The sequence below is a fragment of the Coffea arabica genome, chromosome 10c (genome assembly GCF_036785885.1).
Source record: "Coffea arabica cultivar ET-39 chromosome 10c, Coffea Arabica ET-39 HiFi, whole genome shotgun sequence".
NCBI lineage: Eukaryota > Viridiplantae > Streptophyta > Magnoliopsida > Gentianales > Rubiaceae > Coffea > Coffea arabica.
In genome coordinates this window covers 17,458,499-17,530,587 of record NC_092329.1, presented here as the reverse complement: position 1 = coordinate 17,530,587, position 72,089 = coordinate 17,458,499, and the positions used below count along the sequence as shown (strand labels likewise).

General features: G+C 35.0%; 2 protein-coding genes, 2 long non-coding RNA genes and 2 other non-coding genes across 25 annotated transcripts; 2 read left to right on the top strand and 4 right to left on the bottom strand.

Annotated features, from left to right (window-relative positions):
- Nucleotides 1–18,660: 18,660 nt before the first annotated feature.
- On the bottom strand, nucleotides 18,661–21,499 carry LOC140016203 (uncharacterized). Its single transcript, XR_011822544.1, has 2 exons — nucleotides 21,210–21,499; nucleotides 18,661–19,071 (listed from the first exon to the last, which is right to left on the bottom strand). It is a non-coding gene; the product is annotated as an uncharacterized lncRNA (long non-coding RNA).
- A 1,922-nt stretch (nucleotides 21,500–23,421) lies between these two features.
- Nucleotides 23,422–40,975, bottom strand: LOC113713785 (uncharacterized). 20 transcript variants are annotated; one of them, XR_011822427.1, is made up of 8 exons: nucleotides 38,297–38,552; nucleotides 37,457–37,582; nucleotides 35,137–36,625; nucleotides 34,255–34,385; nucleotides 28,179–33,042; nucleotides 27,696–27,827; nucleotides 27,041–27,507; nucleotides 23,422–25,676 (listed from the first exon to the last, which is right to left on the bottom strand). XR_011822427.1 is itself a non-coding variant. In XM_072069146.1 (8 exons), exon 8 carries the CDS (start codon nucleotides 32,149–32,151, stop codon nucleotides 30,583–30,585), a length of 1,569 nt encoding a protein of 522 aa, XP_071925247.1. In that variant the 5' UTR covers nucleotides 32,152–33,042; nucleotides 34,255–34,385; nucleotides 35,137–36,625; nucleotides 37,457–37,582; nucleotides 38,297–38,417; nucleotides 38,690–39,040; nucleotides 39,969–40,074; nucleotides 40,155–40,975; the 3' UTR covers nucleotides 23,422–30,582. The 20 variants fall into 20 exon arrangements, 11 of the variants coding, with proteins under 11 accessions (XP_071925247.1, XP_071925245.1, XP_071925244.1 ...); XM_072069146.1 differs by adding exons at nucleotides 38,690–39,040; nucleotides 39,969–40,074; nucleotides 40,155–40,975 and having other exon boundaries at nucleotides 23,422–33,042; nucleotides 38,297–38,417; XM_072069144.1 differs by adding exons at nucleotides 39,010–39,040; nucleotides 39,969–40,024; nucleotides 40,155–40,975 and having other exon boundaries at nucleotides 23,422–33,042; nucleotides 38,297–38,417.
- Nucleotides 27,697–29,421, bottom strand: LOC140015845 (uncharacterized). The gene is made up of 2 exons (XM_072068670.1): nucleotides 28,991–29,421; nucleotides 27,697–28,438 (listed from the first exon to the last, which is right to left on the bottom strand). Exons 1-2 carry the CDS (start codon nucleotides 29,419–29,421, stop codon nucleotides 27,697–27,699), a joined length of 1,173 nt encoding a protein of 390 aa, XP_071924771.1.
- LOC140016330 (small nucleolar RNA R71) lies at nucleotides 32,417–32,523 on the top strand. The gene has a single exon (XR_011822726.1). It is a non-coding gene; the product is annotated as a small nucleolar RNA R71 (small nucleolar RNA).
- An 8,641-nt stretch (nucleotides 40,976–49,616) lies between the features above and the next one.
- LOC113715304 (small nucleolar RNA R71) lies at nucleotides 49,617–49,723 on the top strand. Its single transcript, XR_003453938.1, has one exon. It is a non-coding gene; the product is annotated as a small nucleolar RNA R71 (small nucleolar RNA).
- A 12,837-nt stretch (nucleotides 49,724–62,560) lies between these two features.
- LOC140015656 (uncharacterized) lies at nucleotides 62,561–66,521 on the bottom strand. The gene is made up of 4 exons (XR_011822288.1): nucleotides 65,621–66,521; nucleotides 64,714–64,779; nucleotides 64,005–64,130; nucleotides 62,561–62,828 (listed from the first exon to the last, which is right to left on the bottom strand). It is a non-coding gene; the product is annotated as an uncharacterized lncRNA (long non-coding RNA).
- Nucleotides 66,522–72,089: the final 5,568 nt, after the last annotated feature.

Sequence of the window (72,089 nt, the reverse complement as noted above, 5' to 3'; positions counted from 1 at the left end):
AATGTTTACAATGAACTTCACACCACTAAAACAACAAATCTTCCCTGGAGAGTGTTTTCTCACTAAAACTACTCTATATCTTTTGTATTTTCAATGTACAAAAGTTGTTTGAAGTTTCTGACCATACACAATTTATATAAGACCAACAAAGTGTTTCATTAATATTTCCAACGAATAGAAAGTAGTTGAAGAGTCAACTAGCCGTTGGGAGTATCGGACGTCCAGTACTTCTGATACTTGCGTCCGACAGCAGGTCGTGAGTTTGAAAAATCTTATTCATTTCTTTCGAAGGTCCGGTATCTCTGATGTTTGCGTTCGAAAGCAGATGGTAAATTTAAAAAATCTTTTTCAATTCTTTCGGACGTCCGGTATCTCTAATGTTTTGCGTCCAAAAGTAGACAGTGAGTTAGAGAGAATATTTTAATTCTTTCGAACGTCCGGTGATGGAGTTTTTCATGCGTCCGAAGTGCTGCATTATTTATCGGACGTCCGATATTGTCTTCGCGAGCGTCCGACGGCTTTCAACTTCCTTTATCTCTTTCAAATGCACTTATTCATTGAATCAGATATGCTTCATAACTGAAAGAATTTCTTGAAAAGATATTAGTATCATCCAATTATTTTGTAAACATCAAAAGTTAGGGACCAAGATCCACAATGTTCAAAAACTTGTCTTAAGAACCATCGAGATCATAGATGTTCAATGTTTCACTTAACAGTCACACTAGTCCCACATTCCGGTATCATTAATTTTCAGGCTATGATACTCTACAGTGATCTGAAACCTAGGTTCTGATGCTAACTGTGATAGCCCTACTTTTCCCAAAGGCGAATCAGAGGGGTCAGCGGACCGCCTATCCAACTCTTGTCAGGACTTACTACAATCTATAGCAAGAATTACTTAAAATTTCTAAACTAACTAAAATAATGTTCATTACACTCCAAAATAACATTTACATACATCCAAAAGTTATTACATAGATTAGCATACAAAAGATTCATCATTCGGCGTCTATCTTAAGTACAACCAAAAAATATATACACTACAGTCATTTGTACAATGATAAAAACTTAAAATCTCTCAAAACATCCCAACAGTATTTTTGAGCACACTCGGATCCAAATCCTATTAAGAAAAATAAAACGTAGGATGAGCTTACGCCCAGTGAGCATTCTAGGTAAACATACCAAATAAGAAAATAATACAATTTAACATGTAAACACGTTTTTTCAAATAATATAGGTTCAAGTAAATCGACACTCAACTTTAGAAACTGGTAATGGAGCAATTAATTGAAATAAGAATTTTTCAAGGTAAAATACTTGATAAATAATAACATTCATGTATGCATTCAATCCTTCGTTCAAGTAAATACAAGGATAATCGATAATTTGAACATTAAAAAGATATGGGGCTCACAGGGATCAACTTTTACCTTATAACTGCCAATAAACAATTCTCTACTCTCACCTTATATCCTGCGAAAGATCAACAATCCCCTCATTTAACATTCACATTATACTCTCTAAAGAATAAACAATCTCTCATTTAACATTAAACATTAAACATTGTATTCAAGGCTTTTCGGCAAAGAATTTTGAGTTTTGCATTTAACATTGGTAAGTTACAAATCCAAAACTGTCCAGCTGATCTGAGTTCGCAAATGGCGGGTTTCGGATAGGGTGTCAGCATAGGGTTAAGCTCAGTTCAACCAATGCGATAAAGTACACATCGACCTACATTCTGGTAAATTTATCACACATTCATGCAATATGAATATGCGCTCATAGAAAATTACCAACACAAGAAAAGCACAACAGCCATTCACTTATTAGCATGTCATTCAAAGGATTGGATTCAAACAAATAATAGCATTTTCTCAAGTCATGCATAATCAAATAACATGCATTGGATCACTCACCAATCAATTGCAACCCTTCACTTTAACCTCGGTTCATCCTCTTGAACTCTCTCGAGTCCTGTGGTTATATATTATATTAAAAAAAATAATACAAAGCCAAAATAAATGAAAAATTTGAGATTTCAAAATTTCATTTAGAAAATGCATCAATTTATAAGTTTTATTTCCGTATAACCTATCAAAATATAATATTTTCTTATTGCAATCGAGGAGAAAACCTCATATGCTTACTAAGTCAACGTTGCAAAAGTCATTTGGAGCACAAGAGCATTGATTACAGTCAAACATTTGAAGAAATCAAAACAAGGCTTTCAAAATACAAAATTGAAAATTGTCCGACCTAAAATGATTTTAAAAAACTCATTTTCTTTCAATTAAACCTCAATTTCACTTATAAAACCATGTTCAAAATGGTTTAACAGCTTAAATTAAAATTGGAAATGAAAGCAAGAACCAATTTAGAAAATAAAATTTTCTCCAATTTTGCACGACGCTAATTGGAAAATCATATCTCAATTTTCTTAAGTCCAAAATTTATGAACTTTATATCATTGGAAAATAGACTCAAAAAGTTACAACATATTTGCAAGATTCTACACACAAGTCAGTCAAATTTCAACCTCAAGTTGCTACTTTATCCAGTAGAAAGACAGAACAGGTGTGCAAATTCAGTCAATTTTGGATAATCACAGATATTCATAAGAATTGAGAAAAATTTTAAAATTTTCATGGTAGAATGCACTCTGAATCTAGTTTCAAACTCAATATACAGGAATCAATTTGGATTTTTCTATACCAAGATACAATAGATTTCTCAAAACTGTTCAGAGTCTCCTGCAGAACAAAATTTTCAGCAATCCTTGACTCAACCTTCCCACTTAAACTCATGATTTTGGTTCAAATCCAACTCACAATCAAAGTTTAATGTTCAACATAATTTGTGGAGCAAGATTTCTCCCAAAATTTCTTGAAAATAAGGGCTAATAACACTCAAAAGTTTTGGCCATCAAGAAGCTTTCAAAACAGAATTTTTTCACCAAAATTTATGACAAAATCCAACCAAGATTCATGCTTTTCAAAAAATATACACACAAGTCACAACATCAAGTTTTAAAACACCAAAATCTACCATAAACATTCATCATAAAAGTACAAGAATGAATGTCAAGTCATCCACCTAGCTTGCCATGAAAATATAAGAAATTTTTCTCAAGTCATCTACGTAAATTAAGATTTCAAGGAAACTCATCAACAACCCATCAAAGATTCAATCTTTCTAGTTACAAATCTACTAGAAACTTGAAGGAAAAAGAGGATTTCAATCCAAAATCTCTCCTAGTAATTTCAATGAAGCAATAAGTCCAAGTTTCCTCCAAGAGTTGCCCCATAGCAAGACTTTCTTCCAAACTCAAGTAAGATTCCAAGAATCATCCAAAGTTGGGGAAGATTTGAAGCAAACATAGAGGAAAAAAGTTGAGCTTTTCTTCTCTTTTTTTTTTCCCTAACTTTCAGCTCTCTCTCTCTCTCCTTTCCTCTTGTTTTTAGTTGTTTTATTTCAATTTTTTTTAACGCAAGAAAGGAAAAATTAAATGATAAGAAAGGTTGGTCAAAGGTCTCCCTTGGTTCCTATGGTGACACTTGTCACCTTCTAGAGTTCTTTAACTCCAAGTGTCCCTACACTTGTCACCTTGTAGAACTCTCTAACTCCAAGTGTCTCAATTCTCTCTCTTATTGTATTAAAGTCCTCCCCTTTTTTTTCAAAAGTTCCTTTCTACACCCTACTATAAAGGAAATTTTTATTTTACCCCACACATTAACTCTCACCTGTAAAATTTAATAAAAATATTAAGGCAAAATCATCATCAAATCAACAAATAGCCAAATAGATGACTAAATAAATAAAGTACCATGTAGTTAAACTAAATAAATTAGCAAAATTTTTAGGTCCTCATACCCTCTCCCCCTTAAAGAATTTTGTGCTCGAAATTCTCACCTTCTATCACCCTTGTCAACTCTGAAGACAATTGTCCATAAATAGCATAGGTTCTAGCCCTTGATTCAGTGTTTTGGTTAGCCACAGATCCACTCTCTTCTCTTTGATTTTGGGCTTGTTCACGTGGATGTCCTCGTCTTTTTCTTCCAACTTCCATTTTTTTTCTCAACCAGTCTATGTAGATGTGTATTAATCCAATATTCATTATGAACATATACACACATATACATGTGAACATACCAATGACAAGCACATATATTCAAAAATAATAACTGACAAATTAGACTAAAACATTTTCACAAGCAATGTAGTCACAATCAATTCTAACTACCAATTAGGCTCAATCAGAGGTATTTAATTAACACAAGTTGAAACCAAGTGTCATACACATTCAAGTTGAAAGCATTAAACATATTAAACAATTCTCACTTACAACCTCATTATCCCTTTCACACAAGTCAAAACCAATGGTCACTAGATCATATCATAATAGATCCGATCAATTCTATCTTTTTAAAACAAAAATATGTCAGGGAAAACTATATTTAATCAATCACTCCAATAGTCACTTCTAGTCGCGGCCAAGTACATTCGAATCTCAAAATCCTAAAGGGATACTTCAAACGAAATGAGAGCTTAATAAGTCTTCAAGTCAAAAATTCAACTCCTAGATATCAAATCTTACCGTTAACCAAGAAACTCATCATTTATTCATGAAATCAACCCCTCACAATCCTCTTCTTTCCCCGCCAATTCCTAGATAAGAAATGCGTAAAAAAACTTGTGTTAGGAACCATCGAGATCATAGATATTCATTGTTTCACTTAACAGTCACACTAGTCCCACAGTCCAGTATCCTTAATTTTTAGTCTAGGATACTCTACAGTGATCTAAAACTTAGGCTCTGATACCAACTATGACAGCTCTACTTTCTCCAAAGGCGAACCAGGTGGGTCAGCGGACCGCCTGCCTAACTCTCGCAAGGACTCACTACAATCCATAGCAAGAATTACTTAAAATTTCTAAACTAACCAAAATAATATTCATTACACTCCAAAATAACATTTACATACATCCAAAAGCTATTACATAGGTTCGCATACAAAAGATTCATCATTCGGCGTCTATCTTAACTACAACCGAAAAATATATAAACTACAGTCATTTTTACTAAGATAAAAACTTAAAATCTCTCAAAACATTCCAACAGTATTCTTGAGCACTCTCGGATCCAAATCCTATTAAAGAAAATAAAACGTGGGATGAACTTATGCCCAGTGAGCATTCCAGGTAAACATGCCAAATAAGAGAATAACACAATTTAACATGTAAACACGTTTTACCAAGTAATATAGGTTCAAGTAAATCAATACTCAACTTTAGAAACTGGCAGTGGAGCAATTAATTGAAATAGAAATATTTCAATGTAAAATACTTGATAAACAATAACATTCATGTGTGCATTCAATCATTCGTTCAAATAAATACAAGGATGAACAATAATTTAAACATTAAAAGGATACGGGGCTCACAGGTAGCAACATTCATCTTATAACTGCCAATAAACAATCCCCTACATTTTACCACCTTATAATCTCCGAACTCCCACCTTATATCCTCCGAAAGATCAACAATCCCCTCATTTAACATTCACTCTATGCCCTCTGAAAAATCAACAATCCCTTCATTTAACATTAAACATTGAATATTGTACTCAAGGCCTTTCGGCAAAGAGTTTTGAGCTTTGTACTTAACATTGATAAGTTATAAACCCAAAGCTGTCCAGTTGATCCGACCTTGCAAATGGCGGGTCTCGGATAGGGTGCCAGCATAAGGTTAAGTTCAATTCAGTTGATGCGATAAAGTACACATCGGCCTATATTTTTGCACATTTATCATGCATTCATGCAATGTGAACATGCGCTCATAGCAAATTAACAAGACAAGAAAATCATAATAGTCATTCACTTATTAGCATGTCATTCAAAGGACAGCACTTAAGCAAATAATAGCTTTTTTTTTCAAGTCATGCATAACCAAATAACATATATTGGAACACTCACCAATCAATTGTAACCCTTCACTTTAACCCCGGTTCGTCCTCTTAAACTCTCTCGAGTCCTGTGGTCATATACATATGTAGACATCAAAATTTCAATTTTATTTAATTCAATTTTAATTTTTAATTTTTAATTTTATTCTTATTTTTATTTAACCGAAGCTCGTAAAATGATAGTTAGCTATTCTTATTGAATTAGATTCATCATTTTTTTTAACATTTTTTGCATTAAATTTTTGAAAAAAAGAAAATTCTCACAAAAATTTATTTTTAATCTTTTAAACTCAATTTCTTCAAAATAAAATGAAAATTTTCAAGGTAAATCTCAAAGAGGAATATAACATTTTATTTACTCTAAATCTTTCCCTTGAAAAATAAAAATAGGTGGAATGCATGCAAGATAGTTAAGTGGATTAAGGGCCTGTTTGGAACCTGAGTTTTTTGGGAGTTTGTCTAAAACTTTACTGTAGTGCACTGTAGAAGTTTTTGAAAAAATTTTGTAGAAGTTTTTGTAAGGTGAAAGTTTTTTTTGTAGAAGTTTTTGTAAGGTGAAAAATTTTGTAGGAGTTTTTGTAAAATGAAAAACTTTTTTGATTCCTTTTCTTTTTTTTCTTTCTTTCTTTTTCTCTTTCTCTTTCTTTTTCTTTTTCTTTCTTTCCTTTTTCTTTTCTTTTCTCTCTTCTCTTCTTCTTCCTTTTTCTTCTTCTTTGTTCTGTGTAGCCTCCCCGTTCCCTCCCAGCACCGACCCCTTCTCCCGCCACCCCTCTCCACCCTTTCTCCTTTTCCTCCCCTCTGCCTTCCCACTCCCTCCCCCGCCACCCCCCTCTGCCCCGCCACCCCCTCCTCCTGCCACTCCCCCTGCCCTTTCCCAACTTGATGACCCTCTCCCCCCGACACCCCCCTCTGCCGCGACCCCTTCCCCCTGCCCTAGCGCGACCCCCTCTCCCCGCCACCCCTCTCTGCCAGCGACCCCTTCCCCCCGCCAACCTCTGCCCTTTCTCCCCCCGCCACCCCCCTCTACCATTTCCCCAGCCCGACCCCCTCCCTCCTGCCGTTTCCCTAGCATGCGCCTTCTCCATAGCTATCAACAAGCCATGTGCATCTCCGCACGATGGGGGACGAAACGGCGGTGGTGGTCGACACCGATGGTGGTGGCGGGTTGGGATGGGGGTGGAGGAAGAAAAAAAGGGAAAGGAAATTTTTTTGTGTGTTGAATTTTTTTTTTTTTGTTGTGTTATTGGTATTTTGAAGTGTGTAGGTAAAAAATTTTGAGAAGGTTTTTTGGGGTTCCTGTAGCAAAAGTTGTTAAAAAACTTGTAGGTAAAAAACTTGGCCAAAAAACTAGCTTCCAAACAGGCCCTAAGTGAGGTTTAACCATGTGTTTTTGTCTTTTGCACACCACAACATGCAAGAGACTAGGTGGCAAGGACAGGTGTGAAGTTTGGAAAAATCTGGAAACAAAAAGGAAAAAGGCTGGCAGCACAAGAAAGGGAGGAAGAAAAAAGAACTTTGGGGGAAAAAAGGAAAAAGGGAACAAAAAACCAAGAAAGAGAGGGGAGATTGAGAGAGGGAGCGGCTGAAGAACAAAAAGGGAGGAACAAGAGAGGGGGGCGGTGGAGATCAAAAAAGGAAAAACAGGAAAGAAAGGAAGTGAAAGGGAGCTTCCGGGGGGAAAAAAAAGAGAGGGAACGAAAGAGAAAAAAAGAGGAAGAGAGGGAAAAATGAAAAAGAAAGGAAAAAAGAAGAAACCAGAAAAGGGAGAACCTGGGGAGAATTTGGAGAGGATCAAAGAGGAAAAACAGGAAGAAAAGTGAAAGGAAAGGGAGGAAAGGAAAAGAGAGAAAAGAGAAAAATTTTCGCAGAAATTTTTTAGGATCAGGCTGATTTTTCGTCACCTTGGGAGGCAATTTTCTCCACTGAATTGGCTTCTTCTTGGATGTTTTAAGAGATCTGGGACATCTACAAAAGCAGAGGTTCAACTTCCATTCAGAGAATTTTTCGAAATAACATTGGGAAGACATCCAAATCGCGACCCAAATGCTGACCTCGCCATTGCTGAAATTTCTGCAACAAGGGTTTTGGTTTTTAGATTCTAGCTTTGAATCTCATTCCCTTCGGATCTCCTGTGTTTACTTTGCATCTTCAAACACCAAAGGCAACTCTCGATCCTTCCTTTGCTTGCTGCAATCCACATGCAAAAAATTAAACCCATCAAAAAAGGAACTCTTCTAGAATATCACTTCACAAGTTATGGTGTTGGTCCAATGATTTTGCTGGGTCTGATGTATCTTGTTTGGTTAAGAGATGACAAGACTTAGAGGATAACGTGAAAGCCAGTAGCTATGAATGTTTGGCTTTATTATTTTTGCAAGTTTTTTTTTCCTTTTAGCTCATGATCAAAGTTATGTTTTGGAACTTTGTTTGGAATCCATGAATGAAAGATGTCTTCTTTTCTTTGCGAATCTGGAGGGGGAGGGAGGATTTTGAATCTTTGATCTTGTGTCATTGTATGATTTCTTGTTGGGTTGAGGTTCCTGTGGGGTTAGCTGATTGATCCGCGGGTTCACTGAAGTTCATTGCTGTTTTCCTGTGTTGAATAAACTTCTGAAGTTGCAGAATATGATCGCTTTGTTGGGTTGGCATGAATTCTTGGCAAAAATTGCATTTTGACCCCCAAATTTTGGCTCAGTTCTACTATGGCCCAAAACAATATGAAAAATCAATTAATTTTACCCTTTTTGAAATTCAATCATCACCTTATGTTTTAAACATGTTTTAGGCAAGTCTTTTTCCTGGTTTTAGGAGATAGTTAGAGCTTAATTAATTTTTAGAACTTTATTTTACTTTGATTTCAACCCCTAATATTTGTGATAATTATAATTTGATCCCAAAACTTTCATATTTTTTCAATTAGGGCCCTGATTGTTTTACAATTCTTGAATATAGGTTGTTTACTTTCATTTAAATGCTTTAATTGATTATTTTTATTTTCTTTACATGTTATTGCTTTTATTTGTTAATTAAATTGGTACATTGACTATTTTATCGATTTTTGGACTATAAATAGGGTAAATCCAATCCCAATTAGCTACTACTTCAAGGGGAGGTATTCTCTTTTATTATTTAAAATCTTGCTTGGACTCCTATTAGTAGGTCACGAACTTACCCGAGTTAGACCGCTAGCATCTTACCAACCATCTTCAGTCCCTACCCCCATCTTTCTCTTTTATTTGTAATTGCATGGTTTGAGTGTTTATTTATTTATTTATTTACTTGTTTTATTTTATGTCTTATAAATTTAATTTTTGATGGTTATTTGAGTGGCGTTTGAACGCCAAATTGTAATAGTTAGACGGTCAAGACATGTATTTAGTTAGAATATGTAATAGATAGGTTTAATTTTGTCAAAAATGTATTTAGTTAGATAAATGTAATAGTTCGATTATTATTTTATTCTTTCCCTCCTTAGATTGTAGTTAGGGCCTCGAATGTAATAATTAGGTCTCTATTTGCTTATTTGTTTGTGTGCTTGTATGCTTGTGTGCTTATGTATTTACTTATTTTCATTAGAGTTTTGCATCTAGAAATTATGCCTATATGTCATGTGTTCTATGTGTTTTATATGTTTACTTGTTTAAATATGTTTTATATGATTTATTTAGTTACAATAAATGCATGATATTACCACACTAGTCCAACGCTAACTATGGTCTTTTTCTCGATTTCTTGCTAGTCCAATACTAATGAGAATTTATAAATATGGATTAGTCCAATGCTAGACCATTTAGGCTGATCTCGCACTAGATTCACATGTTCGCGTGACAAGCACTACATTTCATGCATATTTTCTATTCTTTTAGGATATTTACCATTTTTTGCATGATATTTCCTCTATATGTATATCTTCTATCCCTATGTGTGAAACATGACATTTAGACTTTCATTCTATTTAAGAAAATTAGAAATAGGTTAATGCATTTGCTTGATTAGGTTAGAGATCACCCCTCGAACATGAGATATGGATGAGTATAATTTCTTAGCCTTAGCACGCTCATATCTCCTCTGTCAAAGGGAAAATTGAAGTCACGAATCTTAGTCCCCCATACCCATTATGTTGCATTCCTTTTTTTAGGTCACGTATACTTATATATTATAATTTTTTCTTCGATTCTCACTCTTTATTCGTGACCTCTTCTAAGAGTCATTTTGGGCATCACAATTAATGTGATTCGTACCAATTAAATTTTGAAGAGATATTTCGACCCTCCCGATATCCATTAATTCTAGATTTGCATTCACATAGTAACATCTAAAATGTGATAAGTTTTATGGGTTAAATTCCGAAAGTTTTCAACTAAAATCACGCAACTAACCTTGGTTAGATTGAAAGGGTGTCTTGAATTTCATCCTTACATTCCCTTTCTTCAACCGTGACTCCTGAATTCTTTTCTCTTGTTTTTCGAAGATTTATGAGTCGTTTAAAAAAGGTTTTACCTTTTTTTTTTATTAAAAATACATTTATAGGTGATTTGGTATACCTAAACTCAATACCAAGTGACGACTCCTGTTTTTTTTTTTTTTTCTAAAAACCCTTTTTAGACTATTATTTTGGACCAAAACCGTCGCATTTTTTAAAGCCCCATTTTAGCCCCTTTTACTTTATTTATTCTCTAAAAAACAAAAACTCATTTTCACTCAAAATTAAACAAAAAATTCATTTTTATAAGCCACAACTTTATTTTTTCAAAAAATGGGGCGCGACACTATATTAAAAGACTAGCAATACAAAGCCAAAATAAATGAAAAAATTGAGATTTCAAAACTTCATTTAGAAAATGCATCAATTTACAAGTTTTACGCCCGTATATCCTATCAAAATATAATATTTTCCTGTTACAATCGAGGAGAAAACCTCGTGTGCTTACTAAGTCAACGTTGCAAAAATCATTTGGAGCACAAGAGCATCGATTACAGTCAAATGTTTGAAGAAATTAGAACAAGACTTTCAAAGTACAAAGCTGAAAATTGTCCGACCTAAAATGATTTGAAGAAACTCATTTCCTTTCAATTAAACCACAATTCCACTCATAAAATCAAGCTCAAAATGGTTTAACAACTCCAACTTAAAGTTGGAAATGGAAACAAGAACAAGTTTAGAAAGCAATTTCTCTAGTTTTGCGTGATGCTATTTGGAAAATCATATCTCAAGGTACTTAAGTCCAAAATTTATAAACTTTATACCATTGAAAAATAGACTCAAAGGGTTACAATTTTGCAGAAGACATATTTGCAAGATTTTGCCCACAAGTTAGTCAAATTCCAACCTTAACTTGCTACTTTATCCAGTAGAAAGACAGAATAGGTGTGAAAATTCAGTCAATTTTAAAAAATCACAGATATTCATAGGAATTGAGAAAATTCTGAAATTCTCACGGTAGAATACACTCTGAATCGAGTTTTAAACGCAATAAACAAAACTCAATTTGGATTTTTCTACACCAAGATACGATAGATTTCCCAAAACTGCTCAGGGTCTCCTGCGGAACAAAATTTTCAGCAACCTTTGATTCAACCTTCCCACTTAAGCTCATGATTTTGGTTCAAATCCAACTCACAATCAAAGTTTAATGTCCAACATTGTTTGTGGAGCAAGATTTTTCCCAAAATTTCTTGAAAATAAGAGCTAATAGCACTCAAAAGTTTCAGCCATCAAGAAGCTTTCAAAACAGAATTTTTTCACCAAAATTTACGACAAAATCCAACCAAGATTCATGCTTTTCAAGAAATATACACACAAGTCACGACATCAAGCTTTAAAACACCAAAATCTACCGTAAACATTATCATAAAAGTACAAGAATGAACCTTAAGTCATCCACCTAGCTTGCCATGAAAATATAAGAAATTTTCCTCAAGTCATCTACCTAAATCAAGGTTTCAAGGAAACCCATCAAAGATTCAATCTTTCTAGCTACAAATCTACTAGAAACTTGAAGGAAAAAGAGGGTTTCAAGCCAAAACCTCTCCTAGCAATTTCAATCAAGCAACAAGTTCAACTTTCCTCCAAGAGTTGCCCCCTAGCAAGACTTTCTTCCAAATTCAAGCAAGATTCCAAGAATCATCCAAAGTTGGAGAAGATTTGAAGCAAACATAGAGGAAAAAAGTTGAGCTTTTCTTCTCTTTTTTTTTTCTAACTCTCGGCTCTCTCTCTCTCCTTTCCTCTTGATTTTAGTTGTTTTATTTCTATTTTTTTTAATGTAAGATAGGAAAGATTAAATGATAAGAAAGGTTGGTCAAAGGTCTCCCTTGGTTCCTATGGTGACACTTGTCACCTTCTAGAGTTCTTTAGTTCCAAGTGTCCCTACACTTGTCACCTTGTAGAACTCTCTAACTCCAAGTGTCCCAATTCTCTCTCTTATTGCACTAAAGTCCTTCCCTTTTTTTTTTCCAAAAGTTCCTTTTTACACCCTACTACAAAGGAAATTTTCATTTTACCCCACACATTAACTTTAACATGTAAATTTTAATAAAAACATTAAGACAAAATCACTATCAAATTAATAAATAACCAAATAGATGACTAAATAAATAAAGTACCATGTAGTTAAACTAGATAAATTAGTAAAATTTCTAAGTTCTCACACCCTTTCCCCTTTAAAAGAATTTCGAGTTCGAAATTCTCATATTCTATCACCCTTGTCGACTCTGAAGACGGTTGTCCATAAATAGCATAGGTTCTAGCCCTTGGCTTAGTGTTTTGGTTAGCCACAGACCCACTCTCTTCTCTTTGATTTTGGGCTTGTCCTGGTGGACGTCCCCGTCTTTTTCTTCCAGCTTTCATTTTTTTTTCAACTAGTTTATGTTGATGTGTATTAATCCAATATTCATTATAAAAATACACACACATATGCATGTGAACATACCAATGATAAGCACATATATTCAAAAATAATAACTGATAAACTAGACAAAAGTATTTCCACAAGCAACATAGTCACAATCAATTCTAGCTACCAATTAGGCTTAATCAGAGCTATTTAATCAACACAAGTTGAAACCAAGTGTCATACACATTCAAGTTGAATGCATTAAACACATTAAACAATTCTCGCTTCCAATCCCATTATCCCTTTCACACAAGTCAAAATCAATGGTCACTAAATTATATCATGGCAGATCCGATCAACTCTATCTTTTTAAAACAAAAATCTGTCAACGACAATTGCGGGAAAACTGTACTTAATCAATCACTCCAAGAGTCACTTCTAGTTGCGGTCAGGTACATTCGAATCTCAAAATCCTAAAGGGATACTTCAAATGAAATGAGAGCTTTATAAGTTTTTAAGTCAAAGATTCGATTCCTAGATATCAAATCTTACCGTTATCCAAGAAACTCATCATTTATTCGTGAAATCAACCCCTCACAATCCTCTTCTTTCCCCGCCAATTCCTAGATAAGAAATGCGCAAAGAACTTGTCTTAGGAACCATCGAGATTATAGATGTTCAATCTTTCACTTAACAATCACACTAGTCCCACAATCTGGTATCCTTAACTTTCAGTCTAGGATACTCTACAGTGATCTGAAATTTCGGCTCTGATACCAACTGTGACAACCCCACTTTCCCTAAAGGCGAATCAGAGGGGTCAGCGAACCGCCTGCCCAACTCTTGTCAGGACTCACTACAATCCATAGCAAGAATTACTTGAAATTTCCAAACTAACCAAAATAATGTTCATTACACTCCAAAATAACATTTACATACATCCAAAAGCTATTACTTAATTAGGTTCGCATAAAAAAGATTCATCATTCAGCGTCTATCTTAACTACAACCCAAAAATATATACACTACAGTCATTTTTAGTAAAATAAAAACTTAAAGTCTCTCAAAACATTCCAACAATATTCTTGAGCACTCTCGGATCCAAATCCTGTTAAAGAAAACAAAAAGTGGAATGTGCTTACACCCAGTGAGCATTCCAGGTAAACATGCCAAATAAGAGAATAACACAATTTAACATGTAATCACATTTTTCCAAGTAATATAGGTTCAAGTAAATCGATACTCAACTTTAGAAACTGGTAGTGGAGCAATTAATTGAAATAAGAATCTTTCAATGTAAAATACTTGATAAACAATAACATTCATGTGTGCATTCAATCATTCGTTCAAGTAAATACAAGGATGAACAATAATTTGAACATTAAAAGGATACGGGGTTCACAGGGAGCAACATTCACCTTATAACTGCCAATAAACAATCCCCTACATTTTACCACCCTGTAACCTCTGAACTCCCACCTTATGTCCTCTGAAAGATCAACAATCCTCTCATTTAACATTCACGTTATGCCCTCTAAAAATCAACAATACTCTTATTTAACATTAAACATTGTACTCAAGACCTTTTGGCAAAAAGTTTTGAGTTTTGCACTTAACATTGGTAAGTTATAAACCCAAAACTGTCTAGCTGATCCGACCTTGCAAATGGCGGGTATTGGATAGGGTGCCAGCATAAGGTTAAACTCAGTTCAGCCGATGCGATAAAGTACACATCGGCCTACATTCTTGTACATTTATCATGCATTCATGCAATGTGAACATGCGCTCATAGCAAATTAACAAGACAAAAAAATCACAACAGTCATTCACTTATTAGCATGTCATTCAAAGGATAGCACTTAAGCAAATAATAGCATTTTATCAAGTCATGCATAATCAAATAACATGCATTGGAACACTCACCAATCAATTGCAACCCTTCACTTTAACCCTGATTTGTCCTCTTGAATTCTCTCGAGTCCTATGCTTATATACTATATTAAAAGACTAGCAATACAAAGCCAAAATAAATGAAAAAATTGAGATTTCAAAACTTCATTTAGAAAATGCATCAATTTAAAAGTTTTATGCCCGTATAACCTATCAAAATATAATATTTTCTTGTTGCAATCGAGGAAAAAAACCTCGTGTGCTTACTAAGTCAACGTTGCAAAAGTTATTTGGAGCACGGGAGCATTGATTACAGTCAAACGTTTGAAGGAATTAGAACAAGGCTTTCAAAATACAAAATTGGAAATTTTCCGACCTAAAATGATTTGAAGAAACTCATTTTCTTTCAATTAAACCTCAATTCCGCTCATAAAACCAAGATCAAAATGGTTTAACAACTCCAACTTAAAGTTGGAAATGGAAGCAAGAACAAGTTTAGAAAACAAAATTTTCTCCAGTTTTGCACGACACTAGTTGGAAAATCATATCTCAAATTTCTTAAGTCCAAAACTTATAAACTTTGTACCATTGGAAAATAGACTCAAAGGGTTACAATTTCCCAGAAGACACATTTTCAAGATTCTGCCGACAAGTCAGTCAAATTCCAACCTCTCTAGCTCCAAGTGTCCCAATTCTCTCTCTTATTGCACTAAAGTCCTCCCCCTTTTTTTTCCAAAAGTTCCTTTTTACACCCCACTATAAAGAAAATTTTCATTTTACCCCACACATTAACTTTCATATCTAAAATTTAATAAAAATATTAAACCAAAATCATCATCAAATCAATAAATAACCAAATAGATGACTAAATAAATAAAGTACCATGTAATTAAGTTAACTAAATTAGCAAAATTTCTAAATTCTCACATACCTTCTACAAAATCTCATGAGAGAGACTCAAGATGATACTGGATCTACCATTCTTATCCGTCACAATAAAGTCTACATTTGTCAAATTCTTCATCGTACAAAGTATTAATCTTGTTCCATATAGCCTCAGTCAAAGTCCCAGTGGCTACCTTCTACAAAATCTCATTAGAGAGACTCAAGATGATACTGGATCTACCATTCTTATCTGTCACAATAAAGTCTACATCTGTCACATTTTTTGAGCTTTTTTAACTCCCTGTATCACTAAATCAACTTTGACTTGAACCAAAATGGCATTCATCTTGAGCTGTCACATCCTAAAATTGACATTCTTACCGAATTTCTTGACTACCGTCTCTTTATTGTCATTGTTGGCACAAAACCTAGAGCCTCCGAAGAACTCTGATACCAGTTTATTAGGTTTGGTCTCAAGAAATTGATGAAAGGGCTCTTGACAACCCCGAAAGACAAATAACAAAGCAAAAATAAATGAAAAGAAGACACCAAATTTATGTGGTTTGATCAAATTGACCAATATCCATGGATGGAGGAGCAGAATATCACTATAAAAAGGAGAGTACAAAAGTTTTAGAAAAGTGTTTCTATACCCGAAAGCACCTAATGCTAAAATGCAAGAGAGTTCAAAATATTTTTACTACAAAAGGTTTAATGATCCAAAGATCCAAATAGGCCACTAAAATCTCTCTTGATTTGGTACACTTAGTCATCAAAATGCCACTCTATTTATAGCCAACTAAGAGAAAGACTCCCTTGTACAATAACCGACAGAAACAAAATCACACATAACAACATACTCCATACTGTTATACTAAAATGAGACGAGTATGGTGAAAAGGTATCAATTTCATAGTGAATGTGTATGGAGAAGGTATAAATCAATCTATTTGACATTTTTCATCCCTTATAAAATCATGATGCATTAGTGAATGCCAATTTTGATTTATAAGTATAAATTAGTCGATCAAATTATGATTAACTCGACACATCTAGTTCGAGAAATCAGTACATTTTGATTTGTGCAAAGGCATTGTATACTATTGTCTCGTTTTTAGGGCATAACAGAAAGCAAGAGGAGCGTCGCCCCATGTAAACCTTATATTATTGTATTTTTCACTTCTTAAGCTAAGCTTCTAGACTTACGGTGCATTGTCTAACCAGGACATGACTAGGAAAGTTTAGTATGAGTGGAAAGGATGAGTACTGTAGTGACATGGAATGCAATTTGCATATATTTACGTTTTACACATCTTGATCTCCTCAAAAGTACAATGTACTATGTCTCGCTATTACATTGATTAGGAAAGCTACTTCAACAATAGTGTACTACGTCTCACTGGAGCATGACCTGGGCAGCAGCAGGAGAGTATATCATGTATCACTGGGACAAGGCTTAAGGTATGTTTGGTAAATTGAAATTTGAAATTTGAAATTTGAAATCTAAATATATGAATCCTTAACTAATTGAATTGTTAACTATTGAAATCCTAATATTTGAGAGTATTATATTAAGTGATAAGTGAATAGTTATCACTTGTTTTTTGAAGTAAATTTTGCCTAGACAATTTAGAGTTAATTAATTAATTGAGATGTTCTATTTTTTGTCATCAAACACATTTGAATATGTTAAGAGCTAAATCCATTAAATGTACGTATTGAATTGATTTATCAAGCAAGACCTAAATCTGAAATTTGAAGTTTGAAATTTAAATGCATTAAGTTATTAAATTATTAAATACAAAAATTCTAACATTTGAGGGTATTTTGCATTAAATGATAAGTGAACAACTTATCAATTATTTTTAAAATAAATTTTGCGTAGACAACTCAGTGTCACTTAATTAAAATAATTTATTTTATTATCAAACATATCTGAACACATTAAAATCTGAATCCATTAAATTTATGTGCTGAATTGAGTTATCAAATAGGGACAAGAAGTGTCAGTGAATTAGAGTTTGAGATGAATCGCCCTTACTCAAGCATTAGCATTGTTGTAAGTATTGTCATTTGTAATTCAAAATTTGTTTACTAGCGTACTTGGTTCCCCAAACTTTCTTTTGAGAAGTCATATATGAAAGACACAACATATAAGAGGTGACAATTCCAGCATGAAACTCAACCAAGCGTCTTGGCTATGGCCAGTGAGCTGTGGAGAGTGGGGCACAAGTGATTAAAATGTAAATAATAAAAATTACAGTAAATTGTAAAATTATTTGCATAAAAGTTAGTTTTACACTTTAAAAATCCAATTTTTAAAAAGCTTTGAAAACAGAAATAGATAAAGGTGTATTATTTTGGCAGTTACACGTACGAATGAGTAGTTAGTTAGTTAGTTTAAAATTTCTAATATAACTAAAAACAAATAGATAACTTTTATTGAATAGGGTAGAACCATTTTACTCTATATTGTATGGGCAGAAGAAAGTAGTTCAAAACTAAAAGAAAAAAAAAAGTTTACACCTCCTCATCCACACATGCACTGTGCTGGCAATCGAGGCGCACTCATCGCACATGTCACTTGTAAAAGGTTATAATTTGCATCGTTGGGCATGTTAATTTTTTTGTTCTACGATATTCTTAATTCCAAGAACAACTAAAACTTCATTACTATCTTTCTTTTGTTGAAGAGGGGAAAGAAAAACATGAAGCAAACCAAGTTAAGGAATCAGACGAAATTATGACAGACAAAAGGAAACACTAAGTCATAAAAATTAACTGAAAATATGTCTATTGCAATCCAATTCCTTGAAAACCTTGATCTTGCCTGAATTATCATCACAAGGCCATTGTGAAAGGGCATGCAATGTCATGGCCTTGAGTACTTATAACTGGTGACCAACAGTTGTTTTCTTTCTTTTCTTGGATTTGCGGCAAAGAGTGTAGGAAGAAATAAGTGCCATGTGTATGACATTTTATGCAGTAGTATCAGTTTGATTGAAAGAGTACGACTGCATCCAAAAATGGTGCAATTTCGAGGAAATCCTATAATGGTGATGGCTTTTTGTGACTATCCGGCCGTCCCTCTAATGTAGTGCTGTAATTAAAGCGGTGAATTTGACAAAACATGAAGTGACATATTTGTTTTACACCAAAAACCTGCGGTGGCTTATATGCAGTGGCCTTATATATTCGATATCTGTACACTTACCTAACAAGACCATGCAATCACAACATTTTCTCACAACATCCATACAATTTTTTTTTTTTTCCTTTTTCAGGGCTGTCAAATATATGCAAATCAAAATTGCCATGATAAGAAGATCCACCGAAGCTTGAGTAACCAGCTGCTAGAACATGTGTAGTCGCCACGCCTTATTGTTAACTAAACCTTTAGTCACACTTTATTGTTAAATCTTCAACTATAAGCAGCACCACCTGGATCCATCTCATATACTTCGCTTTCTTTGACATACACCACACGAGGTTGAACTACACAAAAAAAAAAAAAGATATATCTAGATCAATCATATTAATTATGCAAGTTACAAATGATTAGATAAATTTAGTGTTTGTGAAAAAACTATAGTAAAAACAATAATTCTACAAGAACCATAGCTTGCTACCTCTGGAGAGGAGGGAAAAGAAAACAATTATTTTTCGCATGTTGTGAAGTAAAAAGTTCAGTTATGAATTTGATTGTGATTTGGAAAATGGGAAAATAGAAGTGAATGGTAAATGGACCTATTAACAGTGGAGGAATGACAAATGGTGGAGCCAGAAAAAAAAATTTTGGAGGGGCACTTTCTAACTTGTTATTGTCAAATCTAATCCCAACAGCTTTTTTCTTTTTTTCTTTTTTTTTTTGTAGGTTTCACATTGTACAAAATCAGTGTAAGCGTATAATTTCAATTTTTACAGTTTAAAAGTACAAAATTTTGCATTTTGGTATTCAAGAAGTCAACTTTTATAAGGATGGGAGCAAAACAAGAATCAAAACAAAGTTGGTAAATACAACACAAGAACTTCAACTTTTCCGAAATATTGATGCATTTAGTCATTTATTTAGGCTTTTGGTAGAGATAATATACAAAATGGCTCAATAGGTCAATAAACCAAAATGGAGAACTAACGTTAAAGTTCTAGGAGTATGAGCTAATTACAGCATAATTGATGCTAAAAGTCCATTTATATAATACTGAGAAGATTATACCATTTAAAATATATACATGAGCATAAAGATTTACCTGTTTTGTTTTTTTTTTTTTTTTTTTTTGATAGGCACCATTCACTCTAGTTGACTCTAGCTTAGAGAAGGAGAAAATCAAAGACCATTTACTGTAATTATCTTCTATTATTCTATATCAATGAGGCAAACAACATTTAAATTTATTTAAACTAATAATGCACATTATAAAAGTTATTAATTTTTCGAAAGGGTTTATACGAAATTTTGGTGTCCCGTGGGGGCCCCTACTGTAAATCCTTTGGGAATGATAAAAACAATTTTATAAAGTTACAATGACAAACACCAAATGGGATATAATAAAGAACAAATATAAAGCACTCAGATTGGAGTCGAGTGGCCTGCTCTGGAGTCAACCTAGCAGAGAATCCAGGCCCAACACGTCTGTAAACATACCCAACTGCCTCCTCTGCGGCCTTATGGCTATTACACCCAAGGGTTAAAAAAAGCCCATCAAACTATCTAGGAGTAGTATTTCAAGTAATATGGCCTAATATTTAAACTGTTATGTTCTCAGATTTTTTTTACTAAATCATATGACTTCAAATTTCCTAATAACTAGTTACATCTTTTCTTTCAGTCCAATTCAGTGTCTCACCTTCCAGATTTTTCATCTGATAATTGAATCTTTAATTAGTGTATTTGGTTCGGTGCTTTAGTTCTCTTTAAAATATCAATAGGTCCTTTCAAATGAAAAGTATTTCTTATTTGGAACATGAAGTTTGCAGAAATGCCATATCTATGCTCTCAACTTTGTGAAGAACAGACATTAATAGTGCAGAAAACTATGCAATAGCATTAAACAATGACTAATTACAAAATGAAAATGAAATTAAACCAACGACCAATCCAAAACAGAATAATTTCTTTTTTACTGATATATGGGTGGATATTGTACCAGAATGATTATCTAACTAATATTGTTTAACAACGCAAACTAGTGTAATAGTGCTGCAATTTTCAGCATCCAATGCCTCTAGGCTTAGAATTGTTTTACAAAATTTCCTTAAACATCTTTCTTTGTGAGCTAGAACGTTTGGGACTAAACCCTAATATAAATTTTCTCATTGATGCCAAAAAGGAATGAATCAGGTCTTACTTTTTACAAAGTTCCAAGCTAACATCATACTACTGGCCTAAAATAGTGAAATTTTATCACAAGTTCCTCCCATCATATAATTAAAAGTAAAGTAAAAGGATCAATCTCTCATATTTTTACAAAAATTCTTTATGGGTGCAATATTTGTACAAAATTTAAGGGGCTTGTACTACAAACCGATTGTAGAAAACATTTATCCAAAATTAAGTTTGATTAAGACCCCGTTTTAAAGAAATTTATAATAAATACACGAAAATATTGAACGTCTATTATCTATATGCTTACCAGCCGAGGACAGAAGACAGAATTTGAATAGCATAATCTCTCAGGTCTTGGCCAATGGGTCGATCCGTGAAAACAATATACACTTTCTTTTCTGAATCAGCAAATGCTACTTTTGCAGCTAAAGAAATTGACATGCTCAGGAACAAAAACCAAACTGCTATATTACTAGGGCTCGTGGAATGTTTGCCAAGGCCTTTCAGCATCACTATTTTGAAGATCAATTGCTGCAAAGGGAGAAAAGAAAATGGCATCTTTTTCTTTTCCTTTTTTTTTTGCTAAATATAAAGAATATGGCTTAGGCCGGGATCTTTGATTTCTTGTTAATCGGTCAAATGAGTTTGCTCTGGGCAAAGACAAATTTGCTGAGTTTACTATTCATCCTCACATTTGCATGTTCTGATGCTAGCGTGGTGACTTGTTTAACAGCCACGCGTAGGCCATGCAAATCTAGTGGGCAACTCATTATTAACGTGTTATATATTTATATACTAGAAACTTTTTCAGCTGTGCAAGGCACAGCCAATGCCCAATGTGTTGGGCTAAATATGCAGGAGAGGTATTTGGTTTTCCTATATAGATGTATGGAGAAGCATATCATAAATTTTAAACATAAAAAATTAAACTATTCGTTTGGAATCTTAAAAAATACTGATCTGATTAGATGATGATTCATTTAAGTTGAATATAACGTCTAACGATGAAATTGTTGTGCAAAGAATATAGTTGACAGCATCAAGAATGTAAACCATCCTCATTGGACCATTTACTCATTGCAATACTTGCACCATTTTATATGTGCTAGCATTTCGGGTTGTAGTTACCAGCTTAACTTCTATTTTTGCATGAGCACAAAAAATTCTTGATTCATACAATAGCTCATTCACTCAACGCATAACCCATTAACATGTTTGAACTGATTCTATCTTCCCAATTTCGAGCAAAAACTAAAATATCTGTCCCCTAGAAATCATTTCACTCTAGCAAGTGAAGGACCTCTGGAGTAAAAACAGCAACTTCTGATTTCAACCACTCAAAACATGGGCACAGGCCCCAACAGAACCAAGCCGGATAGTCCTCGAAATAAACCTCTCTACCGTTTCCGATAATATAGAAATTGAAAGAGCAATTATGATGGGCCATAGTCACACGAGTGACTGGGACAACAGAGATGATATGTCTCTCACTATAACCCTTGCAGTTTGAGGGACCGAAGCCCTTTCTGCAGTTACTTCAGACGAAAACTTGTTGAGGAAGAATGAATCGGCAAAAAAGGCAGGAGTGCATTGGTAGGCTTGGGTATTGCACAACTGGATGCCTTGCACTCTGTGGAAAACATCATCAGGGACTGTAGCAGTGTGACAGCCCCACCTCCCCCTAAGGCGAACCAAAGGATTTGGCGGGTCACCTATCCAACTCTCGTCGGGACTCAGTCGTTCACTACAATTCTCAAATAAATTACAAGATAAATCCCAAATTGTTGGCGTGTCAAACCAGCAAAAATAAAAGTTCCTACTCTAAAATTTGAATTCGAGCATAGCAGTGAATAGGGTCGTATCCACAGGGACTGGGTGATTTATTTCTTTGTGAAAAATGGGGGATTAGGAGAAATTAACCAAATAGCTTACTTGAATAAAAAATAAAGACAGTATCACAAAATTAAATAAAACTAAATCAAGAAAAGGCAACACTCTAGTCGAAGGTCTAATCTCCACTTTGGTTCATTTAACTGATCATCGATGCAAAGGTGAAATCACTTATTCATGAATAAACTGGTTATGGTCATTAACACGCTCTGACAACCTGCCTCGCCTTACTGCTTCGATAACCACAACACGCTCTGTGGCTATTTTTCTTGCCAATTAAGCAACCCTAAACAAGCTCTTAGGATTTAACCTATTGACAACATTAATAATTAGAGAAGCTACCAATTCTAACCAACAAACACACAAGCTCGGTTCATTTAAGTTAGGTTATGTATTCCCGTGACATAGATTCGAAAGTTTCTTTTACAATCAAATTACATCACGCGCCACAGATACTAAAACCACCAAACAATTACGGATTTGATATTTTAGATGGCAATAGACTATTTCAACAATTAAATATTGATCAGGTATTTAACTGTAGAAAATAATGATAAACATGGATGACAGAGAATATATAAATACTCAGAAATAGATGAAGCAAATAAATCAAATTAGATCTCACAGAATTGTCGAACCAAAGCTTCAATTATCGTTCAACTAGAAAAGAAATTAGCCGCTCCTCATGGTGAATTCACAGCGACAAAATATTAGCGTTTATAGTCTGTCAAGAAGAAAAAGAAGAAAAAGGATTCGAGAGAGCCCCCTAGCTGAAGGCTCTTTTTTCCTTCTTATACTCCTACGTTTCCTTTCACCCGCCGAGAGTCCTCTTCCCATTGTACTTCTAATAAGTATAGTACTAATAAAAAGGAACCCAAATGTATCATCCCTAAAATAGCTAACTAACAGAGTTTATCTCAATCAAGAAACAAAGATTTCGTTTCAATTGGTCAATAGAAATAAAGAGTCAGCCTCGGCATTGCTTCAATTCTTGCGACATTGGGACTTCTCAACTGATTAAAGCGTGGTCACGTCTTCTAAATTGTTGTCTTCTGAAAATTTAGTCTTTAATGCACCTTTTACTCCATTCTCACCAACAATTCCTAAAAACAACACCAAAAATCAAATATGAGTAAAATTCATCAATTAACACCATATTTTAGCAAAATAAAGGGGAAAATATTCACCAATTATATGCATAATTAATCACTTAACAAATTCCCCCACACCTAAACAATGCTTGCCCTCAAGCATTCACTACTCAAGAATCACAGTCAAGATGGCAAACATGGATAGCACAGTGCATATTAACACAAGTATCATGTCTTCTCAACAATTTCATCAAAATCACGATGCACCAGTTTCAACAACCCTCACATGGATAGAAGTATATACACTCTGCACTCTAGTGTTTCAGGGATATTTAGCACTCAAATCAACTCCATGCAATGACATTACCATAAGCTTGCTAATATATCACATTTCCACCACTTAAAATGAATTCAATGCAACAATCAAAGGGTCTTTATAAGGGTTGTAACGGGGCTTGGGTTAAGGGTTGGATAAAGGGAATTATTTAGGTGTACATATATCAAAGGAAATACCAATAATACTCTGCATGAAATCAAACTCCTTTATCATTCACATGTATAGCTGGCTTCCAAGAGTGTTAATAACTTCACTAAATTTGGCAAGTGCAAACGCAATTTAGGCATTAGCCCAACTATCACAAAACGACACAAGTGCACTTCACAAAAAAAAAAAAATTCTCTTTTTTTTTGTATTTTTTTTCTTTCTCCATTTCCCTTTTTTTCATCATTTTTTTTTAGAACCAACATAACTATCATACTTGCCAACCATAAACGTACTTTTGGAACACACTTGAAATTGTCATGCAAGAATATTATGGCATTCCTTTGACACAAGGTTCGAATGAAAAGGTCTAAACAAAAAGGTTTAAGGTAACAAATTTGGCTATTAACGAAGAAAAGGATTGAGCCTCAAACATGGCTAACTATGGGTAAACATAATTGGGGGAGGCATTTAGAAAGTCAAAAGGGTTAAACCTAATTGCCCTTATCATTTTAATGCATCAAATTCAAGCATGGTCTCAACATGCATAGAGAAGCAAGTTCTAGAATGTTAAATCATGTGTGATATCACTCAACAAAAGAAAATAGAGCAAAATATACTAAATTGCTTATAAAGTCCGAAAGCTCACAAAATGGTTGAAATTATGTCAAATCTAGCACATCCATCATTCAAATCAATTGCAAGAAAATAACCTACTCATGCTAGTAACATTGCCCTACTCATATTTGCAGCTCAACTGCATTTGCATCCTACCTAAACTACATTTTAGTTGTCTCAAAATTACAAATATAGGAATGGCCACAAATTTTCATACAAGAAATACCCTTCCCCCACACCTAAACATGACATTGTCCGCAATGTAAGATAATAAGAGCAAAAGAAAGGTAGAGGGACGTCCCTGAACATGAAGATCAAGAATGTGGGGCAAAGGGCGATGAGAAGCCCACAGAAACGAAGTAAGCCGCCAAGTTTTCCGCCATCCGCGAACTTTGAAGCTCGATATTGGCAATTCGACTGTCTAGACGTTGTATCTGTGCGTGCAAACTCTGGAACTGAGCATCCCGTTTAGATGGTAGGCCTGGCAGGGATGTAGAAGGGCATGCCTCTTCGGCAGATAAAGTATCAGTGGGGACAGCAGCAGGGGACATAGTGATTCTAGCTGGTGACCGAAGTCGTAGCTCCCCCGGAGATGCAAACTGGTACTGGTCCTGAACACGGTGAATAACTCCCATTCGCTCCAAACAAGCCAAATCCAACGGATCTGTTGGACGAGCAACATGCAGTTCAAGATCTGCCCCAAAAGAGTCACACATCCGGTTAGCAATATGAGTAATAATAGACCCCAATATTAATGGCTTGTGTGGTTTGGTGAGCACGGTCTGTAATTGAGTAGCTAACCAACATCCAAAATTAACTTTGACATTATTGACCATGCACCACAAAAAATAGAATTCAGCTTTACTTAAAACACAAGACGCATCCTTCCGTCCAGAAAAGTTGAACGCTAAGAACTTGTGAACGTATCTTAAAACGGGATCTTTCAAATAAGAACTCTTGGACCTGCTAGGATTATAGGTGAACTTATCCACAGACCATTCTCTCCAAATGTCAATATAATCCCTAGCGAATGGCTGTTCATAATCACAGGCACTGTTCATGTACTCTGGAGATGAGATAGCCTCCGGATCGATGAAACCTAAAAGTATATTGAACTCATTGAGGGACAGACGCATATCAACACCCAACAACCTAAACCTTACCACATCGGGGGTACTCAAAGTTAAGTTACTTGGTTTGTCAAAGCTGAATGTAGTGTAAAATTCCCAAGATAACTCACTATAAGAAGGATAATCAATTGTCAAATACCGTTGCCACCCAATTGAAGCAAACAACCTATCTACGTCACTAGCAATGCGCAGGTGGTCCAGTGTAGGGCGATGGACAGATTTGTAGGCAACAAAAGGTCTGACTCGCAACATTTGAAGCCGTTCTATTTGCTCGGAAGTGAACCCATCAACTGCACCTCCCAATTTGTTGTCTTCAGGTGGCAGAGTACTTCTGCAAATCCCCAAACGTGACCTCTTCTTCGGTTGGATAGGGGCTCTTCTTTTCTTAGGTTTGGGAGCAGGTTCAGGTGGCACAGACGGAGTTTTACTTGGTTTCGTTGAAGCAGTCTTTTTCTTTGCCATAGTTCAACAATTCAAAAGCACCCACCAAGGTCAATAGTTGAAGAGTAATTGTGACCCAATCGAAGAAAGAAACCAAATGGACTCCCCAGTAGAAGCCAAACTCGAATTGAACAACCCACTAACAATTGTCTTTTAAAAACAATAGGAGATAGTCATGCAATTGGCAAGCTATGTGGACGGATGGAAGACTAATCAAGCTTTCTAAAGCCAAAAATGGAGGGACCCGCAAGCTATTGTTGTAAGATTGCAAGACTATAACAAAGGCACTTGTGCAATTGACTACCGAATACTACTTTGATAAGCACAATCAACCAATGACCAAGAACCAAATATCTACCCAATGTCCATAAATCCAAGCAATCAAGTGCAGTTAACTGGGGTAGAATAGAAATCGGCAGCAAGGAATTTGAATAGATGTAATTGAACTACCAAAAAATTATGAATGAAGAGGCAGCCTAGATAGTACCCGTTTCTTGTTGGAACTCGGTGGAACTTCAGGCGAGCAGTCCCATGGAGGTGCGTTCGCCGATGATGGAGCAACAGAGACCAAAGGTAGAAGATTGCTCTTGGAGGCTCGGTCAAGGCTGTGGGAAAAGGAAAGGAGAAGGAACAAGCTAGGGTAATTGAGACAAATGGAAGAGGGGAGATAGCAGCTCTCGCTCATAAGAGAGTCGGGCCCAAACCGAATTGGGGATGCTATCTTTTTTTTTTTTTTGTCGAACCACTTAAATCAAACTCAAGACAATGCTACAAGGCATGGTCACGCTTTATAACAAAAACTCTTCTACCCATCCAACTTGAAAGTCCATAGTGCACTCCAAACATAGGGCGTGGGCACGCCTTATAACAAAAGGTCTTGAAAATCAACGGTCTGCCTTTAGCATAAAGCGTGGGCACGCCTTATAACAAAAGGTCTTCTGCCTAAGAGTTTACCTACAACAAAAAGTTTCGGTCAATAGGAACCAAAATAAACTCACCTTTAACACAAAAATACGAAACAAAAAAAAGAAGAAGAATAATAAATAAATAAATAAATAAAATGACTAAAAAAAAATTGAAACTCTCGGAGTGCCTTCCAAGTAGCGCCTTTCTTTAATGTCTTTGGCTAGACAAAATTATACTTCAATCAGAATAAGTAGGCTCTTCGAGAGCCAACTCCTCGATGGTATATGCCTGAAATCCTTCATAAAAAGGTTTTAGACGATGGCCATTGACCTTGAAAACCTTGTCGGTTTTTGGACTTAGAATTTCCACTGCACCATGAGGAAAAACATTAGTGAGAATAAAAGGCCCTATCCATCGTGACCGCAATTTATCAGGAAAAAGTTTAAGTCTAGAGTGAAAAAGAAGTACTTTTTGACCAATATAAAAAATTTTCCTTGAAATTGCTTTATCATGAAATGCTTTTGCCTTTTCCTTATAAATGGGAGAACTCTCATATGCATCATTTCGGATTTCCTCCAACTTTTGCAATTGCAACTTCCTGTGTTCTCCAACTTCATTCATCCGCATATTGTAATTTTTAACTGCCCAATATGCCCTATGTTCCAATTCCACAGGTAGATGACAAGGTTTGCCAAAAATTAATCGGTAAGGAGACATACCTATGGGGGTCTTAAAAGCTGTACGGTATGCCCAAAGTGCATCATCTAAGCGCAAACTCCAATCCTTTCTATTGGGATTCACCGTCTTTTCAAGTATCGACTTGATTTCTTTATTGGAGATTTCTGCTTGACCACTAGTCTGCGGATGATAGGACGTAGAAACCCGGTGAGTGACGCCATATTTCTTCATTAATGCTTCCATTACTCGATTGCAGAAGTGTGTCCCTCGGTCACTGATAATTGCTCTTGGCGTGCCATACCTGACAAAAATATGAGATTTAATAAAATCAACTACAACCTTAGCATTGTCAGTCCTAGTTGCCTTAGCCTCTATCTACTTTGAGACATAATCAACTGCAAGTAATATATACATATTACCAAAAGATGAAGGAAATGGACCCATAAAATCTATACCCCATATATCGAAAATTTCACAAACCAGTATAGGAGTAAGAGGCATTTGATCTCTATGGCTTAAATTACCTGTCTTTTGACAATTTGCACATGATTTACAAAATAAGTATGCATCACTAAACAAAGTTGGCCAAAATAAACCACACTCTAAAACCTTTCTTGCAGTTCGTTTAGGGCCAAAATGTCCACCACACGCATATGAGTGACAAAAAGATAAAATTGATGGAACCTCTTCTTCAGACACACACCTGCGAATAATTTGGTCAGTACAATATTTCCACAAGTATGGTTCATCCCACACATATTATTTAGCATCACTTTTAATTTTTTCCTTTTGAGCTCTAGACAAATCATTAGGTAGCGTTCTAGTAACAAGATAATTCACTAAATCAGCATACCATGGAGTTGTCTTTTGAACTACAAAATGATGCTCATCTGGAAAATTATCCTTCAAGGGAGCAGGTCCTTCACTATTGATCAAACGACTGAGGTGATCAGCAACCATATTTTCAGCACCTCTTTTGTCTTTAATTTCCAGATCAAATTCTTGGAGTAGGAGAATCCACCTTATAAGTCGTGGTTTGGCCTCTTTCTTGTTGAGCAAATATTTCAAAGCTGCATGGTCAGAATAAATAATGACTTTAGTGCCAAGTAAATAAGAATAAAATTTTTCTAAAGCAAAAACAATAGCTAAAAGCTCCTTTTCTGTAGTCGAATAATTGCGCTGGGCACCGTCCAAGGTCCTCGAGGCATAATAAATGACATAAGAAGCTCTGCCCTCTTTCTGGCCGAGTACTGCACCAACAGCAAAATTGCTGGCATCACACATTATCTCGAAAGAAAGACTCCAGTTTGGTGGTCAAACCACTGGTGCTGAAGTCAATGATCCCTTGAGCGTGTCAAATGCACTCTTGCAATTATCATCAAAATGAAATACCACATCCTTTTGAAGTAATTTGCATAGAGGATGGGATATCTTTGAAAAATCTTTGATGAAACGCCTATAAAAACCTGCATGGCCAAGAAAAGAGCGAACTTCCCGCACACTTACGGGGTAAGGTAAACATTTGATAATTTCTACCTTAGCCTTATCTACCTCAATTCCTTTAACAGATACCATATGGCCTAAAATTATGCCTTGGTCTACCATAAAATGGCATTTTTTATAATTTAAGACAAGATTAGTCTCAATGCACCTTTTAAGAATTTTTGTGAGGTTAGTTAAACATTCATCAAAAGAATTACCATAGACAGTAAAATCATCCATAAACACTTCTATGATATTCTCCACATAATCAGAAAATATACTAACCATACACCTTTGGAATGTAGCAGGCTCATTACAAAGACCAAAAGGCATTCGTCTATAGGCAAATGTACCAAAAGGGCAAGTAAATATGGTTTTCTCTTGATCTTCAGGCGCCACTGGAATTTGTAGAAAACCTGAAAAATCATCAAGACAGCAATAATGAGATTTTCCTGCCAACCTTTCCAACATCTGATCAATAAAAGGCAATGGAAAATGATCTTTACGAGTTAATGCATTTAATTTTCTAAAATCGGTACAAACTCTCCACCCATTTTGAACTCGAGTGGGCACTAACTCACCTTTAGGATTTTCAATAACAGTAATTCCTGTCTTTTTAGGAACTACTTGAACAGGACTTACCCACTTACTATCTGAAATGGGATAGATTATACCTGTGTCAAGAAGTTTTAAAACTTCTTTCTTCACTACCTCCATCATTGGTGGGTTCAATCTCCTTTGAGCCTCTCTCGAAGGCTTAGCACCATCTTCTAACAAGATGCGATGCATACAAGTGGCTGGATTTAATCCTTTTATGTCAGCCACTGTCCATCCTATTGCCTCCCTGTGGTCCTTTAACACCCGAATTAGTTTTTCTTCCTCTAAAGCAGTCAATTTACTAAAAATTATTACTGGGAGTGTATCTCCATCTCCCAAGAATGCATACTTTAAATTATCCGGTAACTATTTTAATTCCACCTTCGGGGCTTGCACAATAGATGGCAAAAGCTGTGAATGAGACAGAGGTAATTCCAAGTAAGACACATTGGAAAATTCTGGACAAAGAGAATTCAATTCAAAAATAACTTCCTGCAATTCAAAAGGAAAAACAAACTTCCCTTTTATCTTTTGTAAATTTTCCTGACAGAGACCAGTAGAAATAGCAACCTTCAACGCATCATCATTATTAAATCCAAAATTTTGCTGCGCCAAAGAATCAATTACATCTATAACAAAAACTGAATGAGATTCACCAGGATATTTCATGGCATCATAAATACTAAATTTAATAACATCACCATCAAATTCCATAGTCAATGTGCCAGTGAAAACATCAATTTTTGTTCTAGCAGTTTTCAAAAATGGTCTTCCTAACAGTATTGGAGATGAATTAGAATTATCATCCTCCATATCAAGCACATAAAAATCTGTAGGAAAAATCAAATTATCAATTTGCACTAAAATATCCTCCAAAACTCCATCAGGATAGGCATTTGATCGATCAGCCAGTTGAATTATTATGCCCGTCTCTTTTAAAGGCCCAACGTTCATCAAATTATAAACAGAACGAGGCATAACATTTATTGAAGCACCCAAATCCAATATAGCTTTTTCAATTTTAATATTGCCTATTTTGCAAGGGACAGTAAACATACCCGGGTCCTTGTATTTAGGAGGCAATTTTTTCTGCAAAACTGCCGAGACGTTTTCTCCCATATGCACTTTCTCGTTTCCTTTCAACTTTTTTTTACCAGTGCATAACTCCTTCAAAAATTTAGCATATCTAGAAATTTGCTTAATTGCATCTAAAAGAGGGATATTTACCTCAACTTTTCGAAAAGTGTCCAAAATCTCCTGTTCTTGCTCTTGCTTTTTGGACTTTGCCAGTCGACTAGGAAATGGAGGCAGAGGTGTAACCACTTGTGTTGATTTTTCTCCAAAATCTGGTTGTTCCAAGGCCCTAGGTTGAGACACATTCCCCTCCTTTTCGAGCTCTTCCTCAATTGCTTGTTCAGAAATTCTCTTGCTCGGCTCAGGCAACTCTTTGCCACTTCTTAATGTGATGGCGCTGGCATTTTGCTTGGGATTGACAATTGTCTGCAAAGGTAGCTTTTCCGATAATTGGGACTCCAATCTATTGACTGTGGAAGCTAACTGGCTCATTTGATTCTCCAAATTGTGAATGCTAGTTTTCGTCTCCTGTTGAAATTGTTGAGTGTTAGTAGCCAAAGATTTCACAATATCCTCAAATGACATACCTGATTTAGGAGCAGATTGTTGCTCTGCAGGTTGAGGTCTAGGTTGATATTGTGGCTGTTGTTGAAATCCTAGTGGCCTTGCTGCATAACTAAAATTAGGATGATCCCTCCATCCTGGATTATAGGTGTTTGCATAGGGATCATACCGCCTCTGAGGCGGTCCTGGAAATCCAACTGCATTAGCCTGCTCAGTCGAATCATCTTGGAGTGTGGGGCACATATCTGTTGGATGACTCGAACCATAGCAGATTTCACATGTTTTCAATTGCTGCATTTGTCCTACAGCTAACTTTTCAACCAAAGAAGTTAGACTATCTAATCTTTGCTCTATTCAAGAATTACTTACCTCATTGACTCTACGAGTTGTGTTATCCTGCCTGTCTCCAAATTGTTAAGCATTTGCAGCCATACTCGATATCAAACTTCTTGCCTCCGTGGGTGTTTTATTCACTAAGGAGCCCCCACTGGCAGCATCAATAATTCTTCTGTCAGTTTGGAATAGACACTCATAAAAATACTGGATGAGGAGTTGGTCAGGAATTTGATGATGAGGACAACTAGCACATAATTGCTTGAATCTTTCCCAATATTCATGTAGAGTTTCTCCATTGAATTGTCGAATTCCACAGATGTCTTTCCTAATGCTTGCAGCTCGGGATGCAGGAAAGAATTTTTCTAGGAAATGCTTCTTCATGTCTGTCCATGTGGATATTGACCCAGAGGGCAAATAATAGAGCCAATCCTTAGCTTTATCGGCTAAGGAAAATGGAAAGGCTCTTAATTTAATTTGCTCCTCTGTGACTCCCTGGGGTTTCATTGTCGAGCAAACCACATGGAATTCTTTGAGATGCTTGTGGGATCTTCACCTGGTAAGCCATGAAAAAAGGAAGTAAATGGATTAGTCTAGATTTTAACTCAAATGCAACCTCTAATGTAGGATAAGTAATGCAGAGAGGCTGTTGATTTAAATCTGGTGCAGCCAATTCTCTCAATGTTCGTTCATTAGCCATGGTGTTATTTATCTCTTCCGTCTCACTAAATGAATCCACAAAATCTACTATTGAATTATGTCCAGTAGAGGCGGAGGATGCCTCTGCTCGTTCTCTTGTTGCTTTTCTCAATGCACGAGCAGTCTTCTCTATCTCAGGATTATATTGTAACTCACCTGTACGAGAAGATCTAGGCATAAACCAGTAACAATAAAAATAAAAATAAAAATAAAAAATAAACAAAGAAAATAAAATTCAAAGAAAATAAATTTATTTTGACACCAAGTCTCCGGCAACGGCGCCAAAATTTGTTGGCGTGTCAAACCAGTAAAAATAAAAGTTCCTACTCTAAAATTTGAATTCGAGCATAGCAGTGAGTAGGGTCGTATCCACAGGGATTGGGTGATTTATTTCTTTGTGAAAAATGGGGGATTAGGAGAAATTAACCAAATAGCTTACTTGAATAAAAATAAAGACAGTATCACAAAATTAAATAAAACTAAATCAAGAAAAGGTAACACTCTAGTCGAAGGTCTAATCTCCACTTTGGTTCATTTAACTGATCATCGATGCAAAGGTGAAATCACTTATTCATGAATAAACTGGTTATGGTCATCAACACGCTCTGACAACCTGCCTCGCCTTACTGCTTCGATAACCACAACACGCTCTGTGGCTATTTCTCTTGCCAATTAAGCAACCCTAAACAAGCTCTTAGGATTTAACCTATTGACAGCATTAATAATTAGAGAAGCTACCAATTCTAACCAACAAACACACAAGCTCGGTTCATTTAAGTTAGGTTATGTATTCCCGTGACATAGATTCGAAAGTTTCTTTTACAATCAAATTACATCACGCGCCACAGATACTAAAACCACCAAACAATTATGGATTTGATATTTTAGATGGCAATAGACTATTTCAACAATTAAATATTGATCAGGTATTTAACTGTAAAAAATAATCATAAACATGGATGACAGAGAATATATAAATACTCAGAAATAGATGAAGCAAATAAATCAAATTAGATCTCACAGAATTGTCGAACCAAAGCTTCAATTATCCTTCAACTAGAAAAGAAATTAGCCGCTCCTCATGGTGAATTCGCAGCGACAAAATACTAGCGTTTATAGTCTATCAAGAGGAAAAAGAAGAAAAAGGATTCGAGAGAGCCCCCTAGCCGAAGGCTCTTTTTTCCTTCTTATACTCCTACGTTTCCTTTCACCCGCCGAGAGTCCTCTTCCCATTGTACTTCTAATAAGTATAGTAATAATAAAAAGGAACCCAAATGTATCATCCCTAAAATAGCTAACTAACAGAGTTTATCTCAATCAAGAAACAAAGATTTCGTTTCAATTGGTCAATAAAAATAAAGAGTCAACCTCGGCCTTGCTTCAATTCTTGCGACATTGGGACTTCTCAACTGATTAAAGCGTGGTCACGTCTTCTAAATTGTTGTCTTCTGAAAATTTAGTCTTTAATGCGCCTTTTACTCCATTCTCACCAACAATTCCTAAAAACAACACCAAAAATCAAATATGAGTAAAATTCATCAATTATCACCATATTTTAGCAAAATAAAGGGGAAAATATTCACCAATTATATGCATAATTAATCACTTAACACAAATATACACCAAAAGTTCCACAATTTACATATACTACAAACTAAAACCTCAAGAGATATAAGCAATACTAATTTCCAGCATAAGACAAAGGTCCTCAGTTCTCACATAAGTACAAGTACAAGTACAATCTCAAATACTACGCAAATTAAAACTAGAGCTCCAATGGTACAGTAGATCCTCCAACCATTCACACGGAGAACTTTAATACAAATGTTTCCTTCACCTCGAGCCCTGTGGAGGGGAATAAAATAGTTTTTGGGTGAGCTAACGCTCAGCGAGTAACCAGTAAAATCAGTAATCAAATATATTTCACAATAATGCATTTCGATGATGTCATGATTCCGAGATCAAATGTACGTATTTTTGCTCTGGTGAGCCAGTGAAATCATTGTACTTAAACATCCAACGCTCCAATAGATCATTTCACGTTGAACAGTAAGAGGGAGCCCCTTTTTGAGCTCCAAATGAACATAAACAAGTGGTGGAGACGTTGGTGTTCAGCACAAGACTCCCCAAGAACTCATTGAAGCCAAATCATACCATGAACTCCCATGCAAGCACGCATGATATGCAATTGAATAAAGAATGCAGGAAACAGTTCATAAGTAGCTTTCGAAATAATTTAGGGTTACTCACCTCCACGGCTCAAGAATCATCCATCATATATCATTGCCTTACCCAAATCCAAGCCCTTCAACTCAAACTCAAAGCAATCAAATGTTTTCAAAGATCGGACAGCATATCCCCTTAATTTCCTTACTTTTCCATCCTACAAGCAACACCATTTCATCTCAAATCAACCACATACACATCATAGACTATCAAATACACCTTTCGGCACAATATCCATAACTGAAGCTACACTTATCGGGTTGAAACGAATCTTATGGCGTTTCGAAGCCAAGACATAAACCTACATTTCTTATGAAGACTTCAAAGCCAAATCATGCATTTTTAGGGTCAAAAATGAAAAACTCCATGAAAACAGAAATCTGGGCGCCAAATAGGGCTCATGGGCAGTCAAGGGTATTTCGGTCATTCACATGCTATAGTGCTCGGATCGAGCTGAAATTTTGCAGGCAGCTAGTAACACCATTTTCTACAATTTTCATGTTTTAACCTAAACCTGATTCGGCATCTAACATGCTCAAATAAATCCGGTCAGAACAGGGCAGATTTGAAACCTTAACCTGAAATTTTCCGCACAAGCTGAAATTTTCCGCAAATAACCGCAATTGATGCACAAGGGATCCATTTAAGACACTTTAGAGCCATCAATCCAAGGCCAACCATAAGCATCATATGAAAACAGAAAAAACCCCAAAAAATCAGAAATTTAGATAACTCCACTCCAATCCATAAAATCTTTCATAAAATCACCTAACTAGCTTCCATAAGGCACCAATTGGCCATTATTAGAGACAAAAAGTGAGTTCCAAGCAAAATACCTTAATTTCTCAATAAAGGTAGTAGCTTAGTGGTTTTTCTTGCAAAACAACTCCACCAAGATCTTCAAACTCCCTTAGCAAGTCTTTTGTGTGGACAAATTCAAGATTTAATTGGTTGGTTTGCAAGATCAAAGCAAGAAATGAAGAATAAAAGTTGAAGGTTTCTCTCTTTTCTCTCCCTAAGGAGTTCGGCCAAGAGAGCTTAAAATGAAGAAATACATTGGCCAAAATTAGCTTTAAGAAGGTAAAATATTTTGGTCAAAAGTCCACCCCTGAATTGAAACGCGACACGTGGCACCTTAAATGTTTAAGCTTATTTTCTTGTCTCTCCATACTAATTAGTCTAACTAACCTGTAATTATCTCCTAACACCTTGTAAAATAATATCTCTTAATACAAAACATCAACAAGTTATCGAAAATATAACGCATTTACCGCACGAGCGGGTCCCACGTCCTTAATAGACTTCCAAATTAACCCGAACTAACTTATACTAGAAAAATGGTTGGAAAAACTATATTCACTTATAAAGTCTCTGGAAAATTTTGATAATAAAATAAAGTAAGAAAAATGCACGCGGAAAAATAAATAAATAAAGAAAATTTCCTTTTCTTTTCCTTCGGGCGTCACAAGCAGCTCTACTTGTTGCACTCACTTTTCGAGTCGAAAGTGTCTTCCTGGACAGCCAAAAACACAGACAAAATGCATAATCGGTACTTAAAACAATTTTGTTTTCCTTTATTTCTCCATCATGGCACAACTATGAGGCAGATTGAAATAGGCAAACAGCATAACTTGAAGGAATGCCAAGCAAGAAACAACAAAACTGAAACAATAAATCTTGTGGACAGAGTGATTTCACATTTTCTGGTCGGGTTCACTAAAGCTCTTTTAGCTTTGGTAGGGATCTCAACATAGCATCCAAACGCATAAATCACAAGCCAAAGTTGTTGTAGGCTTAAGTGACCTAGTACGCATGTCCACAGGGTCTACTTGGCCATCCATGACAATTACTTCAAAGGAGGGTTTCAAGCCTAGCACATTTAAGTTTGTCCAATGAAGATTGTGTGAATACTTGACTTGCCATTCTTGAATGATCTTGAATGAACCAACATACTTGCCATTCTTGAATGAACCAACAAACTGAAAAAGTAGTTATAAAATTATTCAAAAGAAATCAGATGGCACTGCTTCAATATCTGGCCCTAAACTGACTGTCCAATGGATCATGGACTAATGGCCCTTACCTGTGAAGAATGTGCATAGGGACCAACTTTTAATGACAAACTGAACCCCAACTTTTACTTAGTTATGTTCATTTAGCATTTTAACAATTTTTCTCCCAAAATGCTTCAGGCTAGATTCAAAATCAATTTACTTGTCATGATAACAAGTTCATTTAGTTATGTTCTTTTAAACTAAATCCAAAATGTTCTTTTAGTTATGTCCTAAAGTTTGTAAGAGCTATGGCATGCCAAATATATTGTGCAAAACAACATAGGCCATACCATCTCATAACAGCCACTTTGCGAGTCAAAAGAGAACCACCACCCATGCACGTCACACATTTGATAGGCCCACAAGAACCACAAGTTACTCAAGGCACCATACACTTCCCATTACATTTTAAGCATCTGCATGGAGATTTTTCGACAAGCTATCAGCTAAACAGAAAAACTTATATCCGATAACAATAATTGCAGAGAGAAAGCTGCTAACGATCAAGATGGGCCTAACATAGCTAAACTGTGAAGTGTGTAACTTTCAGTTTATGGTATGAACTCTCCCTACAGATACAACAAAGTCAGAGTATGGAATACAACTTTACATTGTATCAAACCCATCTCTGAGCAATTAGACCCTTCCCATAGCACGCAGGACAATGCATCATTTTATTTTCTTATTTATCTCCCAAAGGCAGAGCATTATTCTTTTCAGAACTTTCCATTGCAGGAACCTCTGATAAGCCTATGTAATCATGTTCCTCAAAAGGCATAGACATCAAAGTTATTTTTAAGAAATCTTAGCTCAGCCACAAAAAAGATTCTGGAAAAGTAACGAAAAGATGAAGAGTTGAAAGTATACATGGACCAAATTGAACTTGAAAGGCATATAAAGGTTGAAAGAATGAACAAAATTTTTCAAAAATCAAACTGAATTATCAAAAGTAAACTTCCATATGACATCTATCACCAGCGAAAATATAGCGAACATCAACATAGAATGAGCAACATGAGATCAAGATCAGAACCAAAAAAGGTTGAAAAGGAAAGATAAAGTGCCCTAGAAAACACAAAAAGAATTGGCCGTAGAAGAAAAAAAAGGTTATAGAGCAAAATAGAATTTACCTGTGTAATCTTTCTCTCCACGTTTTCTCTGCTAATTATCCCAAGTTTCATATAGACATTTCATCAAACGCTTGATAGTCATTAGTCTATGAGATTTCACATACTTGACTTGTTTGAACATCTGTATTTGCTTGCAACCAAAACAAACACCACCAACCAAAAAAAAACTCAAACATCAGAACATCATTTAATAAAAAAGATGAGAAAAAGAAATAACAAAATGAAGAACATCTAATCAAAAACATAAAAAAATGAAACAAACCTTGTCAACGAAGATAAAATCCAAAGAGAGACTATGATCAATAATGTGTATACATTAGTTTCTTTATTTATCTACTATTGTTATTTGTTATGTAAAGAAATTAACAAAAAGGAAAGAAAAATCTATCTTACCCAAGGAGGCACCAGAGAAAAAGCAGCGAAGAGCAAGGTGGGATTTTTTGTTGCTACTATTTCCTTCCACTAGTAAAAGCTCAGGTTGCAAGACAAAATAAGGAGTGATAAATATGTCTGTTCTCTTTTTGATTCCATATTTCCCCAAAACGTAGAGACCTAAATTGCTAAGACTGTCATCAAAACTGGAAAATCGATCAAATCTACAATAATGCCTTTTTTGCAATAATCACATGATTGAGATATGAGATAGAATACGATCTTTGTGAATCAAAAGACCAGCCAAAATTTGGGGGAAAAAGTTGTTGACAGAGGAATACCGCAACTGAACCGTTGAACAGAGTTGGCAATCTAAATAGCATGCAGAAGAATCCTATCAGTCAACGTAAAACTATGCAAACTATCTAATAAGTCTAATACTGACAGAGGAAAAAATTAGACAAAAAGAAACGCGTAATTAGTTTTAGTAGGAAAGATTGCAGAGGTACAATCATTTTCAGCCATATTCAGTCAATAAGTGAAACCAAATGAACTTACAACCCAAAAACTACAGTCATTTTAAGCCACGAAACAACACACTTCTGTTGCTTACCAGACAATCTGGCTCCATTAGGTCTGCGCATTTTTTCATGCAAATATCAGGTTGTATGGTTCAAAGTTCGTCAAGAAACATATTTCATCAAGGAAACCTCGTGTTTTTTTTAATGTTCCAGCTTTATAGATACTCGGATTTAGAGAAATTGCCACAGATTCTGTAATCTTTAATTGGGTGTAATAGTATTCATAGAACCGATTATGCATCACTAACTGTATCCAGAATACGTGAATATTAATAGATCAGCCAACATATTGTGGTTTTAAAATTTGAGAGTTCTGTGGAACCAGGAACGTTGCCTTTACAAATAGCTTTGAGGAATTAATATACCACACCTCTAAGCCAGCCACAACAAATCCTAGAAACTCAATATTAGGATTATCAGTTTTAAATTTTGTTTCTTCTATCGCCTACCTAACTTTTGTGCATAATACCTTCAACGTGGGGCAAAACCTTAATGTGTAAGACTCTTTTGTGCATAATACCTTCAACGTGGGCCAAAACCTTAATGTGTAAGACACTTTATCTTTTATTCTCAGCTTACACTTCAGATTGAGAATTGAACTTGTTTTAGCTTGGTTATCTCTATTCAGTAAGTGGTGACAACCCTTCCTTCATAATCAGTTGTACATATTATTAACAGGAAAAGAAAAAGCAAGAAACTAAAGGACTGAAGAGAGTGACCTGAAATTGAAGCAACTGCTTACTGGAAATCTGTGGACGCTTAATCAGAAGTTTTTCTGCACCAATTGTTTCAAAGTGCAATTAACCCCCTCAAGAAATTTGGCAACTAAAATAACAAGTAGACAGATTATCCAATGTCTTTAATACTGGTAGGGAAAAAATTAAACAAAGAAGAGTAGTAGTTACCTTTAGTACAAAAGGTTGCAGAGGACAAGGTTGAAGAAACGTGAAGTTTTTTGTGACCAGTATTTTTGTTCCTTATATAGAGGCACAAACTTTCCTTCATTCTAGATAATTTGCCAAGTGGTCAAAAATAAGGAAAAGAAAAGGACAAACCTATATCCCTAGCAATGGTATTAGCCATCATGAACAGAGCGGATAAAGATGCAAACTGATAAATTGTTAGAGATTTTTCTTTTCAGTCTCGATAATTTCTCAACCGGAAAATGAAAATGAATACAAAAGGACAAACCACAATCCCATGGTTGGGATATGATAGAGAGCAAAGAAGTAAAAAAATTGGATGGATAGCCATAATTTAGGGAAGAAAATCATGAAATGATTGACCGAGTAATCTGGAAACAACAGGAGGGGGAAAGTAAAGAACGGCAAACAGAAAAAAAGAGACAAAGCAAGAGGAAAAGAATGGCCGGGGAATAAAAAGAAATAGACAAGGACTAATGAAAAAATCCGATGAACAGCTGCAATTTAGCGAAGCCAGTCCTGAAATTGTTGACCAATTGTTGGAGAAAGCAGGTGGACAACCCATTTCTTGGCCACTATTTCTAAAAGCTATTCAGTTGCTTCTGTACTCCTTTTTTTTCCACCGAAGAGAAGAATAGTCCAAGAAACGGGAACAATGAAAAGGAAAGAAGGATTATCATCTTTTGTGGAACAATCCCACAGTTTAGATATGGATGGGCAGCCATAATTGACTCTTTGTGGGAGAAAAGAAAACTGAAAGAAAAATTAACGAGAAACAGAGAGAAATAGAAAGGAAGAAGAAAACAAAAGATGATGGGCTAAAGTTGTAAAATGAAGTAGAAAGGGAGTGTTTTGCTTTCCTGCCACATCGGTGCACTTCCAGATTTTTATTTGACTTTTTGACTCCTATGACTTCTTGTCTTTGATAACGGAGACAAAGAAGTGAAGAACAACAGAGATGATGGCAACTACGTCTAAGAAAAGATGACAACTGAGAAATAAAGCAAAAAGCTATTCGCGAGAAGTCAAAAATAGCCCTCAACAGTAAGTTACTGTTTTGGGGCTAGTTATTTTTATCTGGCAAGGTAGTAATTTCATAGGAAAAGACAAAAATGACCTCAACAGTGATACACTGTTTGGAGAACCACTCAATATTCTCAGGGCATAAACGGAAGAAAATTTTCCTCCCTCTCCTCATCCCGCCACGTGGCTGAACCTGGGAGAAGAAGTCTTAACTTTTTATATATATGTAAGATATATATATATATATATTTATCGTTTCGGTTCATGAAAATAAAGAATATCTTTTTAATTTAAAGAATAAAGAAGCCTTTTTTAATCGAAATTAAGGCATATCTCCCACTGTATATTCCTTTACTTTCCGCTATTATTTTGACCAAAGCAACAAGAAAATAACAACACCCCTTTAGTCTTCAATTATGATACCTGTAGACAATGGAATTTTAATTAATCCTTAAAATTACCATTGATCTATAAATTATTTTTATGACTTATTTTTATCCAATTGGATATTGTCATATGTTATGTACACTTAGAAAATTGGTTATTAAATGGTCAATTATATTTCGTCACGTGTCAAGTTGAGGTGTTCCAATCAATTGAAATTATCGGGATGTTTTCACCAACCAAATCATATCATGTCACATGTCTATATGACTTGACAAAATTTTGGATAGATATCTAAATATTTATTTCTTATTAAAGAGATAATATTTAGAGTTGTTTAATCTATATGTATTTCTTATATACTGCAATAGCTTGTCCAATCAAATGAGGCCATGTCACGTGTCCCTACAAGGTTGGCCAATCAAGGAACTACTCATTGATATTATCTCTTTATTAATAAATACAAAATGAAAAGATAATATTTAAACTGACACAGTTCTAATATGGCTGCACGTCTTGCAAGACAAGTAGAGTGGTATACATGTTTTCAACCTCTACCTCTTACTATGGCTATAAATAGGGGTCCCTTTACCAAGTCAAGGGGACATCAAGAGGCATCTCATACGCTCAAGTATTGTAGTTCCAAGCTACAAAAGTCTGGATCGTCAAGCTCTTCAAGTCTTCCAGTCTTCCATATATCAAGACTTGAGTCTTCAAATATCTTCTAAAATTTTCAAATCTTCTATATCAAGATTTGAAAGAATTAGTGGTGGATCCAAGAGCAAGCTACGAAACCCTTGGATTAGCATTCGAAGGGAAGAATCGAAGGAAACTCTCTACAAACTCGAGAAAATTCCGGAGACTGTACTCACCTATTTTCTTAAATTTATATATTGCATATTTGTCATGTATTTTTTTTCTTGTCAATTTGCAGACTTGAAATTTTATCGCGTACAATACCAAAAGCTTTTTGACTGTAGTTTTCCAATTATGAAGTGAGAGTGATGGTATTGACAAAGAAAAAGTGTACTACATTTTAAAAATAAAATTACAAAATTTTCACCAGTAAAAGAAAATGTGCCTTCCAAGAGGCCACATATTTTTTAATTCATAAAAAAAAAAAGATTACCATCACTTTAAATGAATGGGAGTACTCTAATTTTTTTTCCCATGGGCTACATAGCAACTTTGAATATTTATTTTCTTAATATCTTTTGTTAGTTAGGGAAAAGTTCCACTTCCTAATTGAAATTTTGGATTATTTTTTAACTAAAAAAATGTGGAGTGCGTAGTTTGTGGGGAAGATCACGAAAAATGGCTTAAGGGGGAATAATGCTCAACAAGTGGATAGAACCAAATGCAGAGAAGTGGATAGTTGCTTCAACTTGATACTAGTGACCTAATGTAGAGAAGGGGCAAAAGTGGATAGTTAGGGAAGGGGGAGAAAGTGTGAGGACTCGAAAATTATTCCAAAATTTTCTCTTGTTTTTGAAAAACTAATTTATATTTCCCTTTAATTTTACCTTACTTGCTTATTTGCTAGCCTTAATTTTATGATGATTTTAAGGGTTAAGTCAAGATCTTATCATTTCCCTTTTATATTTTAGTGTATGTTAAGTTTTGTAGATTATTAAGATAGTTTGACCGACTAGTGAGATGTGCGCGTTAGATTTGGTGGATAAGAACGGGTATTAAGTAACGGGAAGTATGTGATTAAAAGTGCTAAGAGTAAGTTAGTGAATCCATAAGTTCAAATAAAAGTACAAGAGAGGCAAAGAAATAGGCAAACTCGCGTCATTTGTTATCGGTCAAAAACACTACTTGACCAAGATTTTCTTTCCCTAATTCCTCTTATTTCTCTTTCATGTTTCCTTCCCTAAATGTTTAGGGGTTGGCTAAAAGTTTTGACCATAAAAAGAGAGGAAAAGAAGGCAAAGCAAAGGAAAAAAAAAATGATGGAATGCCAAGTGTTGGCAATCAAGACATTCTTTGACTAAAACCACCTCTAGTTTTTATCTTGCAAATTTCAGCAATAATCCTTCATTCTTCCACCTTCTTGGCCGAGAGAGGAAGACAAGAAAAGAGAGAAAAACTTCTTTAACTTCACCTTGATTCCAAGCTAGAACTAGTAGGAAATAAACCTCAAACCTTAAAAGAATCCATATAAGGGAGCAACAAGGAAGGAAGGGACTTTGTGTGGTGTGATTTTTGGGAAGAAAGCTGTAGGCTGCTAGTCTCCTTAGGAATTGCAGGTTTTCTTGGTAAGGAACCACTCTCTCTCTTTAATCTTGCATTTGGTTGGAAATATGACTTGATTGTAGTAGGTTGAGGGAAGATTCTTGCGGTTTTGTGTAGTAGGTTGCCATTTTCAGCTTTTGTTGATTATTTCCAGCTTTGATACATTATTTCCAGCTTTGTTATGGGATTTTAAACCTGCCATGAAGATTTTTCAGCTTATACATGCGATTTTTGCATTACTTGAGGGATTTCTAGCTTTGTTGGTGATTTTCCAGCCTTGGTAGACAATTTTCCTGCTTAGGTATATGTTGATTATAACTAGTTTTGTGGCTAAAATAAGTACTCTATGTATCCTATACCTTGTGAACTTGATTTGAGGCTGTCTTGTGATGAGAATGAAGCCTTGAAAATGGCTGGAAATTAGGGAAAGTAAGGGGAAGTGCTGCTGAAACTTTTTCCTGCAGGAGACTTTGAACAGTTTTGGGAAATCTGTTATATCTTGGTGTAGAAAAATCCAAATTGAGTTCCGTTTGTTGCATTTGAAACTAGACTCGTAGCTCTTTTAACCGTACAAAAATTAGGGTTTGGTTCAACTCCTATAAATACCAGAAAATTTACAAATTTTCTTGAAAAATCATGACTGTTCTGTTTTGCACATGAGACAGAAGTGATTTTGAACTGAAAATTTGAGTAACCAATGAGTTGAATTTCAAGAAGATGTCGTCTAAAGTCTATTAGTACATCGAGTCTATTTTCTAACGGTGTAAGTTTTGTGATTTTTTGACCTACGGAACTGAAGTTGTACTTTTTCAAAGAATGTCGCCAAAGCTAAAAAATTTTGTCAAATGAATTGAGTGGAACTTGGAAAACTTTGAGAAAACCTTTCTAGGTTTTAAACTTTAATTGGTGTGATTTTGGATGGTTTTGTGGCATTAAACAAGTGTACTTTATAGCCCTAGAATGTACTTGGCCATTCTTCGATTGGCTTTCAAATTTGTCTTTGAGTATTATGTTTTGAGATGCCGAATTTAGATAGGCGCACTACAAGAATTTTGGTCTTCAATGACAACTACTTTTCGTCACAAAAAAGCAAAAAGTCGTCACTGATGACTTTTATTGACAACATTTCGGTTGTCACAGAGTCGTCACTGAATCTCCGTCGGTAAAAGTATACAGTGACGACTTTAAAGTCGTCAGTGAATAAAAACTTTTTTATGACAAGATATGTTGTCAATAAAAGCTACAAATTTAGTGACGACATGCTTTCTTGTCAATGATGCATGAAGCAACATAGTCAGTGTATATATTAATTAGTGACAACTTTGTTGTCAATAAACCCCTTATCAACTGTGACAACAATTTCTTATCAATGAATAGTTTTGATTCAGTGACAACAACAATTGTCAATAAAGACAGCTTGCTTGAGAAATGCTACTCATTTACAACACCTTGCAATGTGTAGTTTGATGATTTTCCTACTACAATAATATCTAAAAAATGAAAACATCAGCAATGTTTAATAAATAACAAACGTAGACACCCGTTACAATAGGAAATGCCATAATAACATATTAAATATTCAAATGTCATAAATAAGTGCAACATCACACTACAAATAGTTTGATAAGTTTCAATAGAGCAAATTTTGCCATATAAGTCAAGGCTACACTAAAAAACAATTCCAAGTCCCAAAACATTTTCCGTGCTACCGAAACATTTTCTAAACTTAAGATAGCACTATAACCATAGTTTTTGAGTCGACACGTAAGCCGTACTGCTAATCTTCCAAACCTCTAAAATGAGCAATATATCTGCAATAAAATAGTAAAGTTATTAGTAGATGATAGAAAAATTAAAACAAGGAAAATTAGTTAAGGAGTCACCAAAAAATAAAGTGAGTCATTTGTTTTAAGTCTCATCTAGATAGTGGCTATACAAAGAGTAGAAAAAGAGACATTATATGGGTAGTTCGGAAACAGAGTCTACTAGAGGATGGAAGTTTAATAACATTCATTAAGAGCCAAGGATTATATGGGCAGAATTGTTCCACTTCTTTATTTTAATATTAAGATGTCAAAGGACAGCAACAAACGATTCCACATTTATGAGAAACAACTTTGCAAACTTCATTGTGTTTTAGACCAAAAGTAGTCTTTGAAGCTTTGAATGTCATAGGATTTCATATATCTAAAAATATGTAACTATACATAAGGTCTAATAAACAAGAAAAAGCAGCCTTATCACCTACCAAGCACTTTTGAGGCTTGATACTACAAGTTAATATTGTCACCTACCAAGCACTTTTGAAGGATACTAATTTGTCCATTACTTGAGACATGAATCCAACTACTGCCTACAAGAATAGTGAATCAGCGTATACAGCAACAAGATAAAAAGCAAGTCCAAGCACCGTACACATGATTGCAAGTTTGTTCATTTCGAATGTCTTTCCCTTGTTTTTCTGTCTTTAGTTTAGATAGAATCAGGATATCAACTAGCTTCACACTCAATTTTGTATCGCAAGTGGAGATTCTTCACCAAGATTCTACTCATTCTAAAGCACTTACCAAAAGATACTTCATATGAATTAAATATACATCATCAAAGCAGCCATTCAATCGAATTACTTGCCGCATGGGAAGTTTCTACTTCAATTTTAGCAGAGTCAATAGCACTTCAGAATGGATATTGCTTCAGAAAAATTAACACAGTAGAAGCAGAAAATGCAATAAACTTTAGAGATTCTTATGCAACCCAGCATGGCCGAGTACTGCACCAACAGCAAAATTGCTGGCATCACACATTATCTCGAAAGAAAGACTCCAGTTTGGTGGTCAAACCACTGGTGCTGAAGTCAATGATCCCTTGAGCGTGTCAAATGCACTCTTGCAATTATCATCAAAATGAAATACCACATCCTTTTGAAGTAATTTGCATAGAGGATGGGATATCTTTGAAAAATCTTTGATGAAACGCCTATAAAAACCTGCATGGCCAAGAAAAGAGCGAACTTCCCGCACACTTACGGGGTAAGGTAAACATTTGATAATTTCTACCTTAGCCTTATCTACCTCAATTCCTTTAACAGATACCATATGGCCTAAAATTATGCCTTGGTCTACCATAAAATGGCATTTTTTATAATTTAAGACAAGATTAGTCTCAATGCACCTTTTAAGAATTTTTGTGAGGTTAGTTAAACATTCATCAAAAGAATTACCATAGACAGTAAAATCATCCATAAACACTTCTATGATATTCTCCACATAATCAGAAAATATACTAACCATACACCTTTGGAATGTAGCAGGCTCATTACAAAGACCAAAAGGCATTCGTCTATAGGCAAATGTACCAAAAGGGCAAGTAAATATGGTTTTCTCTTGATCTTCAGGCGCCACTGGAATTTGTAGAAAACCTGAAAAATCATCAAGACAGCAATAATGAGATTTTCCTGCCAACCTTTCCAACATCTGATCAATAAAAGGCAATGGAAAATGATCTTTACGAGTTAATGCATTTAATTTTCTAAAATCGGTACAAACTCTCCACCCATTTTGAACTCGAGTGGGCACTAACTCACCTTTAGGATTTTCAATAACAGTAATTCCTGTCTTTTTAGGAACTACTTGAACAGGACTTACCCACTTACTATCTGAAATGGGATAGATTATACCTGTGTCAAGAAGTTTTAAAACTTCTTTCTTCACTACCTCCATCATTGGTGGGTTCAATCTCCTTTGAGCCTCTCTCGAAGGCTTAGCACCATCTTCTAACAAGATGCGATGCATACAAGTGGCTGGATTTAATCCTTTTATGTCAGCCACTGTCCATCCTATTGCCTCCCTGTGGTCCTTTAACACCCGAATTAGTTTTTCTTCCTCTAAAGCAGTCAATTTACTAAAAATTATTACTGGGAGTGTATCTCCATCTCCCAAGAATGCATACTTTAAATTATCCGGTAACTATTTTAATTCCACCTTCGGGGCTTGCACAATAGATGGCAAAAGCTGTGAATGAGACAGAGGTAATTCCAAGTAAGACACATTGGAAAATTCTGGACAAAGAGAATTCAATTCAAAAATAACTTCCTGCAATTCAAAAGGAAAAACAAACTTCCCTTTTATCTTTTGTAAATTTTCCTGACAGAGACCAGTAGAAATAGCAACCTTCAACGCATCATCATTATTAAATCCAAAATTTTGCTGCGCCAAAGAATCAATTACATCTATAACAAAAACTGAATGAGATTCACCAGGATATTTCATGGCATCATAAATACTAAATTTAATAACATCACCATCAAATTCCATAGTCAATGTGCCAGTGAAAACATCAATTTTTGTTCTAGCAGTTTTCAAAAATGGTCTTCCTAACAGTATTGGAGATGAATTAGAATTATCATCCTCCATATCAAGCACATAAAAATCTGTAGGAAAAATCAAATTATCAATTTGCACTAAAATATCCTCCAAAACTCCATCAGGATAGGCATTTGATCGATCAGCCAGTTGAATTATTATGCCCGTCTCTTTTAAAGGCCCAACGTTCATCAAATTATAAACAGAACGAGGCATAACATTTATTGAAGCACCCAAATCCAATATAGCTTTTTCAATTTTAATATTGCCTATTTTGCAAGGGACAGTAAACATACCCGGGTCCTTGTATTTAGGAGGCAATTTTTTCTGCAAAACTGCCGAGACGTTTTCTCCCATATGCACTTTCTCGTTTCCTTTCAACTTTTTTTTACCAGTGCATAACTCCTTCAAAAATTTAGCATATCTAGAAATTTGCTTAATTGCATCTAAAAGAGGGATATTTACCTCAACTTTTCGAAAAGTGTCCAAAATCTCCTGTTCTTGCTCTTGCTTTTTGGACTTTGCCAGTCGACTAGGAAATGGAGGCAGAGGTGTAACCACTTGTGTTGATTTTTCTCCAAAATCTGGTTGTTCCAAGGCCCTAGGTTGAGACACATTCCCCTCCTTTTCGAGCTCTTCCTCAATTGCTTGTTCAGAAATTCTCTTGCTCGGCTCAGGCAACTCTTTGCCACTTCTTAATGTGATGGCGCTGGCATTTTGCTTGGGATTGACAATTGTCTGCAAAGGTAGCTTTTCCGATAATTGGGACTCCAATCTATTGACTGTGGAAGCTAACTGGCTCATTTGATTCTCCAAATTGTGAATGCTAGTTTTCGTCTCCTGTTGAAATTGTTGAGTGTTAGTAGCCAAAGATTTCACAATATCCTCAAATGACATACCTGATTTAGGAGCAGATTGTTGCTCTGCAGGTTGAGGTCTAGGTTGATATTGTGGCTGTTGTTGAAATCCTAGTGGCCTTGCTGCATAACTAAAATTAGGATGATCCCTCCATCCTGGATTATAGGTGTTTGCATAGGGATCATACCGCCTCTGAGGCGGTCCTGGAAATCCAACTGCATTAGCCTGCTCAGTCGAATCATCTTGGAGTGTGGGGCACATATCTGTTGGATGACTCGAACCATAGCAGATTTCACATGTTTTCAATTGCTGCATTTGTCCTACAGCTAACTTTTCAACCAAAGAAGTTAGACTATCTAATCTTTGCTCTATTCAAGAATTACTTACCTCATTGACTCTACGAGTTGTGTTATCCTGCCTGTCTCCAAATTGTTAAGCATTTGCAGCCATACTCGATATCAAACTTCTTGCCTCCGTGGGTGTTTTATTCACTAAGGAGCCCCCACTGGCAGCATCAATAATTCTTCTGTCAGTTTGGAATAGACACTCATAAAAATACTGGATGAGGAGTTGGTCAGGAATTTGATGATGAGGACAACTAGCACATAATTGCTTGAATCTTTCCCAATATTCATGTAGAGTTTCTCCATTGAATTGTCGAATTCCACAGATGTCTTTCCTAATGCTTGCAGCTCGGGATGCAGGAAAGAATTTTTCTAGGAAATGCTTCTTCATGTCTGTCCATGTGGATATTGACCCAGAGGGCAAATAATAGAGCCAATCCTTAGCTTTATCGGCTAAGGAAAATGGAAAGGCTCTTAATTTAATTTGCTCCTCTGTGACTCCCTGGGGTTTCATTGTCGAGCAAACCACATGGAATTCTTTGAGATGCTTGTGGGATCTTCACCTGGTAAGCCATGAAAAAAGGAAGTAAATGGATTAGTCTAGATTTTAACTCAAATGCAACCTCTAATGTAGGATAAGTAATGCAGAGAGGCTGTTGATTTAAATCTGGTGCAGCCAATTCTCTCAATGTTCGTTCATTAGCCATGGTGTTATTTATCTCTTCCGTCTCACTAAATGAATCCACAAAATCTACTATTGAATTATGTCCAGTAGAGGCGGAGGATGCCTCTGCTCGTTCTCTTGTTGCTTTTCTCAATGCACGAGCAGTCTTCTCTATCTCAGGATTATATTGTAACTCACCTGTACGAGAAGATCTAGGCATAAACCAGTAACAATAAAAATAAAAATAAAAATAAAAAATAAACAAAGAAAATAAAATTCAAAGAAAATAAATTTATTTTGACACCAAGTCTCCGGCAACGGCGCCAAAATTTGTTGGCGTGTCAAACCAGTAAAAATAAAAGTTCCTACTCTAAAATTTGAATTCGAGCATAGCAGTGAGTAGGGTCGTATCCACAGGGATTGGGTGATTTATTTCTTTGTGAAAAATGGGGGATTAGGAGAAATTAACCAAATAGCTTACTTGAATAAAAATAAAGACAGTATCACAAAATTAAATAAAACTAAATCAAGAAAAGGTAACACTCTAGTCGAAGGTCTAATCTCCACTTTGGTTCATTTAACTGATCATCGATGCAAAGGTGAAATCACTTATTCATGAATAAACTGGTTATGGTCATCAACACGCTCTGACAACCTGCCTCGCCTTACTGCTTCGATAACCACAACACGCTCTGTGGCTATTTCTCTTGCCAATTAAGCAACCCTAAACAAGCTCTTAGGATTTAACCTATTGACAGCATTAATAATTAGAGAAGCTACCAATTCTAACCAACAAACACACAAGCTCGGTTCATTTAAGTTAGGTTATGTATTCCCGTGACATAGATTCGAAAGTTTCTTTTACAATCAAATTACATCACGCGCCACAGATACTAAAACCACCAAACAATTATGGATTTGATATTTTAGATGGCAATAGACTATTTCAACAATTAAATATTGATCAGGTATTTAACTGTAAAAAATAATCATAAACATGGATGACAGAGAATATATAAATACTCAGAAATAGATGAAGCAAATAAATCAAATTAGATCTCACAGAATTGTCGAACCAAAGCTTCAATTATCCTTCAACTAGAAAAGAAATTAGCCGCTCCTCATGGTGAATTCGCAGCGACAAAATACTAGCGTTTATAGTCTATCAAGAGGAAAAAGAAGAAAAAGGATTCGAGAGAGCCCCCTAGCCGAAGGCTCTTTTTTCCTTCTTATACTCCTACGTTTCCTTTCACCCGCCGAGAGTCCTCTTCCCATTGTACTTCTAATAAGTATAGTAATAATAAAAAGGAACCCAAATGTATCATCCCTAAAATAGCTAACTAACAGAGTTTATCTCAATCAAGAAACAAAGATTTCGTTTCAATTGGTCAATAAAAATAAAGAGTCAACCTCGGCCTTGCTTCAATTCTTGCGACATTGGGACTTCTCAACTGATTAAAGCGTGGTCACGTCTTCTAAATTGTTGTCTTCTGAAAATTTAGTCTTTAATGCGCCTTTTACTCCATTCTCACCAACAATTCCTAAAAACAACACCAAAAATCAAATATGAGTAAAATTCATCAATTATCACCATATTTTAGCAAAATAAAGGGGAAAATATTCACCAATTATATGCATAATTAATCACTTAACACAAATATACACCAAAAGTTCCACAATTTACATATACTACAAACTAAAACCTCAAGAGATATAAGCAATACTAATTTCCAGCATAAGACAAAGGTCCTCAGTTCTCACATAAGTACAAGTACAAGTACAATCTCAAATACTACGCAAATTAAAACTAGAGCTCCAATGGTACAGTAGATCCTCCAACCATTCACACGGAGAACTTTAATACAAATGTTTCCTTCACCTCGAGCCCTGTGGAGGGGAATAAAATAGTTTTTGGGTGAGCTAACGCTCAGCGAGTAACCAGTAAAATCAGTAATCAAATATATTTCACAATAATGCATTTCGATGATGTCATGATTCCGAGATCAAATGTACGTATTTTTGCTCTGGTGAGCCAGTGAAATCATTGTACTTAAACATCCAACGCTCCAATAGATCATTTCACGTTGAACAGTAAGAGGGAGCCCCTTTTTGAGCTCCAAATGAACATAAACAAGTGGTGGAGACGTTGGTGTTCAGCACAAGACTCCCCAAGAACTCATTGAAGCCAAATCATACCATGAACTCCCATGCAAGCACGCATGATATGCAATTGAATAAAGAATGCAGGAAACAGTTCATAAGTAGCTTTCGAAATAATTTAGGGTTACTCACCTCCACGGCTCAAGAATCATCCATCATATATCATTGCCTTACCCAAATCCAAGCCCTTCAACTCAAACTCAAAGCAATCAAATGTTTTCAAAGATCGGACAGCATATCCCCTTAATTTCCTTACTTTTCCATCCTACAAGCAACACCATTTCATCTCAAATCAACCACATACACATCATAGACTATCAAATACACCTTTCGGCACAATATCCATAACTGAAGCTACACTTATCGGGTTGAAACGAATCTTATGGCGTTTCGAAGCCAAGACATAAACCTACATTTCTTATGAAGACTTCAAAGCCAAATCATGCATTTTTAGGGTCAAAAATGAAAAACTCCATGAAAACAGAAATCTGGGCGCCAAATAGGGCTCATGGGCAGTCAAGGGTATTTCGGTCATTCACATGCTATAGTGCTCGGATCGAGCTGAAATTTTGCAGGCAGCTAGTAACACCATTTTCTACAATTTTCATGTTTTAACCTAAACCTGATTCGGCATCTAACATGCTCAAATAAATCCGGTCAGAACAGGGCAGATTTGAAACCTTAACCTGAAATTTTCCGCACAAGCTGAAATTTTCCGCAAATAACCGCAATTGATGCACAAGGGATCCATTTAAGACACTTTAGAGCCATCAATCCAAGGCCAACCATAAGCATCATATGAAAACAGAAAAAACCCCAAAAAATCAGAAATTTAGATAACTCCACTCCAATCCATAAAATCTTTCATAAAATCACCTAACTAGCTTCCATAAGGCACCAATTGGCCATTATTAGAGACAAAAAGTGAGTTCCAAGCAAAATACCTTAATTTCTCAATAAAGGTAGTAGCTTAGTGGTTTTTCTTGCAAAACAACTCCACCAAGATCTTCAAACTCCCTTAGCAAGTCTTTTGTGTGGACAAATTCAAGATTTAATTGGTTGGTTTGCAAGATCAAAGCAAGAAATGAAGAATAAAAGTTGAAGGTTTCTCTCTTTTCTCTCCCTAAGGAGTTCGGCCAAGAGAGCTTAAAATGAAGAAATACATTGGCCAAAATTAGCTTTAAGAAGGTAAAATATTTTGGTCAAAAGTCCACCCCTGAATTGAAACGCGACACGTGGCACCTTAAATGTTTAAGCTTATTTTCTTGTCTCTCCATACTAATTAGTCTAACTAACCTGTAATTATCTCCTAACACCTTGTAAAATAATATCTCTTAATACAAAACATCAACAAGTTATCGAAAATATAACGCATTTACCGCACGAGCGGGTCCCACGTCCTTAATAGACTTCCAAATTAACCCGAACTAACTTATACTAGAAAAATGGTTGGAAAAACTATATTCACTTATAAAGTCTCTGGAAAATTTTGATAATAAAATAAAGTAAGAAAAATGCACGCGGAAAAATAAATAAATAAAGAAAATTTCCTTTTCTTTTCCTTCGGGCGTCACAAGCAGCTCTACTTGTTGCACTCACTTTTCGAGTCGAAAGTGTCTTCCTGGACAGCCAAAAACACAGACAAAATGCATAATCGGTACTTAAAACAATTTTGTTTTCCTTTATTTCTCCATCATGGCACAACTATGAGGCAGATTGAAATAGGCAAACAGCATAACTTGAAGGAATGCCAAGCAAGAAACAACAAAACTGAAACAATAAATCTTGTGGACAGAGTGATTTCACATTTTCTGGTCGGGTTCACTAAAGCTCTTTTAGCTTTGGTAGGGATCTCAACATAGCATCCAAACGCATAAATCACAAGCCAAAGTTGTTGTAGGCTTAAGTGACCTAGTACGCATGTCCACAGGGTCTACTTGGCCATCCATGACAATTACTTCAAAGGAGGGTTTCAAGCCTAGCACATTTAAGTTTGTCCAATGAAGATTGTGTGAATACTTGACTTGCCATTCTTGAATGATCTTGAATGAACCAACATACTTGCCATTCTTGAATGAACCAACAAACTGAAAAAGTAGTTATAAAATTATTCAAAAGAAATCAGATGGCACTGCTTCAATATCTGGCCCTAAACTGACTGTCCAATGGATCATGGACTAATGGCCCTTACCTGTGAAGAATGTGCATAGGGACCAACTTTTAATGACAAACTGAACCCCAACTTTTACTTAGTTATGTTCATTTAGCATTTTAACAATTTTTCTCCCAAAATGCTTCAGGCTAGATTCAAAATCAATTTACTTGTCATGATAACAAGTTCATTTAGTTATGTTCTTTTAAACTAAATCCAAAATGTTCTTTTAGTTATGTCCTAAAGTTTGTAAGAGCTATGGCATGCCAAATATATTGTGCAAAACAACATAGGCCATACCATCTCATAACAGCCACTTTGCGAGTCAAAAGAGAACCACCACCCATGCACGTCACACATTTGATAGGCCCACAAGAACCACAAGTTACTCAAGGCACCATACACTTCCCATTACATTTTAAGCATCTGCATGGAGATTTTTCGACAAGCTATCAGCTAAACAGAAAAACTTATATCCGATAACAATAATTGCAGAGAGAAAGCTGCTAACGATCAAGATGGGCCTAACATAGCTAAACTGTGAAGTGTGTAACTTTCAGTTTATGGTATGAACTCTCCCTACAGATACAACAAAGTCAGAGTATGGAATACAACTTTACATTGTATCAAACCCATCTCTGAGCAATTAGACCCTTCCCATAGCACGCAGGACAATGCATCATTTTATTTTCTTATTTATCTCCCAAAGGCAGAGCATTATTCTTTTCAGAACTTTCCATTGCAGGAACCTCTGATAAGCCTATGTAATCATGTTCCTCAAAAGGCATAGACATCAAAGTTATTTTTAAGAAATCTTAGCTCAGCCACAAAAAAGATTCTGGAAAAGTAACGAAAAGATGAAGAGTTGAAAGTATACATGGACCAAATTGAACTTGAAAGGCATATAAAGGTTGAAAGAATGAACAAAATTTTTCAAAAATCAAACTGAATTATCAAAAGTAAACTTCCATATGACATCTATCACCAGCGAAAATATAGCGAACATCAACATAGAATGAGCAACATGAGATCAAGATCAGAACCAAAAAAGGTTGAAAAGGAAAGATAAAGTGCCCTAGAAAACACAAAAAGAATTGGCCGTAGAAGAAAAAAAAGGTTATAGAGCAAAATAGAATTTACCTGTGTAATCTTTCTCTCCACGTTTTCTCTGCTAATTATCCCAAGTTTCATATAGACATTTCATCAAACGCTTGATAGTCATTAGTCTATGAGATTTCACATACTTGACTTGTTTGAACATCTGTATTTGCTTGCAACCAAAACAAACACCACCAACCAAAAAAAAACTCAAACATCAGAACATCATTTAATAAAAAAGATGAGAAAAAGAAATAACAAAATGAAGAACATCTAATCAAAAACATAAAAAAATGAAACAAACCTTGTCAACGAAGATAAAATCCAAAGAGAGACTATGATCAATAATGTGTATACATTAGTTTCTTTATTTATCTACTATTGTTATTTGTTATGTAAAGAAATTAACAAAAAGGAAAGAAAAATCTATCTTACCCAAGGAGGCACCAGAGAAAAAGCAGCGAAGAGCAAGGTGGGATTTTTTGTTGCTACTATTTCCTTCCACTAGTAAAAGCTCAGGTTGCAAGACAAAATAAGGAGTGATAAATATGTCTGTTCTCTTTTTGATTCCATATTTCCCCAAAACGTAGAGACCTAAATTGCTAAGACTGTCATCAAAACTGGAAAATCGATCAAATCTACAATAATGCCTTTTTTGCAATAATCACATGATTGAGATATGAGATAGAATACGATCTTTGTGAATCAAAAGACCAGCCAAAATTTGGGGGAAAAAGTTGTTGACAGAGGAATACCGCAACTGAACCGTTGAACAGAGTTGGCAATCTAAATAGCATGCAGAAGAATCCTATCAGTCAACGTAAAACTATGCAAACTATCTAATAAGTCTAATACTGACAGAGGAAAAAATTAGACAAAAAGAAACGCGTAATTAGTTTTAGTAGGAAAGATTGCAGAGGTACAATCATTTTCAGCCATATTCAGTCAATAAGTGAAACCAAATGAACTTACAACCCAAAAACTACAGTCATTTTAAGCCACGAAACAACACACTTCTGTTGCTTACCAGACAATCTGGCTCCATTAGGTCTGCGCATTTTTTCATGCAAATATCAGGTTGTATGGTTCAAAGTTCGTCAAGAAACATATTTCATCAAGGAAACCTCGTGTTTTTTTTAATGTTCCAGCTTTATAGATACTCGGATTTAGAGAAATTGCCACAGATTCTGTAATCTTTAATTGGGTGTAATAGTATTCATAGAACCGATTATGCATCACTAACTGTATCCAGAATACGTGAATATTAATAGATCAGCCAACATATTGTGGTTTTAAAATTTGAGAGTTCTGTGGAACCAGGAACGTTGCCTTTACAAATAGCTTTGAGGAATTAATATACCACACCTCTAAGCCAGCCACAACAAATCCTAGAAACTCAATATTAGGATTATCAGTTTTAAATTTTGTTTCTTCTATCGCCTACCTAACTTTTGTGCATAATACCTTCAACGTGGGGCAAAACCTTAATGTGTAAGACTCTTTTGTGCATAATACCTTCAACGTGGGCCAAAACCTTAATGTGTAAGACACTTTATCTTTTATTCTCAGCTTACACTTCAGATTGAGAATTGAACTTGTTTTAGCTTGGTTATCTCTATTCAGTAAGTGGTGACAACCCTTCCTTCATAATCAGTTGTACATATTATTAACAGGAAAAGAAAAAGCAAGAAACTAAAGGACTGAAGAGAGTGACCTGAAATTGAAGCAACTGCTTACTGGAAATCTGTGGACGCTTAATCAGAAGTTTTTCTGCACCAATTGTTTCAAAGTGCAATTAACCCCCTCAAGAAATTTGGCAACTAAAATAACAAGTAGACAGATTATCCAATGTCTTTAATACTGGTAGGGAAAAAATTAAACAAAGAAGAGTAGTAGTTACCTTTAGTACAAAAGGTTGCAGAGGACAAGGTTGAAGAAACGTGAAGTTTTTTGTGACCAGTATTTTTGTTCCTTATATAGAGGCACAAACTTTCCTTCATTCTAGATAATTTGCCAAGTGGTCAAAAATAAGGAAAAGAAAAGGACAAACCTATATCCCTAGCAATGGTATTAGCCATCATGAACAGAGCGGATAAAGATGCAAACTGATAAATTGTTAGAGATTTTTCTTTTCAGTCTCGATAATTTCTCAACCGGAAAATGAAAATGAATACAAAAGGACAAACCACAATCCCATGGTTGGGATATGATAGAGAGCAAAGAAGTAAAAAAATTGGATGGATAGCCATAATTTAGGGAAGAAAATCATGAAATGATTGACCGAGTAATCTGGAAACAACAGGAGGGGGAAAGTAAAGAACGGCAAACAGAAAAAAAGAGACAAAGCAAGAGGAAAAGAATGGCCGGGGAATAAAAAGAAATAGACAAGGACTAATGAAAAAATCCGATGAACAGCTGCAATTTAGCGAAGCCAGTCCTGAAATTGTTGACCAATTGTTGGAGAAAGCAGGTGGACAACCCATTTCTTGGCCACTATTTCTAAAAGCTATTCAGTTGCTTCTGTACTCCTTTTTTTTCCACCGAAGAGAAGAATAGTCCAAGAAACGGGAACAATGAAAAGGAAAGAAGGATTATCATCTTTTGTGGAACAATCCCACAGTTTAGATATGGATGGGCAGCCATAATTGACTCTTTGTGGGAGAAAAGAAAACTGAAAGAAAAATTAACGAGAAACAGAGAGAAATAGAAAGGAAGAAGAAAACAAAAGATGATGGGCTAAAGTTGTAAAATGAAGTAGAAAGGGAGTGTTTTGCTTTCCTGCCACATCGGTGCACTTCCAGATTTTTATTTGACTTTTTGACTCCTATGACTTCTTGTCTTTGATAACGGAGACAAAGAAGTGAAGAACAACAGAGATGATGGCAACTACGTCTAAGAAAAGATGACAACTGAGAAATAAAGCAAAAAGCTATTCGCGAGAAGTCAAAAATAGCCCTCAACAGTAAGTTACTGTTTTGGGGCTAGTTATTTTTATCTGGCAAGGTAGTAATTTCATAGGAAAAGACAAAAATGACCTCAACAGTGATACACTGTTTGGAGAACCACTCAATATTCTCAGGGCATAAACGGAAGAAAATTTTCCTCCCTCTCCTCATCCCGCCACGTGGCTGAACCTGGGAGAAGAAGTCTTAACTTTTTATATATATGTAAGATATATATATATATATATTTATCGTTTCGGTTCATGAAAATAAAGAATATCTTTTTAATTTAAAGAATAAAGAAGCCTTTTTTAATCGAAATTAAGGCATATCTCCCACTGTATATTCCTTTACTTTCCGCTATTATTTTGACCAAAGCAACAAGAAAATAACAACACCCCTTTAGTCTTCAATTATGATACCTGTAGACAATGGAATTTTAATTAATCCTTAAAATTACCATTGATCTATAAATTATTTTTATGACTTATTTTTATCCAATTGGATATTGTCATATGTTATGTACACTTAGAAAATTGGTTATTAAATGGTCAATTATATTTCGTCACGTGTCAAGTTGAGGTGTTCCAATCAATTGAAATTATCGGGATGTTTTCACCAACCAAATCATATCATGTCACATGTCTATATGACTTGACAAAATTTTGGATAGATATCTAAATATTTATTTCTTATTAAAGAGATAATATTTAGAGTTGTTTAATCTATATGTATTTCTTATATACTGCAATAGCTTGTCCAATCAAATGAGGCCATGTCACGTGTCCCTACAAGGTTGGCCAATCAAGGAACTACTCATTGATATTATCTCTTTATTAATAAATACAAAATGAAAAGATAATATTTAAACTGACACAGTTCTAATATGGCTGCACGTCTTGCAAGACAAGTAGAGTGGTATACATGTTTTCAACCTCTACCTCTTACTATGGCTATAAATAGGGGTCCCTTTACCAAGTCAAGGGGACATCAAGAGGCATCTCATACGCTCAAGTATTGTAGTTCCAAGCTACAAAAGTCTGGATCGTCAAGCTCTTCAAGTCTTCCAGTCTTCCATATATCAAGACTTGAGTCTTCAAATATCTTCTAAAATTTTCAAATCTTCTATATCAAGATTTGAAAGAATTAGTGGTGGATCCAAGAGCAAGCTACGAAACCCTTGGATTAGCATTCGAAGGGAAGAATCGAAGGAAACTCTCTACAAACTCGAGAAAATTCCGGAGACTGTACTCACCTATTTTCTTAAATTTATATATTGCATATTTGTCATGTATTTTTTTTCTTGTCAATTTGCAGACTTGAAATTTTATCGCGTACAATACCAAAAGCTTTTTGACTGTAGTTTTCCAATTATGAAGTGAGAGTGATGGTATTGACAAAGAAAAAGTGTACTACATTTTAAAAATAAAATTACAAAATTTTCACCAGTAAAAGAAAATGTGCCTTCCAAGAGGCCACATATTTTTTAATTCATAAAAAAAAAAAGATTACCATCACTTTAAATGAATGGGAGTACTCTAATTTTTTTTCCCATGGGCTACATAGCAACTTTGAATATTTATTTTCTTAATATCTTTTGTTAGTTAGGGAAAAGTTCCACTTCCTAATTGAAATTTTGGATTATTTTTTAACTAAAAAAATGTGGAGTGCGTAGTTTGTGGGGAAGATCACGAAAAATGGCTTAAGGGGGAATAATGCTCAACAAGTGGATAGAACCAAATGCAGAGAAGTGGATAGTTGCTTCAACTTGATACTAGTGACCTAATGTAGAGAAGGGGCAAAAGTGGATAGTTAGGGAAGGGGGAGAAAGTGTGAGGACTCGAAAATTATTCCAAAATTTTCTCTTGTTTTTGAAAAACTAATTTATATTTCCCTTTAATTTTACCTTACTTGCTTATTTGCTAGCCTTAATTTTATGATGATTTTAAGGGTTAAGTCAAGATCTTATCATTTCCCTTTTATATTTTAGTGTATGTTAAGTTTTGTAGATTATTAAGATAGTTTGACCGACTAGTGAGATGTGCGCGTTAGATTTGGTGGATAAGAACGGGTATTAAGTAACGGGAAGTATGTGATTAAAAGTGCTAAGAGTAAGTTAGTGAATCCATAAGTTCAAATAAAAGTACAAGAGAGGCAAAGAAATAGGCAAACTCGCGTCATTTGTTATCGGTCAAAAACACTACTTGACCAAGATTTTCTTTCCCTAATTCCTCTTATTTCTCTTTCATGTTTCCTTCCCTAAATGTTTAGGGGTTGGCTAAAAGTTTTGACCATAAAAAGAGAGGAAAAGAAGGCAAAGCAAAGGAAAAAAAAAATGATGGAATGCCAAGTGTTGGCAATCAAGACATTCTTTGACTAAAACCACCTCTAGTTTTTATCTTGCAAATTTCAGCAATAATCCTTCATTCTTCCACCTTCTTGGCCGAGAGAGGAAGACAAGAAAAGAGAGAAAAACTTCTTTAACTTCACCTTGATTCCAAGCTAGAACTAGTAGGAAATAAACCTCAAACCTTAAAAGAATCCATATAAGGGAGCAACAAGGAAGGAAGGGACTTTGTGTGGTGTGATTTTTGGGAAGAAAGCTGTAGGCTGCTAGTCTCCTTAGGAATTGCAGGTTTTCTTGGTAAGGAACCACTCTCTCTCTTTAATCTTGCATTTGGTTGGAAATATGACTTGATTGTAGTAGGTTGAGGGAAGATTCTTGCGGTTTTGTGTAGTAGGTTGCCATTTTCAGCTTTTGTTGATTATTTCCAGCTTTGATACATTATTTCCAGCTTTGTTATGGGATTTTAAACCTGCCATGAAGATTTTTCAGCTTATACATGCGATTTTTGCATTACTTGAGGGATTTCTAGCTTTGTTGGTGATTTTCCAGCCTTGGTAGACAATTTTCCTGCTTAGGTATATGTTGATTATAACTAGTTTTGTGGCTAAAATAAGTACTCTATGTATCCTATACCTTGTGAACTTGATTTGAGGCTGTCTTGTGATGAGAATGAAGCCTTGAAAATGGCTGGAAATTAGGGAAAGTAAGGGGAAGTGCTGCTGAAACTTTTTCCTGCAGGAGACTTTGAACAGTTTTGGGAAATCTGTTATATCTTGGTGTAGAAAAATCCAAATTGAGTTCCGTTTGTTGCATTTGAAACTAGACTCGTAGCTCTTTTAACCGTACAAAAATTAGGGTTTGGTTCAACTCCTATAAATACCAGAAAATTTACAAATTTTCTTGAAAAATCATGACTGTTCTGTTTTGCACATGAGACAGAAGTGATTTTGAACTGAAAATTTGAGTAACCAATGAGTTGAATTTCAAGAAGATGTCGTCTAAAGTCTATTAGTACATCGAGTCTATTTTCTAACGGTGTAAGTTTTGTGATTTTTTGACCTACGGAACTGAAGTTGTACTTTTTCAAAGAATGTCGCCAAAGCTAAAAAATTTTGTCAAATGAATTGAGTGGAACTTGGAAAACTTTGAGAAAACCTTTCTAGGTTTTAAACTTTAATTGGTGTGATTTTGGATGGTTTTGTGGCATTAAACAAGTGTACTTTATAGCCCTAGAATGTACTTGGCCATTCTTCGATTGGCTTTCAAATTTGTCTTTGAGTATTATGTTTTGAGATGCCGAATTTAGATAGGCGCACTACAAGAATTTTGGTCTTCAATGACAACTACTTTTCGTCACAAAAAAGCAAAAAGTCGTCACTGATGACTTTTATTGACAACATTTCGGTTGTCACAGAGTCGTCACTGAATCTCCGTCGGTAAAAGTATACAGTGACGACTTTAAAGTCGTCAGTGAATAAAAACTTTTTTATGACAAGATATGTTGTCAATAAAAGCTACAAATTTAGTGACGACATGCTTTCTTGTCAATGATGCATGAAGCAACATAGTCAGTGTATATATTAATTAGTGACAACTTTGTTGTCAATAAACCCCTTATCAACTGTGACAACAATTTCTTATCAATGAATAGTTTTGATTCAGTGACAACAACAATTGTCAATAAAGACAGCTTGCTTGAGAAATGCTACTCATTTACAACACCTTGCAATGTGTAGTTTGATGATTTTCCTACTACAATAATATCTAAAAAATGAAAACATCAGCAATGTTTAATAAATAACAAACGTAGACACCCGTTACAATAGGAAATGCCATAATAACATATTAAATATTCAAATGTCATAAATAAGTGCAACATCACACTACAAATAGTTTGATAAGTTTCAATAGAGCAAATTTTGCCATATAAGTCAAGGCTACACTAAAAAACAATTCCAAGTCCCAAAACATTTTCCGTGCTACCGAAACATTTTCTAAACTTAAGATAGCACTATAACCATAGTTTTTGAGTCGACACGTAAGCCGTACTGCTAATCTTCCAAACCTCTAAAATGAGCAATATATCTGCAATAAAATAGTAAAGTTATTAGTAGATGATAGAAAAATTAAAACAAGGAAAATTAGTTAAGGAGTCACCAAAAAATAAAGTGAGTCATTTGTTTTAAGTCTCATCTAGATAGTGGCTATACAAAGAGTAGAAAAAGAGACATTATATGGGTAGTTCGGAAACAGAGTCTACTAGAGGATGGAAGTTTAATAACATTCATTAAGAGCCAAGGATTATATGGGCAGAATTGTTCCACTTCTTTATTTTAATATTAAGATGTCAAAGGACAGCAACAAACGATTCCACATTTATGAGAAACAACTTTGCAAACTTCATTGTGTTTTAGACCAAAAGTAGTCTTTGAAGCTTTGAATGTCATAGGATTTCATATATCTAAAAATATGTAACTATACATAAGGTCTAATAAACAAGAAAAAGCAGCCTTATCACCTACCAAGCACTTTTGAGGCTTGATACTACAAGTTAATATTGTCACCTACCAAGCACTTTTGAAGGATACTAATTTGTCCATTACTTGAGACATGAATCCAACTACTGCCTACAAGAATAGTGAATCAGCGTATACAGCAACAAGATAAAAAGCAAGTCCAAGCACCGTACACATGATTGCAAGTTTGTTCATTTCGAATGTCTTTCCCTTGTTTTTCTGTCTTTAGTTTAGATAGAATCAGGATATCAACTAGCTTCACACTCAATTTTGTATCGCAAGTGGAGATTCTTCACCAAGATTCTACTCATTCTAAAGCACTTACCAAAAGATACTTCATATGAATTAAATATACATCATCAAAGCAGCCATTCAATCGAATTACTTGCCGCATGGGAAGTTTCTACTTCAATTTTAGCAGAGTCAATAGCACTTCAGAATGGATATTGCTTCAGAAAAATTAACACAGTAGAAGCAGAAAATGCAATAAACTTTAGAGATTCTTATGCAACCCAGCAAGTATTAACCATAAAACAGATAGAAGGCATTCATTCAAATTACTTGCTGCATGGGAAGTTTCTCCTTCAATTTTAATAGAGTCAATAGCACTTCAGAACAGAAATTGCTTCAGAAAAATTTGCACAGTAGAAGCAGGAAATGCAATAAACTTCAGAGGTTTTTACGCAACTCAACAAGTATTAACTGCACAACAGATAGAAATGAGACGTAATGTCAAAGTACTTACCACTTTCAACTCCATCAATCCATCAAATGGCTGATAAGTTGCTATTCCACTAATACTCATGTCCTGTCCCAATATTGATTCCTTGGCATTCTCTGCTAGCCATTCTTGAACCAAATCTAGTGACAACTGGTACAATAAACAAAAAAAATCTTACAAGTAATTACACTCCATCCTTAAACTTAAAATCAGCATATAAACAAAAGCGAACATTTAAGTGCAACTATATATTGTTATTAATGAAAAATTCTGATTCAATGATAACTCTTTATCACCATGAAAATTGAAAATTTTCCTACAACAATTATATCTATAAATGGAAAAAAATGACAATGATTTATAATTAGCAAATGAATGCATCCATTGCATTACGAAATGTCAAAATATCATATAAGCATTCAAGTATGATAACCAAGTAATGTCGATCATGATATAAGGTGTCAAGTAGGAGCAATGTGTACCAACATAACTAGAATGTTTCTTTGCCATTTAAAAGCAAAAAACAACTTTCTTGTTCTAGATCTCTGAAATTACTTTTGCTGTTTGTCATGGTGTATTAATTCCATAGAAAACCAGCACCCCTTAATATTGTATTCCAATCAAACTAGTAAGTTAGGCAAGTGGCAGGACATTGCAAAACATTCACAATGAAATTTACTTCAAGAATGGCACCAAAAATGGGAACCATTCATGTGAAAAGAAAAGGTATTACCTCAAGGAATGCCTTCAAAACCCACATAAAAGTTAGTATTATTACTCCGTTAACAGAAAATCCAACCTACATCCAGCAAAAAGTTTGTGATTATATAGTATAAAATAATGCTATATGGAGAACAAACTACCATGTAAGACATGAAACTACCATGTAAGACATGAAACTTAAATTCCAGGAAAGCAAGCAAAACAGATTTTACAAAGTACTTATTCTTACTCGAACTAGAAAACTACCATAAAGATCACCGTTGTGCAAGTTGATTGAGAATTACTTATATCACAAATAATATAGCAGTATCCTCTTGCACTAAGCTCTAGCACTCAAGCATCATCCTCTCTAGTCTAATTACTGAGTACGTAGTATAGCCTTTTAAAATGTTATGGAATTGTGAATCAAATTCTTCCAACTCCTGAAGAAACACCCACTACCAACTGCAAATGCCAACTTATAGCTCTAGTTCATAATTTGGCATGTGATTTGCAATTTGGCCGCAGGTTTACCATTCAAAATTGCACCTTTCCTCATTTAGTCGGAAACTTATCTCAACGCCATATCTACATGTGAAAGAAGATCTAGAACAGATACCATAGAAAACGAGAAAACAAGTGATTGCTATGCTTATTACAAGCATTTCACCAAGACAACACCAAAAAGATACATAAATCACTGCCAATTACATGATTCAATTTTTTTAGCAACAGTTGCAAATACAGAATATGAGCACAAAAGCAAAATGAAAGGTACATTGTTAATTTACACCAAAAATAAAACGTCAATTTTCCTTATCTGAAACACTAACAAAAACTAACACGGTAGAACAAACTAAAATCAAGAAACCAGAAATGCGACAAGAATGCCAACAAAAATCATCTAAACAGCCCAGGAGGAAATAAACATCACCAACCTCTGAGCATTCCTATTCCTCACATAGACAATAACATGAGTAACAAAAGCCAGCAACAATCCCACCACAGTGTACAAGAACCCAACCGCGAACCCTTTAGCTCCCAATTGCATCCCGGACCCCCTGATAAAAGAAAACCAACTTCCCAGGGTCATTCCTATCAACCAAAAACATGGGTATTTTCCTAATTATGTTATGCATTGAACCGGAGACACTGAAAAAGTAGACAAAAATCTCTCCGGTCATCCAAATACTCTTATTGTGCAAAAGGGTGTTCCCATAAATCATTTTTTCACCAAGAATGGAGCCGAAATCAGAATAACAGCAATGAGAAACATCAATTGCTTCTTAGAAATCAAAGAGGGGCGATCAATTAGCCCAATGCTCAGCTTCGTTTTGGCCTTGACAAATTCAGCCATGGATTCGGCGAGCCTCGAGAAATCTGATGCATTTATCTGGACGGAGTCTTTCTTGACATCGGTGTGGGGCAGAGAATTTACTCCGAAAAGGGCGAAAAAGGACTGGAATTCTTGAAATTCGATGTCGAAGAAGAAGAGTTTTGAGTGAGAAGTTGGAGGGTTGTTGGCTAAAAAGGATTTAGAGACGAGGGAGAACTCGGATTTGAGAGAAGGGAGGGAGAGTTCGGGTTTGGAGTGGAGTTGTTGGGCGTCGAAGAAGACGAGGAAAGCACAGGGACGATGAGTTGGAATGGATAGAATCCGTTTGAGGGAATCAGTGAGATGGATAACGCCGCCTTTGGGGGACTGGGATTGGAGGGATTCGAGCTGCAAGAGCAAATCCGAACTGGGGTCTTGAGAATTGGTGGAGATCGGGAGGAGGGTGATGAGGAAGAGGATGATGAAGATTGGGGCTTTTGTGAAGGCCATTTTGCAACCTACTATAAGTTAATGTCCGTCTAAATTCTTTTTTGGGCGAAAAGGAAAAAAATTGGTGGTAAAAAAATGGTGGGAAAACGAAAACTTTTCCTGATGAATTGACGTGGGCAAAAGTAGAAAAATATGTTTAAAGTAGCATTGCCTTTTGAAGGATATTTGCCTGACGAATTGCCTTTTAATGCTATAGTATTATTCTTTATTTTTTAGCAAAAAATAAAAATTTTCATCAACATAGGTGGCAAAATTTGTTAATTTCATATAATTGAAAATGTACTTTTATAATTTGCTAATATTTTATACTAATTTCTTATAATTGCAGCACTAAAGAACATTATTGCAGCAAGCGGGATTCTGCGTTTTTTCTATTTCAAGGTTAGCTCGCATGCGGGTTAATGTTATATTTGAGCGCGAGAAGAAAAAATTGGTAATTAGGCTCTTTGGGCATTATAAGTAAATATTTAAATTAATGGCAGTTTTATTACATCAATATTATTGTATTATCATTATTATGATTATTGTATTATTTCTTATGCAAATATAACATTTAATTATTTAAATTTGATTTTATTTTTACAATTTATAAAATTTTTATCACTTATATAATATTTTTAAAACCCTAATACATCTAAATTTGATTTTATTTTTCAAATTTATAAGATTTTTATTTAAAAAAATGGGATACGGATAAGATATCCGGTTGGTTCGATTTGCATAGGTGCATATGAGAATATCCGAATACTCTTTAAACCCGCATGCGGGTTTAAGGAGATTATGGCAACTCTCTGACACACTAGTTACCCATCCAACTTGTGTGTAACTAAAATATATTTAAATAATATATTTCATATTTTTGTTATTTAGAGTTTAACAAAACATTAATATTGGGTAGATTTGAGAGATATGCATAATTTTGCATATTTGTAGGAATATTAGAAAATGGAAAATTTGGGTAAATTCCCAAATTTTGGAGGTAAGGTGCAATCCAAGAACTAAAACAGTCATTTATAAAACCTTAACAGTAATAAGGTGCAAACCAAAACTGCAATCCAAGAGTAATATCATTACAAATTTCATAACCATACATTAAATAAATAGAAATGCAATCCAATACTATCCAAAACACAAAATGTCTTGGGTATAATAGTAATTTTGCATTATATGATGTCAGCAATTGGGTCCCAAGTTCTGCCAGGGGAGGTCAGTGTAATTGTGGAAACCTCAGGGGAGGTCAGTGAAATTGTCAGAAACCTCAGGGGAGGTTTCTGAAATTATCCCTTTTTAATATTGTCAATTGCTAGTTTTTAATAGTTTTGTGAAAATATTGATAATGGTTGAGAAAATTTTGTTACATTACTGCAAGTAATAAATGTGCTTTTGTTCTTTTTCAAACATTTATTTTAATGTTTAATTTTGTTTAAAACTATTGTACTAGTATAGATTTGCAAGACAAAACTTAAGTTCTCAATAGTTAAAAAAATCATTACAGAGAAAACACAAAGTAGTAGTTGCAAAATGTGTATAAATTACAGATATTTTAATGTGTATAAATTACAGTTTATTTTAATGTTTAATTTTGTTTGAAACTATTTTACTAGTTTAGATTTGCAAGACATAGATTTATGGGTAATTTTTTTTTTTTTGCTTTCACATATTTAATTTATGTTAAATACAAAACCTACCAGTTTCCCTTTCAAAAAAATATTAGTGCAACACTTTTTGAATTTTACTTACAAACATTTATGTATTTAACATAAATTAAATGATTCATAGTGAAATGCCCATAAAGAACAGAATATTTGTTCATGTAATGGAGGAAACCCACAAAGAGTTGGTACTTTATGGGTCATTTCTTTTTTTAAAAAAATTTAATTTATGTTGAAAAGATAACCTGCCAGTTTTCGTTTTGTAAGAAATCACTGTAACACTTTTTGAATTTTACTTACAAACATTTATAAATTTATCATAAAATATATGTTTGAAAGTAAAATACCCATAAAAAGTTGGTACTTTGAATAGATAATGCTCATTTGCCCATAAACTACACTCTCTGAAGGCTATTTTGTTAATTACTTTGTAGTACTTTGTTATTCCTTTGCTAATACTACTTGGCATGTAGTACAAAAGATAAATCTGGCATAAATTTCTTATTCCATTGATAAAAAGACCTGCCTGCCTTATAACTATTGTAATGAAAGATATATCTTTAGAGTTTATAACAAATTATTACTTAAGTTTGAGAAAATTATAAAATATTTATGCATAGTTTATCAAGATACCATTCGCAATTTCCTAATAAAAAAATAGGGGCTAAATTGTAAAAGTTAGGGTGCCATAATAGAAATAATAAAATTGGTGTATTACATATGGGGGTTAAATTGCAAAAGTTAGAGTGCCATAATAGAATTAATGAAATTGGTGAATTACATATGGGGCTAAATTACAAAAGTTAGGGAATAATAATAGAATTAAAGAAATCGGTGTACTACATATGGAGCTAAATTGTAAAAGTTAAGGTATCATAATGGAATTAATGGAATTTTTTACAACATTTGGGGCTAAATCGCAAAAGTTAGGGTGACACAGTAGAATTAATGAAAGTGACTTAAAAATAATTATTTTAAACAGTGACAATTAATTCTTGTCACTAAATCCGAATCGGTAGAGTGACAGTGACGATATTAGAAGTTGTCACTATAGAGATCATTTTAGTGACAACTTTTTCAAGGTCGTCACTGAAGACTTAGTTGCTTTGAGCAATTATGACAACTTTCCTTGTCGTCACTAAACAACCACGTTTTGTGACGACTTTTGTCGTCACTAAAAAATGTTGTCACTAATGACCATATTTCTTGCAGTGTAGTTTGTGACGAAAATAACGGGTCGTCACTAAACATTTGGTTGCTTTGATGCAATTGTGACAACTTTAGGTGTCGCGACTAAAGAAGCTCCTTTTGTGACGACTTATTGTCATCACTACAAAATATTGTCACTAATAACTTTTTTTTTCGTGATCAGTGACGACAACAAAAAGTCGTCCGTAAATAACTTAAATTAATATTTAAGTAACTATGACTAGTTTAATAAATCATCAAATTTTAAAAAAAATTAAATTAATATTGAGGCTCACAATTAAATAAAGTCATAGTTAATAAATCATCAAATTTAAAAAAAATAAATTAATATTGAGGTTCACAATTAAATAAATGCATTAGAGATGTTCAAGTTAGTGATGATACTTATGTTGTCACTAACTACACTATAGTTTTATTGACAAAAATTGGTCGTCAATAAACATAAACAGTGACAACAACGAAAAGTTGTCAAAGAAAGTGGTAGAATTACTGACAACTTTTATCAAGTCGTCACTATCGCAAAACTCGCGCCTTCCAAGTCCCATGGCGCGAAGTAGTTTTGTGACGACAATTAAAAGTTGTCACTGAAAACTCAGTTGCTTTGAGTCAATTGTGACAACCTTCAAAGTCGTGACTAAACAACCTCATTTTGTGACGACTTTTTGTCGTCACAAAGAAATGTTGTCACTAATGACCTTTTTTCTTGTAGTGGCGTATGGCTCATGATTAAGGCTAAAGTGAGTATCTTATTAACCTAAGTTTTGAATAATCAGACCATGACATCTTGTCTTGGTTACTTTTAGGGTTTAACGGTGGAAATGAGCACAACCCGGAACCTTTAGCTTTGGTCTACTTTAAAAAGTGAGTGTCCCTTGCATGTATATGCTTTAGATGACTATGTGAAATGTTGTGAATATTGCCGGAATATTAAATGCTTTCCAATGACTGTTAAATAAATTTTCGATGGGCAAGTGTGTACTTTATCGCACTCAAACCAAGCAAAAGCGAATTTTCAATAATTGAATGCTACTTGTGCATAAATGTAAACCTTTTGGCTGAATTGGGCCCTTGCCCTTCGTTGCCAGTCGACTCGAGCTAGAAGCGGACTCAGTCGAGCGGCTGGTGACCCTGGGACAATGTTTGGTATACTCGAGTATTACCACGAAATCTAGTGGAGAACTGGCTAGTGAATTCAATGCAATGAAATCGATGAGTCTATTTTCTAACGGTGTAAGTTTTGTGATTTTTCGACCTACGGAACTGAAGTTGTACTTTTTCAAAGAATGTCGCCAAAGCTAAAAAATTTTGTCAAATGAATTGAGTAGAACTTGGAAAACTTTGAGAAAATTTTTCTAGGTTTTAAATTTTAATTGGTGTGATTTTGGATGGTTTTGTGGCATTAAACAAGTGTACTTTATAGCCCTAGAATGCACTTGGACATTCTTCGATTGGCTTTCAAATTTGTCTTTGAGTATTGTGTTTTGAGATGCCGAATTTAGATAGGTGTATGGCTCATGATTAAGGCTAAAGTGAGTACCTTATTAACCTAAGTTTTGAATAATCAGACCATGACATCTTGTCTTGGTTACTTTTAAGGTTTAATGGTGGAAATGAGCACAACCCGGAACCTTTAGCTTTGGTCTACTTTAAAAAGTGAGTGTCCCTTGCATGTGTATGCTTTAAATGACTATGTGAAATGTTGTGAATATTGCCGGAATGTTAAATGCTTTCCAATGATTGTTAAATAGATTTTCGATGGACAAGTGTGTACTTTATCGCACTCAACCCAAGCAAAAGTGAATTTTCAATAATTGAATGCTACTTGTGCATGAATGTAAGCCTTTTGGCTGAATTGAGCCCTTGCCCTTCGTTGCCAGTCGACTCGAGCTAAAAGCAGACTCGGTCGAGTGGCTGGTGACCCTGGGACAATGTTTGGTATACTCAAGTATTACCATGAAGTCTGGTGGAGAACTGGCCAGTGAATTCAATGCAATGAAACCGATGAATGAATGATTTGAATACTAAAGGAGTTTTCACTTGCAAATATTTTCTAATGTCGGAGGGATAAGGAAAATGGTTGGCGAATGAATGAATGAATGGCTCCAAGTGAACATGAATCCTTTCAATGAATGAATGATTGATTTTTGAATGACTGCTTGTTACTGTGCCAAGTGTGCAAAGTGCTAAATGTAAATGTTCCTGTGTTTACTTGCTTGTTTGCTTGTTTGGGAACCTCATTGAGCTTTTAGCTCATCCCATTAATTTGTTTTCCTTACAGGGGTGGAGGTTGAAGCAAGTAGCCGTGAACTAGTGTATATAATCTCCGTACTTGTACTTTTGTAGATGAGATGAATTTGGAATCTTTAGAAATGTAATCCTATGTTTTAGTCTTGGATTGTAAATTAAGTTTGAATTGTTGGTTGGAAATGGAACTTTTATGTTAATTTCGAGGCTTGAACGGCTATTTGAAGAACGTTAATGAGTGAGTTCTAATGAAACCTAGGCAGGGCAAACCCTTGGGTACGCCCTAGGGAGAGGTGGGGTCGTTACAGTGATGGCGTGGCGTAATCTTTAATTTGCATGGCTGCTAAGATTCTGTGAAAAATTTTCAAAGTCAATCAAAAAGAATTTTTTTCCTCTCATCTTTACAATTTTTTATAATTGAATTACCTCATTGGTCATCCCTTATCAAGTTCCCCGAGATTAACCTTCCCCTTGGAG

Bases quoted from the DNA above. Each gene is read 5' to 3' on its own strand.
- LOC140015845 (XM_072068670.1), bottom strand. From the start codon at position 29,421: ATGTGTGATGCCAGCAATTTTGCTGTTGGTGCAGTACTCGGCCAGAAA. The intron at 28,439-28,990 runs GTATGCTGATTT...TATTTTTGTCAG, and splicing joins GTTCAAAAGACAACTCCATG to GTATGGCACGCCAAGAGCAA.
- LOC113713785 (XM_072069146.1), bottom strand. From the start codon at position 32,151: ATGCAGCAATTGAAAACATGTGAAATCTGCTATGGTTCGAGTCATCCA.